The sequence below is a fragment of the Rutilus rutilus genome (assembly GCF_951802725.1).
Source record: "Rutilus rutilus genome assembly, chromosome: 6".
In the NCBI taxonomy this organism is placed as follows: Eukaryota; Metazoa; Chordata; class Actinopteri; order Cypriniformes; family Leuciscidae; genus Rutilus; species Rutilus rutilus.
Window position 1 is genome coordinate 15,839,725 of NC_140214.1, and position 72,089 is coordinate 15,911,813.

General features: G+C 32.0%; 1 protein-coding gene and 1 long non-coding RNA gene across 2 annotated transcripts; one reads left to right on the top strand and one right to left on the bottom strand.

The window, feature by feature from the left end:
- The first annotated feature begins 2,416 nt into the window (after nt 1-2,416).
- Nucleotides 2,417-3,612, top strand: LOC311292508. The gene is made up of 3 exons (XR_014627729.1): nt 2,417-2,516; nt 2,644-3,221; nt 3,343-3,612. It is a non-coding gene; the product is annotated as an uncharacterized lncRNA (long non-coding RNA).
- Nucleotides 3,613-28,453: 24,841 nt separating this feature from the next.
- On the bottom strand, nt 28,454-42,005 carry LOC311292637 (M1-specific T cell receptor alpha chain-like). The gene is made up of 5 exons (XM_084412378.1): nt 41,918-42,005; nt 31,061-31,246; nt 30,929-30,967; nt 30,620-30,727; nt 28,454-29,020 (listed from the first exon to the last, which is right to left on the bottom strand). The coding sequence occupies exons 1-4, from the start codon at nt 41,988-41,990 to the stop codon at nt 30,621-30,623; spliced, it is 405 nt and encodes a 134-aa protein (XP_084268504.1). The 5' UTR covers nt 41,991-42,005; the 3' UTR covers nt 28,454-29,020; nt 30,620.
- Nucleotides 42,006-72,089: the final 30,084 nt, after the last annotated feature.

Consider the following 72,089-nt stretch of genomic DNA (forward strand, 5'->3'; position numbering starts at 1 on the left):
CCTGTCACATGAGGCTGTCAACTTCCTACCCCTACTTCCAGGAAGCATGGCGAAGGCAAACCCTCCCAAAGAAAGGTCATTTTCATGTTACTAATAAGTATTTCTTTGTTGACATATATATCTACATATTCATGAAGGTCTCTAGAATCATCCAAACAAAACAAATCTTACAAGAGATCTATAGTTTTTTGTATACTTAGTCAAAAGCCGGTGGGCAAATACGTTGTAAATACATATCTCAGAGAACCCAGGCAACAAAATGTAATTTTGTAACCATTTTTTGTAATTTTGTAATTTTACTCAGTTTATTAATGTTTTTACTCCACATTTGTTCATTTTTACTCCACAAAATGTATATAAATGAATTAAAAAATATTATTTTAAATAGGTTTTTATAAAAATATTTGGATAATTTGACATGGTTTAGTGTAAGATTGTTTGCCCATATTTTGGAAAATGCCGTTTTTAAAGTAAAATAAAATATCACTTTAACCAGTAGATGGCTGTAGAGCTCTAAAATCACTAAAAGTTTAAAACTAAAAGACATCTTTTCACAAGTTTTTCCAGTTAGATTCATCTCTACATATTATGAAATCACAATTATAACAATAAAAGTTTCTTTTTGTCAAAGTTTAGCAGTTTTTGTACTGAAAATAAAAATCAGTTTTTCAATAATGTTACATTTTGATTAGAATAAAACCTGATCAGGATGTTACAGAGAAAAGTTGGAGTCTTTAGAGTTTATCATTTATTTAAAACATCTGTTTTTCATATAATTCTACAAATTTAAAGTGTGCCACTTAATTTCTGTCTATGTGTGTTCTGTGTTGTTTCTGATTTTGAGGATGAATTTTGTCCATTGACAAAATTAATTTGATTCTAATCATAATATAACATTATTGAAAAACTGTACAAGTTTTTTTTTTCAGTACAAAAAATGCCTAAACTTTGACAAAAAGTAACTTTTATTGGTATAATTGTGATTTCATAATATGTAGATATGAATACAACAGGAAAAACTTGTGAAAAGATGACTATCAGTTAGTCAAACAGCAAATAGCAAATCTTGGACCTCTGCAGCCATCTACTGGTTAAAGTGATAATATGTTACTTTTAAAACTGCATTTTCCAAAAGATGGGCAAAAATCTTACACTAAACCATGTCAAATAATCCATGTTATCCACATGAAAGTAAGAAATGTTGGTCAAAAAGACCCGAACAGCGCACAAGGGTTAAGATTTAAGGATAAGGATTTGTTGTTTGTTGTGTTTTCATATTCAAGCGATTATAAGCTACATGCAGCTTTTTTGGGTTTGCATCAAATGTTCTTCGACTTTTATACATAATAAATTTGTTTATGAATAAAGATTGATCTGTTGAAAGCAGTTATTTTGAGATAGATGCCAAATGTTCTCCTCCTATTCATATTTGACATTGAGGGGGTGCATACAACATATTTGCCCAACGGCAACTATAGTTGCCTCACATTCACATAGGACACTAACACGACTATACGCATGAAACCATTCAGAAAAATTTGGCCACAAATGGGTTAATGTTTTTGCAGGTGAAGCGAATGGGAATGTCATCAGTCCAAACAAACCATCTGTAGTTTTAACTGAAGGAAGCAGCATCACTCTGTCCTGTACATATGATGTATCAGCTTGCAGTCTCCACTGGTACCGGCAGAAGCCTGGATCAAGACCAGAGTTTCTGATAAACCATTAGACTTCATGATAACCGTGTGGATCTGGAGATCTCCTCTGCTGCTGTATCTGACTCTGCAGTGTATTACTATGCTCTGGAGCCCACAGTCACAGGAAAACCATCTACACTAACAGGTTTCTTGTATATTGTATAGTCATATTTCGAAGAGGGAGGAGCTTCTTTCCATGCAGTGTCTCAGTCTTTTCCCCTCTTTCCTTTCCTCTGCTGTGTAGTGTTGCCTTATTCTGAGAACTACTATATTAGCAAATGTTAGCACCACATTTCTCGTTAATTACTGGTCACTTAATACAACTTTTACAAGACAAAACACTTTAATTTACGATATGCAAAGTTAACCAGTACAGTATGAACTCATAACAGGAAAAATTCCTACTATCATAAGTTTGATTCTGGATTATTTTGTACTGGACAATGACAGTCCTTATTACTTACAAAAAAAAAAAAAAAAGTTATATTCAAATACTTTTTGAAATAGTCGCTCAAATAATCATGTTCAATTTTCTATATTCCATTAGGCCAAAAATGCTTATTTGTTTAAGATACATCTCATATGAAATGATGAGATATTGTAGCAAAAGTGATCTCACCTGCATTCTTCCAGAAGGTGGAGCTCTAAGAACCAATTGTAGTTCAGTCTCAGTTCAGATTAAAAACAGAGCAGACAGACTTACATTGAGTCACTTTATACTCTAAGAGGAGGAAACTGTAAGTCTTGACTCTCAAAGTCATTGTCTCTTATTAGTGCAGATGCTGCTCCTGGTATTCATTATATTTTCTCTTCTAAAAGGTGAGTGATTCATAACAATTACTGTGGGAATGTTTTCCCCCATTTTATACTGTCAACAATTTAAATTTGTCCACTAGAAATTATTATTTTTAGTTTGAGTGTTTGTTTGTTTATTTATTTTAAACAGAGAATGCTGCTGCAGACGTGATAACACCATTAAACACAGATATGCAGGTTTTGGAAGGAAAAGATGTTACACTGATCTGCAACTACACTGGCAATGTTCAGAATTTGCAGTGGTACCGTCAGTATCCCGGATCCAAACCTGAGAACCTCATTTTGTTCTTTGAAACCCAATCAGTGTCCTCTCTCCGTCTGACCGCTGTAGCTGATAAAACCATCAAACATATGAATCTGACTATCTCTTCTACAGAAGTCAAAGACTCTGCCATGTACTATTGTGCCCTGGAGCCCACAGTGACAGGAAACACAACTGCACCCTACAAAAACTCAATCAGAAATTATATTCAAAATAGAAATTCATGATGCTCAATTTAAAAACTTAATATAAAACATGTTTTCAGCTCTGAAGGTGTTGAACAAAATATATGAGAATAAGTAGGTGGAGCTAGCTGAGGGGAAAGTCACTGCAAAACAGGAACGACACAATGCCTCCAAAGACAGGACAAAGATAGCAGTTCTCTTGAGAAATATTCACAAAAACAATGTTGTTGCTCTGTCTGTTCATACTTTTCTATTATTTTGGTAAGAAATGAGCTTTTATTGCCTTTTATTTGTATTTAGTTCTTGTGCTTGGATAAAAAAGACAACTACTTTCTGTTTTTTTCCCTTTCAGTGCTAAGTAATATGTACTAAATCTTTACAGGTGAAACTACTGGGTATGGAATCAAATCAGATAACAACACCATAGTGTTAATGGAGGATGAAAACATTACGCTCTCATGCACATATGAAGGCTCAGTAGACAGTTTGCACTGGTACCGACAAAAACCCGAATCAAGATCAGAATTTCTAATAATGATTGATGAAGCTTCTGAATATGTGACAAACGCCAATCCAACTGACCCACGTCTGTCAATCAAACTTCACAAAGCACAAAATCGTGTTCATCTGGAAATCTCCTCTGCAGCAGTTATGGATTCTGCTATGTATTACTGTGCTTTGAGGCCCACAGTAACAGGAAACACACATACACTGTACAAAAACCCCTCTACTGTCTATAACAATTCAGAGGGATCAATGTAAAATGTAAACATATTTCAATGTAAAAAGTAAACTGGTATTTTTATTTGTTGATGCTGTCTTCTGTCTTTTTAGTTACTGTAAGTGCAACTTCCATGAGATTACATTACATTACATCCAGAGGGGATCTTCGGCACGGAAGTTGAATTTTGAGAACAACAATACAACTTCAATCTCAACCGCCATATTCACATTCTGGAATCCTGCAACCAGCATAATGTGACAGCAGCTACAATGAGTGCTCCAAAAGTCCAAAAGTGGGGGGATTTTTATTACACCAAGCTCATACTATACTGGGGCATTAGACCTACACAGACCACAAGATGAGCACCTGCTGGACTCACCAATACCCTTTTCTAAAGTCACCATGAAATCAAAATTGAATTTTTTCAATTTGTGAAATGAGTGTTTATGAGTGTTTATTATAAATGATTTATCCATGCATATATATTTTTTTAAGTCGTGTGCCCTTGTAATCTTTTGATGACATGTTTACTGGCGTGAGGGCGGAACAACTTGTCACTCACTTGAGATTACAGAAACAGCAAACGACAGCTATCCAATAGACCCCTTCAATGTTTGTTAACATCGAAAGCCTAGGTTGGGTGCGCGCGCAGCATGGGGTCAGAAAAATGGAGTGACTAATAGACCGGCATATTGTGTCAAGGTATGCACTGTCTTTGCTAACACAGGAATGGGAACAGTACCATAATAAACTTGTTTTAGCTAATGGCGATTGTCTGCCTGATCCCGAGCTCCTAACAGAATGGGTAGACAACGTTAGCAAGTGGCCAGATATTCACTGGTATTGCTATCTATTCAGATACTGTTATCTGTCTGTCGCATAACACAGGTCACAATTAAAGCCAGATATCAAACTTCACAAAACTATTAACTAGCATAGCTTAACGTTATAGGCTAGTGTACAGAAAATTGTGACCTGTGTCATACTACAGACTTAGCAGATAGCAGTATCTATCTGAACAGATGTCATCTATTTTTTTAAACAAATGAGATCCTGCAGGAATCCTGAAAAACTTGACTCCACAAATGGTGCGATTTTCACAGTCCACGATGCAACAAGTAGGCATTGTTTTTCTTGACGAGAAATTACCTGGTTAACACACAATTCAATGGGATGGAATGAACTTTCTGAACCCGACCTGCGCACTGCTAACTGCGAATTTTCCTGTGATGTCAACCGTGAAGGGGTCTATAATTCAATCAATTCTTGATGGACAAAATCAAGTCCCGCCCTACATTTTTTTCTTGTTCGTGAAGCCCATAGACAGTAGGGGTGTGAACTAACACTGGTTTTAAGTTTCCAGATTCCATTTTTTTAAGATTCCAGTTTAAGTTTCAAGGAAGTAAAGTTTGTTTATGCCATTAAGAAAAGGAAAATCTGTCAAATAAATTTTGTTTTAAAGAAATGTTCATTTAAAAGCAGCGCTCATTAATCAGTGTATTATGTTACCATTAAAGATGTGCGCATCAACCGTCGCCGAGTCCGCTGTTGAAGGTGATGAATGATGATGATCATCCATTTATAATCACGCGCGGCGTAACAACACAGAATGATTGTAATTTGACCATCGGGTGCGGATACTTAAATCAGAGAAAATGATTGTGGCGGGTGGATGATTTGTTTTTGGCTGCGGATTTGGGTGACGTTGGAGCTCATCCGCGCATCTCTTAAGCCAGTGGTTCCCAATTCCAGTCCTCGTGACCCACTGCTCTGCACATTTTGTAGGTCTCTCTTATCTGACACACTCAGTTCAGTTCATGGAGTCTCTCCTAATGAGCTGATGATCTGGTTCAGGTGTGTTAAATAAGGGAGACATACAAAATGTGCAGAGCAGTGGGTCACGAGGACTGGAATTGGGAACCACTGTCTTAAGCAGTCAGACTCTGCCAGGCCTTAACAGCTCGGGGTGAAAACGTCTAATGTGGTTTATCAAGTTTGTGGTATTACCTCCTGCATATTCTATTTGTGCGTGACATGAGCGCACATAGCACGTGTCTTCTGCAGGTCGTGCTTACCAGGTTGTTCATAAAAGCCAAAATGTGCCCAGATGTTGGCTTTTAAAGTAGTTGGAGCATTTTTTATTTTCTCGCACTCACGTCTCACCTCCCTCTGCCATTGTATGCTACCGCGACAAAGCACGTACAGAATGACGTCAGAAAAGCGTCAGTAGCCTACATTATAATCGGTTATGGTCTATTACCATATTACCATCTGAACCGATACCGAATCGTCCTCGTCTGCATCGCGATGCATCGTAGAAACGATTAATTTCGACATCCCTAATAGACAGTAAAAGAAATGGACACAGCGACCCCATAGACTTCAAAAGAGAAAAGTGAACTCAATTAGAATCACTCACTTCCTGATGGCTGAGCGTACTGCGCAGACTCAAACTGAGCTTGACGACATAAGCCGTTTCTCAATATGCGTTCTTGTCTGTACTTGTGGACTTGTGAAACGTCATCAGTCGCTGCCCAAGTACTGTTCCAATTCAAAGCTCACATCTAGCCAAGTCCAGTTCAAATCCCCGGATGTGTTCTTGATTCGCCCCTTTTACCGAGGATGCTGTCGGTACACGATCCGTTCCACCTGCACGATCCGTTTCACGCATGCGCGTAATTACCTACGTTAAATAACAAACGGGTTATTATGGACGTATTTTGTTATTCTGTGTCGTGATGAAGACAGAAATATTATGTCGGTGCCTGTAACAGTTTTATACACTGCTGTCACGTTATTTGAGCTGTTACTGGATGAAGGCAGACTGCTGACAGTGAGTCATGTTGACAGAGTTCAGGGAAAACTTCCTAATGTCAAGTTTAAAATGAATACGCGCTTCGGATCGTGTACATCGAGAGGTGACTTGTGCGGACTTGAGACAGCCAGGTATCCCAGAATGCATCTCACACCAACCAGCAAGCGTCAATAGCAGAGGAGAAACCCCGCGTAATTTAAAAATACTGCTGTAATTGTGTCACGAAATGTAGTTTTAAGAGTATTTCAGGCGAGAATGTAGTTGTTTAAAGATCAAATCTTTGGTTTATTTATAAAGATAGCGCCTATTTGAAAATTTGATCTGACGTTTTCGGAGTTGTGAGAACCAGGCAATCGGGCGCTCGGCGCTCGTACCCCGCCGAGAACAGCCTTTCCTCGGCTAGTGCTGCTGACTTGCCGCTGGCTTGGATGTCTCTAGTCTAGTGGTTTAACATGAGATATAAATCGTCTTGTGTATATCTAACGGGCGATTTATTTATTTTATTTGTCTCATTAATCTATCATTTGTTCCCTGGCAAAACATTAAGCTGAGGGCAAAGTGAAGTTTCATAGTTTTATTTAGTCTATTTAACTTTAACGTTGTAGCCTAGCGAGCTGTCTTTTGTTTGATTGAATCGTTTGCTTTATTATTGTATAGCTTCTTATACCTTTTAGGCTACTTATACTTTTATAATGGCTATTATTGATCATTAAAACTGACATTTAACAAAAAAAGGTTATGTCATTTTATTTTATATACTTAAAACATATAAAATATTTTATTATAGCCTACATTCTCTTCACTGTATGTACATATATAATAAAATAAAATGACACAACCCTGTCTCTTTTTGCTAAATGTTAGTTTTAATGATCAATATTATAATGTTTTTTTATTCATCATTCATCAAGAGTCAGGGTTGTGCTTTATATTTCGTGTTGTTATAAATATGCAGTGAAGATAATCAATTGCGTTGCCTGAACCACAGCCTAGATATACATAAAGAGATAACCGAAGAAGCCAGTGCGAGCTGAGTGACGCTATCAAGTACGCCGCTGTTCCATTTCAGAATTATCGGACTTGCGTCCTCCCGTCCTAGGGAGTTCGTTCTCCTGAGTCGAACTTGTCAAGTCCGAACTACCAAGGACTCAAGTCCGAACTTTGCGTACTTGGTATTGAGAAACGGCTATAGATGTGACGTGAGCAACCTGTCTGACAGTTGTAAGTCTTCTAGTAGCTGTGCCAAGAGAAATCTGAATCATTCCCTTCCGAATCTTGCAGAGACGAAGAGCGTGAGTCGGAGCTGTCCATGAGCTAGGAGCAGGGGCAACTTTATGACTCTCTATGACTTCTCCTTTGACTTTATCGGACTGTATGCCTCCACGTCCCCCCGATTGCCTGCAAGCTTCTCCTCCTGTCTCTACGGTAATTTCTCTACTGTGCGACAGAGTCGCGTGGTTATGACGCAATCGTTAGCCTATTTTTACAAAAACTGCTTCTACAGGGCCATAACGTAAGATACAAGATAATTGGACCTTTTATACATTGTCCTGTTTCTTTAGAAATAAACAATGGATAAACAGAGTCTTTAAACGCCTCAGATGTAAAGTTATTCGCTGTCAAAGTGACGCCAAAATGAATGGGAATCAATGGAATGCTAACAGCAGGTGATGGCTTGCTAACCAATGGCGGCCCGGGGAAGGTACGCTTTCTGGGTGCTGGATTACCCCCTTGGTGAAGCCTTTTCACTTGAATATATGTCACACAATAGGAAAGAAAAGACTATCTCAACTTCCATTTCATGACTTAAATGTGGTATCAGCAATTTCAGGCCCAAAAGTAAATTTTCAAATTCATCTAATCTTTTCTAACGATCCGATAGCTGCCCCCCATCTCGCTTCAAACACAAACAGAAGTGACGTCACCAAGGCCGGACTTACCATTGGGCTTGACTGGGCTCAAGCCCATGGGCCCCGCCCAATAGGGGGCCCCGCCCGTTTACGTTTGATTTTTTAAATAATATGTCAGTCATTTAATTTTTCATTTTAAAGTTTGTTGATTGGTCTAGCATTGTTACCTGGCCCTGCCCTGCAATGAAAAATAAATTTAATTAGCTAAATTAAATGTCAGTCATCTTGAGGTTTGCTGATTGGTTATTGGCAGTTACGTAGTGCCTCGTTTACTGTCTGCATTAGACAGTAGCCGCGTTTCCATTACCCTTCAAATTGCGCAAATTGAAACTGCGAATTGAAAATAAGCACAATGGAAACACGTCAATTTCGCAAAAAAAAAAAAAAATGTTTTACGCTCGCATGAGGTGGTTTTTCAGGCAATTCGAAAAAGGAATATTTCGCAAAACTGCAATGGAAACAGTTTTTGCGCATTTACAGTCACCTGAGTTAGAAGACACGGTGTGTTTGAGGTCCATGTATAGCTACGCAAATAATAATAATTTTATATTATTTAATTATAACATTTAATAGGCTATATTTAGAAGACGCTTTTATGCAAAAAAGGAACAAAGCTGAATGTGGAGCGCGCACTGCATGGCACGGAGGCGCGAGCGCGAACACTTGCATTTTCCTATCAACAGTGGAAACAACTTAAAATACTCTATCATTTCTGGTCATACAGAAAATAATAATACATTATTCTCAAATACTTTTATTTGTGTAAACTCACAATAACAAGAAAACGTTGTGCTTTTGTAAAATAAAAGAAAACAATCAGACGCACTTTCATGATCTCCGTAAACTGGAGCGCGAGAACTGAAACAAAATATAGCCTGTGTAGGCTAAAGCTTGAAATGTCCACTTTAAAACGAACAAATTCGAATCGAGAGCTAATACCTTCTGATTACTCCGTATGAAATGTGCATTTCTCTCTAAAAGCGCATCTGCTTAACAGCGGAGATGGAGATGTGATTTAGCCAAAGCAATAGTTTATTAATAATATTAATGGCTCTTCTCATTCAGCACTGCGGGAAAAACATCACTTCCAGGTTCTAATTTGGCCTTTGAAAACCAGTAAAATCGACATGTTTTCCATATTAATCTTTGAATATTTTAAATGTTTAATAAAGGGGCAAAAAGTCATAAACAAAAATCAGAAAATTCGTCGATATTTACTTTTTTTGCGCAGCAGTTGGTGTAGCCAGTTCAAATTAAAATGTTGGTGTTCAACTTTGCGTTTTAAAAAAACAACAACCGTTAATTTTTCGTTTTTCAATTACGGGTTAAAAAAGGAAAAACGAATGGACACAAAACACTGATTAAGTAGCCTACATGGATCGTTCGGACAGAATACGAGACAGAGTTATTTATTAAATTCATAAAAGAAACAATAATTAGCCTATAGGAATACTGGATTCTAAATCTCAAAGAAATGCCACAATCAAAACATAATGTTTTCCAGGTAAATAAGTGTTTTATTCTCATTCTGACCAAGACATTTGTGCATTGCAATAAACTTATGATCACTTTGAACTTTTGTAATCATTATTTATTTATTGGAAAAAAAAATTCAAGCTTCAATCAGTGGTCATATAAATAAATTATTACGTTTTTTTAACATGTAACACTGTCTATGGTACCAGTCACCTTTTGAAAGTAGCTTTGCACTTCAAATAACGATTGGATCGATTATATTGTTACGCCACCAGATGGCGACAAATTACTTTTAAAAAACATTTGTCATTGAATCGTTCATTCAGGAGATTCGTTCAAAAATGCTGATTCATCTATGAAACAAGTGTATTTGATTGAGGAATTGAATCATTCATTCAAACCCAAGTTTTTTTTTTTTTTTTATAATTCAGATTAATTAAACATTTTTAATAGACTTCAGCAATTAACATAAATTGTTATTTTGTTTAGTTGTTTGTTCAGAATCGTGATCTCTATTTTTATTCTCAGTTTATCCAGAATTGTGTAGCTCTAATACATAGCTTGTGTATCATTTTGTTCTATTTAAAGTAATGTATAGAAGGTAGGGCCCGAAAGTGACTCAAGCCCAGGGGCCCCCACCACCCTAAGTCCTGCCCTGGACGTCACCCACAATCGCTGCTACCACCTTTAATATATTATTTGATATAACATGTTACACAATCACATTACAAAATAACATGCATGCTGATAAACCATGCCATATATCATACCATATACATTATACAATTCTGTGCTGCTGGTTTATGTATTTTTAATGGGTGCACATTCTGTGATTTTACAAAAGAAATTAAAAGAGTTTGAAAAGGTTTTCTGCAAAAAAACAAAAAAAAAAAGGATAAAAAAGTACCTTATACCAAACTTCTTGACAAACATCGCTTGAAAGTTATCCAATCGTCCATGAACTTCCATTAAACAAATAATATAAAAATAAGCTGTGAAAGCTGTTCGTGGCCTTCAGTTCCTCAATGTTTTTATCAACTATGGTGTACATAAAGGGACATTCTGCATTGTGTTTATCATTTTGCGTTTAATTACTCCGAAGTTGTGCAACACTGACAGAACAACACTTGTCATGTAAAAACGAGAAGACACTTTGTTTATTTCATTGAAACAACTCTTTTAATGTAATTTCACGTGATTACACGCATTTGATAAATCGACAGCGGCTTAAGAGAGAAGTATACATTTGAGTTAAAGTTACGCGCGGATTGCAAAACTGACGGAGCAGCAGCGGTGGATGGCAGTGAAACCTTCAGATGACATCAGTACATTTCTCCATCTCTGTAAGGTAAGGCGACGGACACCACATGAAAGACAACGCGTGTGTAACGTGCATTGTAGTTCGGTTCCTTCCACACATGCGTCCTAAAACTTCAGTTTGGATACAAATTACGGTTAAATAATACGGTCACTTTCCAAACGACTTGACTATGACTTTCATAGGACTGGCAATTCTGCCTCTGTGTGTATTAAAATGAGAAGGCAAAAGTTGTATTGACTATTTATTGACTATTTATTTAATCTAGAATTATTCTGTTGAGAAAGTTCTGTTGTCTAAGAAACCAAAAAGTATTATTTATTTATTTTTCTTTAATGAAAACCATGTCCATATCTATCAAGCTGAATATTTATTCTAAAAAAGGCCAACAGCACCACCTTTCGTTCAAAAGGCTTTGGTGCAGGGTTATTTTTTAAATTACCCATAATTTTTTTCTTCTGGTCTGGTAACCGAAATGTGGAATACTTTACAATCAGAAACAAAATGTAATAATAATAATAATGATAATAATAATAATAATAACAATGTCATAATTATAATAACATTATTATTGTTATATAATGTAATAATATCTTGTTAATGCAGTCTAATTAAATGCACTAAATGTAATTATTGCAGTTATTTCTTTTGTACTTTTAGTGTAATTTCTTGACTATTTTCTATGGCAAGTGTTAAATAACGCTTTGGTTACTCCACCTTGCCACAATAAAAGAACTTAATATAAAATGTAACTGAAAACATGTAGCCTACATTACAACATCCAATGCACATTGATAATATCATGTACAATGTCATGTACATTTTGGTTGATGATACTTCTTACTTTCAGTATTCCGAATAGATGCACACTCTGTGATTTTACAAAAGAGCAGAGGGTTTCTCGTAATGTTTTAAAGCAAAGTGAAAGAGCTCTGTTTTCTTAAAGGTTTTCTTAAAGGAATAGTTGAATTAAAAATTCTGTCTCCAAACGTCAACTGTTTGGTTACCAACATTCTGCAAAATATCTTCATTTGTGTTCAGCAGAAGAAAGAAATTCATACAGGTTTGAAACAACTTGAGGGTGAGTAAATGATGACAGAATTTTCATTTTTAAGTGAACTATTCATTTAAAAGGGATGTCTAATGCTATTTCATGCATTAGGACTTATTTACACTGTTAAATATTTGGATTCTCATGCTAAACATTGCCAAAGTTAAAAAAAAAAACGAGTTGGACGTATCAAAAGAGTATTTCTGTGCCAAATACACTCCTTCAGGATTCGTATAAGTTTTGGAAAGTTTTATTTTTCCGATTATGGCCCTGTATGACTTCATAAGGTCTGAATTCCTTGTATGGACACTTCTCCTGGAAGAGCGTGCGCACACATCAACCAGAGTGAGAGCAGGAGTGTGCCCACCAACGTGCAAGTTCGGGTTACAGTGTGGTGAAGAGATGGGTCTAGAGATGAGACCCATCTTAGGAACCCAGTAGTATGCCTGGTAGTAGCTGTTCTCACAATAACTTCTTGTAGCTAACGTGAGCTGTTTTAGTTTTATGTGGTAGCTTTATGTAGCATGCTAAATCCCGCTGTTACAAGATGAGATAAAAACAGTTTGTAAAAACGTTTTAAGCAGGTAATCTAGCAGTCTGCCATTAAGTGTTATATTATTTGTATAGCGCTTTTCACATTACACACAGCTTTACAGAAAGACAGACAGACAGCTATTGTATAGTAATTGAATTGTATATGTAAGCTAACTGAAAAAACACTAAGAACTAGAAATGTTTAATTTCACAATCTGTAGCTTCGGTTACATACTAGTATGAAACATTAGTACATTTAAACATTGAGTTAAAAGACATTAATGGTCGTTATAACGTAGTTCAAACGACTCATATAATAAAGTGATTTTGTCTGATTTGTAACCAACCAGGTACTAAAAAAACTGCGTGTGTTATGTCCCCTTTAAGGGAAAATTTCTTGAGGGAATGGCTAGAACAGGTGTGTCCAAACTCAGTCCTGGAGGGCCACTGTCCTGCAGAGTTTAGCTCTAGCCTGCCTCAACACACCTTCCTGGAAGTTTCTAGAATGCCTATTAAGACCTTGATTATCTGGTTCAGGTGTGTTTAATTGGGGTTGGAGCTAAACTCTGCAGGACAGTGGCCCTCCAGGAGCAGGATTGGACATCCCTGGGCTAGAATGATCCTAGAGCAGGGATGGGCAACTTCGGTCCTGGAGGGCCACTGTCCTGCAGAGTTTAGCTCCAACCCTGAAAAAATCACCTGCCTGTAATTTTCTAGTAATCCTGCGGCCCTTGATTAGCTTGTTCAGGTGTGTTTGATTAGGGTTGAAGCTAGGACAGTGGCCCTCCAGGACCGAAGTTGCTCATCCCTGTCCTAGAGGTTTTAAGGACTAGCTGATTCATCTCTCAGGTCATTTCCTGATCACCCCAACCCCTTTTATTTGATGCTGTCTAAATTGACAAAAAAGGAGAGAGGGTGGGGGGATTATACACATATCATTTAAATTTAGTAACAGTTAATTATAGTGAATTGTATACCATGTTGGGTAATATTAATTACTAACTAGTGCTAGCTACTAATTACATCTTCAACAGAGTAATTACATTGTGTTACTAATTAGTCTCTCTAAAAGAAATTACTCCACATTACATTACTTATTACTAATTACTTTCTAAATCCCACATCAACCTCGACCAGTTGAACTATACAAGGATAGACATGAAACTGCTCTTTTAATTCTTTCAAATAAATATAAAATTGTATGAATTATTCTTGAACTGCCAAAGTATTTAAAGGGAGAATGTTACATTAAAAACATATTTTTTAACACTAGACATAAAATTTTGGATTTAAATCCACCATTGTTTTACATTACATTTTACATGTAGTCATTTAGCAGACGCTTTTATCCAAAGCGACTTACAAATTAGGACTAAATTAAGCGAGTCATCGTGAAGAGGCAAAAACAACGCAAGAAGTGCTCAAAGTACAAAAAAGGAATTTTTTTTTTTTTTATGAGGTTAAGTGCTCACGGAAGAGATGAGTTTTCAGTTGTCTTTTGAATGTTGTCAGGGATTCTGCATTCCGGATGAGGATGGGGAGAGCATTCCACCAGCATGGAACCATGAATGAGAATGTTCTGGAGAGTGATTTTTTGGCTCATTGACTGATCGTAGGCTTCTGGTAGGGATGTAGACTCGTAGGAGCGAGGGAAAGTAGGAGGGAGCTGAGCCTTTGGTAGATCTGTCAGCAAGCGTCAATGCCTTGAACTTGTTGCGAGCAGCGAGTGGTTGCCAGTGCAGAGAGATGAACAGAGGAGTGACGTGGGCCCTTTTGGGCTCATTGAAGACAAGACGGCTGCAGCATTCTGAATCATCTGTAGAGGTTTAGTTGCACATGATGGAAGTCCAGCCAGAAGAGCATTGCTGTAATCAAGCCTAGAAATGACCAGGGCCTGGACGAGAAGTTGTGTTGCATGCTCAGGAAAGGCCTGATCTTCCTGATGTTGTGCAGTGCAAACCTGCATGATCGAGCTGTCTTTGTAATGTGGTCTCTGAAGGTCAGCTGTTCATCAAATATTACTCCAAGATTTCTGACCAACCTTGATGGGGTGATGGATGATGAATCTAACTGGATAGTGAAGTCGTGCTGTAGAGACAGATTGGCAGGGAGGCAGAGAAGCGCAGTCTTTTACAGAATTGTATAGAATTGTTCTATAGTCTATACAGTATTTAATGCAATTACATTATAAGTAACTGTAATTAAATTACAGAAAAATGAAGAGTAATCCCTTACTTTACTTTTTCATGAGAAAAGTAATGAAATTACAGTAATTAATCACTTAGTAATGCATTACACCCAACACACCAGACACTGTTAAAGCTTAAGGCCAATATGATGTTTCTTATTACAGAGCATGAAATGATCAAATGATTTTGTGTTATATGTGGAGGACCCTTTAAAGTCACAGATAAATCAAAACGGACAATTCTTACTTTTTTTTTTTTGAGTATTGCAGTATTTATCAGTGCAAATCATTATACTTTTTTTTATTCATGTGTCCTTTTAATCTTTAAGCACAATAATTTTCCCTCCCTCTTGCAGCAATAGCAAACCACAAAGATCCAATGATAAAATCAACTCCTGATGGATCAAATCAAGTCCCACCATACATTTTATTCCTGTTCTAGAAGCCGTTTCACTCACAATCGGGAAGAAAAGACTATCCTAATTTCATTTCATGCTGACTTTAAGGTTGATTTAAACCACATGTGTCAAACTCCACTGTCCTGCAGAGTTTATCTCCAACCAGCTCCAAAAACACCTGCCTGGAAGTTTCTAGTAATCCTGAAGACCTTGATTAGCTGGATCAGGTGTGTTAATTAGGGTTGAAGCTAAACTCTGCAGGGTTGTGGCCCTCCAGGAGCTGCATGTCATTGCATGCAATCAATAAATTGTGCTATGCAGGCAAGTTATATTAAGTTGTCTAATTAATTAATTTGAAAATATATTAACTACATTGAACTATAAGACAATGATAACATTAAGAATTTTCACACAATGCCAATATAAAATCTCTGATTCAAGGAAACAGTGAAGTTTTTAGGTTAACACACAGGTGTGATTAATGGAGCAATGGCGTCATCTAGTGTTCATTTTTAAGTAAACATATGATTAAAAGCACAGAACTGCAGATTACAATAATGACAATAGGTGTCAGTATGTACTTAGATTTGTCTGGGAGGATGATCTTGCTGTAGGCCCTCTGCTGGAGGCTTCTGTCACTGTCTTCACTTCAGCAGTCCTGCACATTTACTGAGGAATTAGTCCAAACCACTGATGCATGATGACACTATAGAGACCTGTTGATCTGCACAGGACTTCATGAATGTGTTTTGCACATGAATGTGCGTACTTATACAGCATATCATGAAATACTGATGCACATATTATAGACTAATGCTTAAAATAAATACAAACAAAGCATATCTTTGACATTTTTTGTACAAAACACAATGCAGTGCAAAATGGGAATGAATAAATAATGAATTTAAAACCGCAACACAGTTTCTCCTTTATTCACAATTCCACATGTGTGCATCTTGTACTGGTACTTATTTAACTCAAATGAGCAAGATGTTTATCATGAATCACACTTTTCAAGGAAAGCATAAAGGTTAAGCATCGGAAAAAAATTTTTTTACAGTAATGATTAAATCTCTCTTTCTCTTGCAGTGTCTTTTCTGTGATGCACATTTGATGTGCTTTTATGACTAATCACACCCTCTGTTTCAGTTATGAATAATTTTTATGAACAATACAATGAAAGTATAAAGTAGGTGCTACCGTGGAAAAATCCTAATGAAAGAGGAAGTGTGTTTTTTAACAGTATTTAACAGTAAGTACTGTTGGTAAACTAGGCCTACATGATGACAGATTATAAGGTTCATATTGTAGACCAAAGTCGTGCATGTGCTACATTTCTCTCTGTCTCTCTGCAAGCTGCAAAATGTGCAAACATGCATGCATCAGTCTTCCTGTCCTCATTTCTGTCACCCACCCACACACACATGCGCAAACACACACATCCTGTCTTGCTTGCCTCACACAAGAGAAAAACAACCACAGACGTCTGTGACGTAGGCAGGAAGTTAGGCATCATGTCTTATTTCTGCACAGCGCCCGCTTCCTGTGGAAAATAATACTAACCCTTGATTCAAATCATCCCACTTACCTACTTTCAAAATGATGCCAGAGGTTAGCTTTAAGACGTTTAAGGTGACATAAACTGAATTACTGTATATCTAGAACAGTACAGTAACTGTTTTTTAAATCACATTTATTTTACATAATTTATAGTCCGGGTTCTTGCATTATTACAGCACCATCATCATGAAAAATTTATGTTTCTGCATGTAGTAAAATAATTATTATGTGAACTGCACAGTAAGAACAGCATTATATCACCTGCTGCAGTTTTAAACTGTTCACTGCAGTCTTTTAATAGAGCTTATACAGCACTCATGCATTTCATTATATCGTGCAATTAATATTTAGATGCATTCAGGTCAAAGCAACATGCATGTGACAGTCAAAGACACATTGAAGCGTAAAACGTATATTTATTTGAAATGCATTTTCAAAACTGTAAAACATTTTCTGATGTTTTACAACATATAGGGGTGGATAAGATTTTCCATTTGTGTTTTTCTGTTACTTTTGGAAAAAAAGTGTAAGATTTTCCACGTGGTGTTCACCAGTTGCATATTGTTTTAGTTTTGTGCTTTGTACAACTTTTCGTATAATTCAGGTTGCCAGATTTAATGTAGAATCCACCTATATTTAATATGTTTTCAATTAATACCCTTGATTCAAATCACCCTACTAACCTACTTTCAAAATGATGCCAGAGATTAGTTTTAAGACATTTAAGGTGACTTTTAATGATGCAGATACTATTTTTTTATCACTTTTATTTTACATAATTATAAAATAATATAATATAAAATAATATTTTTACTGTTTATACTCTTTTTATCATTACACCACAAAAAATGACTTTACATACAGTAAACATTCATTGATATATGCAACTGAAGGTAATGCTACATAATTAAATACAATTTTCAATTTTAGTTCAAAACCCCTACCTAATCTTAACAGATGAACTTGTCAAAAATAGCTTTAATAAAATAAAAGAATAACTTAATGTTCTGTGTATTTCCCACAAATAAACACTTCAGCTCCAGTTAAACATTATTTTGATATTATCTCTGCAATAATTATCTCTGTTGTGGTATGACATTTTTATTTTTATTTATTTTATTTATTTATTTAATACCATACTAGTCAAGTTAGTAGTAGTCTGTTGCTGTTGTTTAACAACCAAGTTTAATAATTTTGGGTCACACTTTATTTTAAAGTGTCAATGTTACAGTGTAATTACATATTTAAGTACTGAGTAATATTAAACAACTATATGTACTTACTATAGGGTTAGGGTAGGATTAGGGTTTGGTTGAGGGTTAGTTGCATGTAATTATGCATAATTTACTGTTATTACTATGGTAAGTACATGGACACTGTAAAATAAAGTGTTACCCAATTTTGTTTTAAATTGCAGTCTGATTTCTGATAAATTCCTAAACAATAACACATTGCTAACATTTATTACTACGTACTGTAGGACTATTGGCAAACTTTGTTTCACAATTATTTTATTTTTATTTTTATTTTTACTTGCAAAAGCTTTGAAACCCTTAGTCAGTTTCTCATCCTTTCTAATTTCAGATCCAGAAGGGTCAGTTAAGGGCCTTAGAGCAGTCTTATTAATCTTGACTAAATATTAATCAAATATTGCATTATGTCACTAGGTCACTAATAAAGCTTGCATTTAAATAGATGTCAATTTGTTTAAAGTTGAATAAATTAGAGGACAACATTGTGACAAAGTTGTCACTTGATCAAAGGTGGTTCTTGGCCAACAGAGTAATCATTGTCCTGCCCCTAAAATGTCTCTTCACATTGGACGTTTTTTTTTTTTTTTTTTTTTGCAAAAGGCGTCATCCTGACCTCATGTACAGTATTTAAGGTCACAAGGCTGTAGTGCTCACCTCTGTGTGCTAATGGGGTAGACCTTGTATGAGAATGACAACAGAATAATGGAACTTGAGTCACAATGTTGATCTGTCTTTATTCAGAGGACTATATCTTCATCCGCTATACTTAATGAGGATAGCCTATAAAACATATCTGGACTTTATTACAAAAAAAAAAAAAAATTTAAAAATACACACACACTTAAAAATAAAGGTTATTTATTGGCATTGAAGAACCTTTAACATCCGTGGAACTTTTCCATTGCACAAAAAGTTCTTTGAAAGATCACTGAAAAGTAATTTGGGGAACCAAAAATGCTACATTAATAAAATGTTATTGTCATAAACTCGTTTAAAAACGCAGACCACAATTTTAAACTTCTTTTAGAATGCTGTACAATGCAAACAAATATAGACAAAAATATGAGATTGCATAAATAGGCTTTACCAACCTTTAATCCATTAAGAACCTGCTCATACCTTGCGAGATGATGATAATAATAATATATTTATACATTTAAATGTTAATATTTATTTTTGCAGATAAAAGATAAGATGACACAGAAAAACATCCACAGGAAGTGTGAGTGATTTTGTTTGCGTGGAAAACAGGTGTTGTGGATGTGGGGTTTACAGGCTTAGATCTGACAGCTGGTCTATCTCGAGAGCTCGGTTTTCCGCTTCACACAGCTCTGGTTTTTAACCATGGAAAACACAACACACTTCCCGGATGATGTGGATAAGTTTAGAAATTTGGGCGTGTGCTTTATTTGCCCGTTATTTACAGATGTTGCTTTTAAAAATGTGTTTTACACACATGCTTAGTACTTGTGGTTTTTCAGTACACCCCCAAAATTGTGGTAACTTTCACATTTAACTTGTAAACATTGACACTTTATATTTTTTAAAGACATTAACAATTATACATTGTGCTGTTGCATAATACAGTGTGTATAAATGTTAACACACTATTCCAGCTACGTATAAGTCACAAAATCCCATGCAAAATTCAAAATAAGTCTGATGCTGAATGTGAAACCTGTTCTCAACACACCAATATAGCCAAAACATATGCAAGGGTAACACTTTATTTTGATTGTCCACTTTAGACATTCTACTAACTACAGTATAAGTAACTTAATGTCAACTATCAGTCATTACATTATTAGTAGACTGTCTGCTTAATGTCTGCTAACACTTTATTTTGATGGTCCCCGAACAGACATTATACTGACTTCTTTGCAAGCACACGTCAACTTCTTTTACTAAATAACCTAACAGTCTATTAATACTCTAATGGGAGTTAGTTGACATGGACTGTAGTTGCAAAGTTACTTAGATTGTCTAAAGTGAACCATCGAAATGCAAGGCCCAGGGCATTGGTCTTAGAATATTGAGAACATATTTACTCTAGATCTGTCAATTTTTACAAGAATCCTTCAAATATTTGTAAAAAATATTTTTCATAAAAAGGATGTATTTAGGATGTTTTCCCATAGGTGAATGCTACTCTATTTATGACCAAAGTGTTCTTCACAAGTAAGACTCAAGATCATACATCCAAAATGAAATAATGCTACACAAATTCTACAAAATGAAATATAATTTTAAATATGAGTTGAATATTCATATAAATATTATATTTTAAAACAGGCAAAACCCCCTTAAGTCAATTGGACCTGTCAAAAAAATTAAAAATAAGTTGAAAGATCAAGAGAGCAGAGTATCATAATATCCTTCTGTTTTTATGAGCAAATCACTACAACTCCAGTTAAACATTTGTCTTCTATTATCACTTTACATTTATTTTTGTTGTGATTATGTAACGTTTACCCATTAAGACGAAATTACCCATATCACTTCCAATCGGAAGTGAGCATCCCTATGCCCTACTCACTCGAAAGGGCAGAGCCCTTGAAGTGGGGACTTTGGAATGACTTGTGTCATAATGTACTGTAGCCATTTGTGATGCACTTGGTGAAGGAAGGAATTAAAAACAATGTAATATCCTCATTATCTTCACCTGGAATGTTACCATGACATGGATGTGTGTGGTGTCCATCAGCCCGTTAGATGTTGTTCATAGAACAGGAATTGCTTATTATTGCTTGAAGACTAAAATGTTATTGTTATATATTATTTTCAGTATTATTATTCTTTAATAGTATTAATAATCAGTTGTGTTATGTATTTAGTGAACCAGAATGTGCATGAAAATGTGTGTGAGAATTACATGGAGAGACATGGGATGAGTTTTTTTAACCGAATATATATGCAATATAGCAAATGTTCTCCGCTGATGCATATGTCGACTGAAGTATTCTCTATAAGGAATGAGGATTGTGTAGCATGATGAAACATCGATTTTAAACATGAACACTACATTGTAAGGATAATATAAGTTCCTTTGGTCAGCATATAAACGCCAACCTTTCTTATCGCTACTTTGTCAAAAAATAATTGTTACTTTTTCAAAAAGAATGGCTAATTTTTGCAAAATGAATCACTAATTTTTCCATAAAAAATCTTACTCCTAAAAAGAATAGATACTTTTCAAAAATAAACGCTACTTTTCTCAAAAATAATCGCTATCCTAAAATGAATCACTACTTTTTCTAAAAGAATCATTATTTTTCCTAAAATGAATCGCTACTTTTCCTAAAATGAATCGCTACTTTTTCCAAAATGAATCGCTACATGTATTCAAAAAGAATCTATACGTATATTCAAAACTAATAGCTACATCCATCCGAACCGCATAACTAAAGCTAAATATCAGTCAGCCTGAAGGGGAACATCACTCCAATGCTAATACTTTTGTTTTATTTTAATTAATTGAGTTAGTTAGTTGTTTTTTACCTAAAATTGTATATGTTTTGTGTGGCAATGAAACCTCCCATCCGTATTCGTCACAACAGGTCTCCTGCAGCCACCTATATTCATCAGCATGTGGCCATGCAGGGAAGGCCCCACCACTAGTCCCATGTGAAGGGACTCTAGAAGAGACTTAAAACCTGTTACACCTTTCAGCCATAATTAGTGCTATTGTATAAGTGCACAATTCAGTGTGAGCCATAATTGGGTCATTCATAAAATATGGCCTACACATTTCACTTGAATTTTCTGTCATGAAAAGCTTTCAAATATTCAAGAAACCCCCTATATAAGACATAATTAACCTAACATCTAATTAAACATATATATTTTTTATTTATTTGCTTGTTTGTAGCTATTCCTTTAGTGCTAAAACTGAGTGCACAAAAACAAGACTAAAATAAGCAATTATTAATATAAATAATTTTAAAAGAATGCTTGTCCCTCAATTTCATGTAAGTAGTTGTATCAAAATCTTGTAATTTGAAAATACAGAAAAATAATTGTATCATAGGCTACATATAGGCCTATACATATGAAAAATATACATATACCAAGGTCAAAGTTCAGAGGAAGAAGACACTTTTCAAATGTTCTGTGTTTTTTTTTACACAAATCATTGGTGTTTTTATTTGAAGAAAAAAATGGCGGTAATGCGCAACAAACTTCCATTTTTTTCTTTAAAACAGGTCAAATCGCTTCCGGTTCTCAGGTCTTATGGGCTCCGCTCTAATATAGAGCCGTTTTACTCAAGATACCTTCAAAGGAGTGAGCAAAGATAAGCATAAGTGATATCCATAGCATATGCAGATTATTATCTACAAGTTTTTTTTATTTTCTTCTCCTCACTAATATTTAAGCAAAAAAAACAAAACAAAAAAAACCTCCAACAATAAAAAGAACTAGCTAGGTTAGCTGATTACCTTAAAAGTCCATAGATATTGCTGTCAGTTCGTACTGATAACACGACAAGCGGGTGCAATGAGACCTGTTTTCCTGTTTGTTCATGTCACGATCGGCATATAAAGCCTATTATTCAGAGATATCATTTAGACTGATCAATGATGCTTTCGTTTTGATCAGATTGACATAGCCTACTTGTGAGTTAAGCAGATACACTGATTAGATGCATGGATGGAATGAGTGAAAGTGAGTCGAAAGAGAAAATATTCCAAATTAGTTCATGAATTGACAGCTTGACTTGGAAAAAAGTGTCTGAGGGTAACTAATATTTGGTTGATCATGTGATCATGCGAGTTCCTCATGGAGTGGTACTCTACATGTAAAATAAAACAGCTTTTAAACATATTTTTCAAAAGTAGCCTACAGTTTTTTTATGTGTAAAATGTTTTTGAGGGAAAATTGCTAAGTGAACCAACATCCACCAAATGCAAGTAAAATGTCAGACACATTTTAAACGACAATTTAAATTAGACAATTTAGAATCCATATTTCGAGTTCAGTGCAGGTAGAGTAAATCAGCAACAGGTTGTTTATCTTTTTAAGCATTGAATAAAAGAAAAAATTACAAGTCATGACAGAAGATCATGAAGTATCTCAGTCCTGAACACTCTACATTTTAATTTTAAATTAAAATACATAGCATAGCACATTAGTCTCTATATATTTGAAATTATTTATTTTAATGTGTGTATTTTAATTCTGCATTTTAATTCATTAGATGTAATATGACAGTAGATAACAAAAAACAAGGTGAAAAGGTGTCCTAGTTTACATTAGTTATGACTAGAGGAATAAACAATGAAGGTGTCAGGTGGCCAGGATGTATGGGTTTCACTCATTTCCATCCTAGATACATGTAGGTCGATTAGGTCAAATCTGTGTTTTTATTGTGAGTGTCATGAACTAGGGCTTAAACAAAATAAGAAAGTGAAATAACGTTGTAGTGTAGAACTGGACCAAGGGCACTGTTTCAGAGAGTACAAGCCATTGTTGGGCCTTCCTGATCATTGAAACCAAATTCCTGTCCTGATAATACCTAAACATTGATATATCTAAAAGAATATATCCATAGAACAAAGTATTTCTAATTGTGGATGTTTTTTAGAAGTCAAAAATAATTTTATATTCAAGATTGTTGTCTCCAGCCAGCTGACTTCCTCTCGATATGTGGTTTTGTTACCATTTGAAATTAGGTCAACAACCAAGTGTGATCTCATCTGCAAACTCAGAAAAAAGTGAGATGCATAGTCATTAGTATAAAGGAAGTCATGCATGAGAAACTGAGCACATTTGTCTGCGCACTACTAAAATTGAGAAAATCATGTGTAGTTAAAGTAAAAACAAATTAAAAATACAAATAATTATATGTACAGCATGTGAGAGCTCCACCAAGTGATATAAGAAAGGAAGACCTTTATGTTTACTTAATTTTTTTTTAGTTATGGCAGTGCTTGGTATATTTGAATGTGCTATTTGGTCTTGTACAGTGAGACTGTGTTGTAAATGTGTTGCAGTACCAGGTGACTTTAGCATTATACTGAGCAACAGCATTAACTCAGGAGCAAAAACACTGGCTAAGAGCCAAATAGCATGTCTTTTTGTGCATGGTCAAATTCCTGAATGTCTTAATAATGAATTGCTTGGTCAATTTACTTAAGTCAATTTCTTGTCAAAACCTAATTTTATTCTGTTCAATCCACTTACATTTATAATGTTACATTGAAAAAAAAATAGAAAAAATAAGGACATTTTGTACATAAATTACACGTATGGAATTAAGTAAAATCTACTTAACTATGTTATGTAAAATTAACAAAGAGAATAAGTCAAATGAACTTGGTCAATTAGAGTTTGAGTAATTTTTCATTTTAACTTGCTCATTCAGTTTACTTTGCAACACTCTGTTTCAAGTACAGTACATTTTACTCACTTATTGTTTGTAAATTGTATTCAAACAATGTAGTGCTGAATTAAGCCATGATTGTGAAGTGTATGGTTATAAACATTTTAGTAAACAACACAATAGATTTACACTTTGTAACATATCTCAACATATCTCATAGGTAATGAACCGAACACAGAGACCTCAAAACTTAACGATAACGGTAAAACGGTACAATAACGGTAACATTCAAGGGATATAGTTTTTGACCATGAATGGGTAATTTTGAGTAGAAAATGAACTCCAGATGTCACAGAACAGCAAGTTACTAAACCTAACAGCAAATACAAAAAATTTTTTTTACAAATGCAACCTTATTTATTATTCATGCCCATTCATGCCATGATGGGAACATCAATATCAGAAAATTGAGTAGGTTTAACTAAATCTTGTAACTTTGATACTTACTCAAGGAATCAGTGTAAACATAAACAATTTCAAGTAAAATACACTGTGTAGTCGAAACACGTAGATCTACGCATTTTTTATGATTTAGCCCACAAATTGAAGGTTTTTTACCTCACCACGTGAGTGAATTGGAGTATTAAGTCTTCATAATATAAATTACTTTTTATAAATCTTTGTCCTCTTCACCAGTAAGCTGCTGTGTGGTGGGCGTTCTGGTGCAATATGGCTGCTGTCGGATCATCCAGGTGGATGCCGCACATTGGTGATGGTTGAGGAGATTCCCACTTCCATTATGTGAAGCGCTTTGAATGCTAAGAAAAGCACTGTATAAATATAACGAATTATTTTAATTCTTGCCTGAACTAACTAATTCAATGTAGAATGTTTGTTTTTTGTAGTATTTAGGCCTACTGCACAGAATAATTATTATCAGTGTACATAAAAATGAATAAATAAATAAAATAAGGAACACTGTAGCATTTTGCATGATGCTGTGTAATATTGCTGGTTAGGCTCAAAGATATGTTTGTTCAATTAAATTAATTGAGGTTAATTTAATTGAACAAACATATCTTTGAGCCTAACCAGCAATATTACACAGCATCATGCAAAATGCTACAGTGTTCCTTATTTTATTTTATTTAGGAGTTTTTTTTAACACAATTTAGGTTTGTACAACAAGACTGAACAAGTCCATACAAACAATTATTTTTTGTTAATTTAATACACACACACACACACACACACACACACACACACACACACACACACACACACACACACACGCACGTCCTAGTCCTGGACTTAAATGCATTTTTGAGCTGTTTTAACTGAAAGTTGCACTGACATATCTTAAAATCTGTCACTGACATTTTTTTGTCTTAAGATGAAATACAAAATAATAATTCTAAGGCATGTTTATAAAAGCTACTTAAATGCCCTAATTTAACTAAGGCCTAGTTTCTGAGAAACCGGGCCTAAAAGTGTTAAATGTGCAGTTATTTTGGAGAGTTAGAAGAATTCATGTTGTTTATTTTATGTGGTTACCATTTTGCAGAAGAGTGGAGATTATGAATCGGGTGTGGGTGGCTGCAGTTTAGCTTCTGTTGTGTATTGTTGTGTATTGCATTCACTTAATGAGAAATAACTGAGACGATTACAGAAACCTTATAATTACTTGCTCATTCCATACATACTGTAAGTTAAACTATATTTAGCATGCTGTCATTTTACTTTACTTTAAGTACTAACTGGCACACTCAAAAATAGTTCTTTGGTTTCATTTGATTCAGCTATGGCCAGTGGTTCCACATTGCAAATGTGTTTTCTTAACATAAAGTTAAGAAACTTAAAATAAAATCACAAATCAAGTACCATTTTCAGTACACCTTGTAAGTGTTTCATCTATACTTGCATTTCATTTTAAGTCATTGCTTTTCATAGTAACATAAACCATATAATTTAAATCTGTTCTCATTCATTGTAATATGACTTTCATTTTCTGATCTTGATGGATAAAGGATAATCAACATTTAGTATATACATTTTCCACTGCTTTGATTTTGTAAAGTATTGCAGTGCTGCTGGGTACCCAGAATGCTTTGCGACTCAGTGAGTTCTGAGTTTTGAATCTGAATACTCAGGGTTTGCAGATGTGTTATTTGTTAGTTAAAGGTCCAGAACTGTCTGTAGTATGTTACCATTGTTGCACTGTCTAGCTCCAGAAGTGCCAGCTTGCCTAATTAGCTAATCAGAGGTTTTGTCTGCAAGAGGTCTATTTAAAAAGTCTGTAGATGTAGTTAGTAGATACTCATCACCATTTTTTTTCTTTGTCTTAATATATGAGATTTTGAGATGTGATTAAAGTTCCGTAATCGTGTCCTGTGACCTTCTTTCAAGCAAAGATTTAAAAGTTGCAATTCATGCATTTGTAACATCACGATTAGACTATTGCAACTCTCTTTATTGTGGTCTTCCTCAATCTTCACTATCTCGTTTACAAATTGTTCAGAATGCAGCTGCAAGACTTTTGACTAGGTCTAGAAAGAGGGATCATATTTCTCCTGTTTTGGCATCCCTTCACTGGCTGCCCATTAGGTTTAGAGTTGATTTTAAGATCCTTATGTTTGTTTATAAGGTGTTGTCTGGCTGTGCACCAAGGTGTATTTGTGAGCCATACTGTCCTGCTGGGGCACTTAGATCTTCAAATCACTTGTTTTTAAATGTGTCACGAATCGATGTCGCTACAAATTAAAGGGTGATCGGGGCTTTTCTGTGGCTGGGCCCAAGCTTTGGAATGCTCTCCCTTATCATGTGAGGTCTGCTCCTTCATTGGACATTTTAAAATCTACTCTGAAAACACATTTTTATTCTTTAGCTTTTGGAAACTTGTAATTGTTTTTTTTTTTATAGTGTAGTCCTGCTATGCACTATGCACAGCACTTTGGATCAATTTGTATTGTGTTAAATGTGCTTTATAAATAAAGATTGTTGTTGTTGTTGTTGATTATAATCAACAGTAACATGGGAATTTCAAAAGTTAAGTTTTTACTTCATACCAAGTTCAGTAAAAAACATGTGAAAGGGCATCACAAATAAAGAAATGTATTGCATGTTCCTCCTTGTTTGTATTATTACACACTAAACTATGCCTCATGTTATTTCCCCTTTAGCAGCCATTTTTTTATGGTCTGCATGTTCGATAAGTTCATTTTGTAAACACCACAAAACTTCAAAGTTAGTCATTTTGAGAAAGATGATCAGTATTTTCTGGTATTTGGGGATTTACAAAAAAATCATCATTTTTCATCATTGTGTGACACACAAAATCCACCATTTCCAATAAACCTATAAGTGTTTCATATCAGAGTGGTCATTGCCTTTCTTAATCCAGTTAACAAACTGCTCCCAATTTAAACCAAGTGTTTTAAACTTTAATATACCAACATTTAAATTAATCATTTGATACAATGCACTTATCGTGTACATGTATGTTTTTACATTATACATTTAAAAAAATACCTGCATATAATTACAGCTGTAATTAATTCCACTGTTGCACTCTTATGGAAAGCTAGACACTGCATACTCATTTATTTGTAATTACACTGTTGACCTTACACCTTAATCCACCCTTAAACTAAACCATCAAACCTGACTAAACCTGTCCTTAACTTTACCCATACAGTATGTACAGTATATCCCATCTCAATAGCAGCAGAAGTGTTTTGCACTACGGCATGAACATTGAACCTCATTTTTTATGCAAGTACATATTTAAAGACACCTAATATAAAGTGTGACCACAAAACTTTAATCCATTCTCATTCTTTGTAATACATTTGATTATCATTTAATGGTCAATCAAGGTTCCATTAAGTGTACTTATAGATTTTCATCTGGTTGGATTTTGTGTGTTTATAATACACAGAAGCCCAGAGTTGGTTATTTATGCATTTTATTTTCATATGTTTTGCACAATATACATTATTGAATGGAAGTCAGTCATTGTGGAAGGAAGCACAAGTCCACTTAATTGTGGATGTAAATATGTTGCAAAAAATTAAAGGTATATAGACAGAATTTTTCAGAATTAATCCAGCTTCAAAGTAATTAAAAAATATATATTTTACTAAATAATCTTTTTTTAGAAAATAAATGTAGAAATCATTAAAATAAAGAGAAATTAAACATGAACTACATCTAAGTTGCTAAATTAGAAACAATTAAATGGCGGCATATGTCTATTGCATCCTAAACTAGAATAGTTGAGCCCATATTATAAAAGCATATAAACACATTACATTCAAATGTGTATACCGTATATGATTCTTAAAACCATAAGCACTATAGCATAACTGAGGGTGGTTACATAATCCCTTGATCATCATTTAACAACAACGGTGCAAATCTAACAGCTCTCAAATGTGATGCAACATTTTCTGTTGTCTTCGGTGAAGGCACTGTGATAAATCCAACTGATGAAAAACGACTTGGATTTGTGAGACCTGAAAGACAAATAATAGACCAATTGTAATTCTTCAAACAAAACAGCACATATTTTATAGAGTTTGCTAATGAAATATTGGGTCTCATTCACTAATGATTGCGTACAAGTTGCATACTTACTGTATGTTTGCAGAAAATATTCTGAGAAAATTTGCAGCAAGATCTTCGAGTAAAGCCATGTGAGCCATTCACAACCAGTCGACTTGATACTCGTTAAATATATTTGATAAAGATCAAAAGTATAGAACCTATCCCAGTTTGTGCACTATTTGTGTTAAATGACTGTAATAGAACTATAATTTAGTTCGCCGGGAGTCTTCTTTTGTCCTCTGAGTGTTTATTTACACCAAGTGCAAATAGCCCACCTTGTAGGCAGAGGCTATTTACACTAACTCCGCCCACTATTGTCGAATTGAGCCAGACAAAATTACAAAAGAACTCCTGCTGATAACAGGAGTAGTGGTGTGGAGAGTGAGGTGGGTGGCGTTAGCTTGTGATGAATCTGCCTTTTACGAACACATTCTTCTCCGTTTTCCCATCACCTATCAACTCGGAGAAGCGTTTATTTTAAATAAAGATTACGGAAATATTTAAAAAGTGGAAATAAAGTGCATAACAGGTATTAAATAGTGTGAATAAAGTGATTATCTGATAACGTTAGGGGTAGGTGTAGGGTAGTCAAGTGTACTTTTTAGTTTTTATCATATAGTCAACCTTGTTTGTTTTTGTTTAGTCAAGTTTTAGTCGACAAAATGTCTAGTTTTAGTCAATGAAAAACCAAGTCACATTTTTGACATGCTACATAATGGTAAAATTGATAATCCTGATTATTTTGCTCAAAAATATAATTACAACGATTGTTGTCAAAGGTAGCGCAAATGCATTTATTTAACAACCACGATCGCAAATATAGTCGAGATCTATGTTTGGATTTATTACGGTTTATCACTGAGAAGGTTTGATCTCATTGGAGATTGATAAACTCCAGCTTACTTATTTGTCGGTTTACGCTTTACGGGTTATCCGCGATCCAAAACGCATGGTTGCCAGATTGTAAAGATTAAGCAAAAATGTTGTTCTTTCAACAGAAAAGCTCTGAATGGGGGAATTAAAATCTTAAATTCTGGCAACCGCAAGCATTAAAGCATTTTTTTTTTTTTTTACTTTGTTTAATTTACACTAGTGTAGGGTAGAGCTTTCAAGACAGAGACAAGTAATGTCTCAAAATAAGATGGCATCCATTTATGATTTTAATAAGTATAATCATATACGCTGAAAATGTTATTTTTATTGCATATTGTTTTATAAAATACCACAATACACTGAGGTGCAAATAGTATATGTGTAAATAGCATTTAACATTATTTGCGCTTAGTGCAAAGAAAATACCTTTTGTTAATGCAAATGAACACAATGCAAATAGCCGCTGTCTTATTTGAATGTATGTTTCAGTTAGTTCTAATGTTATCTTAAACTTATAATAAATCTAAATGCTAAAAAAAAACATAATTTCTGCATGAAAATGTTTTTACGAACAAATGTTAACACACAGTTAGTGAATGAGACCCACTGTCACAAGATATAACATCGTCACTCACGTTAGCTCATCCATGCTTTGAAAGTCACCAGGACGTTGAACACAACAGTCTTCAGAAAGAGAATTCTCAGCCAAAAGAGGCCCAGTGACAAGAAGTTGATTTTTTCATCTGCAGAAATAAAAATACAATTAGTATGTCTTTAGGGTTTACCATGTATTTTGCACAATCCAGCATGTGCGATCCAGCACTTTCATCCAGTTTTCAAATTTGTTTAATATTTATTAAAATGATAGTAACCTTACAATCTGAAATCTATGGGAGTCTAAATAAAAAATACAGTAATAAAAAAGAAAGAAAGAAAACACTTACCTTTTTCTAAAACATCACTGGATGATCCTTCACATTTCTCTGAATGTGGAATAAAGTAGATTAATATAATGCAACCAAATATTTTATTAATTAAGATGACATTTTTTTCATTGTATATGTGGTAATTCCTACCTTTTTCTGGGCAGTCTATTTTTTTAGGTCCAAAGCCAAAGTCAAAGGTACTGAAGTACTTTTGGTATTCTTTGCCTGAATATCTCACTACTGTCTTGTTGCTGAAATGTGTGGCGTCATGTTTCGTGAAGTCAGTTGCCAGACACGAGTTTCCAAATTTGTAATATTCTGGTTTTTCTTCTTTTTCTGTAAAAATATAAGAGAAAAAAAATTCAAACACATTAGTTTCACAAACATGAAGTGTATGTGTTTGATGCAGACAAGAATTTGCCAATTACATTTCGTCATATGTAATTAGCCTTTATGGCAGATTTACTGGATTAGAAAGTACATTCGCTGACAATAAACATTGTAATTTTACATATGTGAAAAAAATATTCCAGACAGACATTTCAAATTAAAATGGAAAAAAATCTTATTGTCGATTCGATGAATAGAATATAGAATAGAATAGTATATTAGCCTCAAATCAATGACACCAAAGTCCTACACATTTAAAATATTGATAATATGTCAAATTCTCACCCCATACTTCAAAAGTAATAACTGATTTTTCAAGGCCCACAGGCTGATACCTCACCTCAAAAACTCATTCAGTCTTTCAATATGTAAACCAGTAGTTTATTATATATTATGAAATGTAAATTTCACATTAACAATATAACACTGTATCGGAAAACATATTTTTAAGGTATTTAGGACTGTCTAGCTTTGTGTTAGTTGAATTTATACCACAATGATCACAAGGCCTTATAGTTTCAATCTTATTCAAGATCCGAACTCTTACTGACGTGATCTAGCTTGGGTAATACAATGCTTTTAGCAATTATGCTGAGATGTAGATGGCTTTTAATTGCATCAACACAATTCTCCTAATGAACAGACTACTTCATAATGGTATGGTAATATATTCTGCATCATATAATATTTAATATTCAATGGCTTAAACTCTAAATTGATTTTTTAAAATAATTATACTGTATTTCTTTTGATTATACTGTATTTCATTCTTTCTTTATTTGCTGTAATGTCGATTACAAGTCCTGCTACTAGTCCAAGTTTGGACGTTTTTATTATTAGTATCTTCTGCCATGCCAGACCATGTTTAAATTAACACAAATAAATGTCAATCTAATGTAACACTTGTTTAAACTGGAAAATCCATGTCAAAAAAATGTTTTGTACTTTAAAATGAACATTGTACTTAAATTATAACAAATAAAATATTCAAAACGATATAATGTAGTAGATTCTTATCCATAGGTTGCTACTTACTTGGGCGCACAGATAAGTGTGTCCCTTTCCCAAATATGATTTTGTTAGCAGTGTTAGTCACACAATGATTAGCACACATATCATAATCCTATACATGTGGCCAAAATACAATACAGTACAATACGTATAGTTCCTAACAAAATCAAAACAATATCAAATTTAGTTTATTTTAGAATACAAAAAAAACTGATAGTCTGCCTTTTTAGACACTTATCAAACTAACCAACTCAAAAGATGTTTGTATATCTATTCAGTAATGCTAAAAAAAGAAATCGAATATAGTCTTCGATCATTACATGGCGAAATATGTGCCATTAAGATTAGAAAGTGAATTTTTACTGAGAGTTATTACATGTTGGTGAATCTAGGCTGTCAAATGTCTAGTTGATTGATTATAATGCCGATCAATTTCTCAATTTAGCTATTTCGCCTTATAAATGACTGAATTTATGAGTTACAAAGGTTACTTGGTAAAACAATAATTGTTGTTTACAGTAAAATCAAACCTCTCTTTGTGTTCTTTATCTAACTCTATTTTTAAATACCCAATCAATCTAGACAGTTACACAACATTATCAGAGTTCTTTGATTAAAATAAATTATTCTCTTACTTGATTGTACTGTTAATTTTGTCCCTCCACCAAAGACTATTTTAACACTTGAAGTCACACAGATTTATATATCAGTACAAAAACCATTTGGATGGTACCTGTATACTGGATAAAACAGATAAAACAAAGTAATTATAGATTTCCGATAATATCTGTAAGAAAAAGATATGGATAGTATCCTTAAATGAAAGATTTGTACTACTGTACTAGTGATTCTTATTACTGCAATTTGTTTAGCTAATTATCTGTAGCAATTCTTTATTTATTTTATTTAGGCATAAACATCTGTTGTGTAAAAATCATATTATTACATATTTATTTGTAGTAAGGTGGAAACTCATGTAGTTCTGTTTAAAGCTCATTATTAAATTGCTTAATTTCCTTATTTCATTGTTTTTAATCTGATGTCCATATGAATTATTTCCAAACAAAAGTAAGGTTTTACTTACTTGTCTGTACAAACAACTGAGTTCCCTTCGCAAATATCATTTTGCCAAAGTTGTTAGTCACACAGTGACTGTCAGTGTTATAAATACTTCAATAAACGGCAAGTCAAAACTTCAGTGTTCATTTTAATTGTCAGAGCCACTCAGTAATGCAGTTTAAATATTTGTCGAATTAATAATTGCATAGATTTAGTTTTTTAGAAAACTGAAATAAATATTGTAAATAAATAAAAGGAGCTGTGAAAATCGAATGCATAAGTCTACCTGTCCTATCGGTGGATTAGTGAAAAGAGCTTGAGTAATATCAATTGGAGAAATCTTTAAATCCATAACTTACTCGATAACACAATGAGCTGAGTCCCTTGCCCAAAGATCAGTTTGTTTCCATTTTGAGTCACACAACTACAAAGCTCAACACAGAAATACATTGGATACTCTTTCCTCTGATAGGGATAAATGACATGAGTTTCGTAATTTGATATTACATTAAATTCTATTAATAATTCGATTATTTAATCACTAATGTCTGTGAATGAATTGGGTTTTAAAAACATCTGAAAACGGTATTTGGTGGTACTGTAAATTTAATAGTAAATTTCACTACTCATGACAGTAAAATTAGATACCAAGTCCTATGAAAATAATATGCTATTATTATATTATAATATTTAAATGGTTGTACTCACTTGCTTGTACATAGAGTTGTGTCCCCTTCCCAAATAATACTTTACCAATATTGTTATTCACACAGTGGTTAGTAGTGGGATAATAACTTCCATGAGTAGCAGGGACAACCTCCATCATGTTAGATTTAACATCAACTTAACTATACTGTTTTTCTTCTACATTAAAGGGATTTATAAAGAATAATAAATAAATAAAACATTTATGCTTATGGACTGGTGGCACAAGTGCAACTTTTATATAAATGTGCATCCCTATAAAGTACTTTATACACATACGCATCTGTCTCTTTAATGTCCTCAACATTTTTGGAGCGGCCATCTTTAATGTGCTTGACAAATGAATATATACTGAATATATTGAATAATTAGTGAAAAAATTTAAAACAACTTACTGGAATTTATTATTATTTTGGTCCCTGCCCCAAATATGACTTTGTTGTTGAACCCAGTATTCACACAATGGTTTTGTCCTGCACTTTTATCCTTTTTACTCAAGGCCCATTATATTTGTCAGTTTACTTTTTTGTTTTAGTAACACCAAAGTGCAACATCACTGAACAGAACTGTTTGACATCTAAATCTATTGTAATGCATTTTGACAAAAGTAATTCTACATTTAAAATACAATCAAAGTCACGGTTGGTTGATGTTATAATGGGTTTACACAGAATAAATTATCCTTGAATTAAAGATTCTTACTGTACCATCATGCTTATAGAAATTATTTAGTCCAATTAATTGGACTACTGTGTGACAAAAGTGGACACTCGTGTAGTTCTGTTTAAAACTCATGATTTCCTTATTTCGTTTTTTAATGTGATGTCCAGATGAATTATTTCCAAACAAAAGTAAGGTTTTACTTACTTGTCTGTACAAACAACTGAGTTCCCTTCGCAAATATCATTTTGTCAAAGTTGCTAGTCACACAGTGACTGTCAGTGTTATAAATACTTCAATAAACGGCAAGTCAAAACTTCAGTGTTCATTTTGATGTCAGAGCCACTCAGTAATGTAGTTCAAATATTTGTGTCAAATTAATAATTGCGTAGATTTAATTTTTTAGAAAACTGAAATAAATATTTTAAATAAATAAAAAAGCTGTGAAAATGTCATGTACAAGTCTACTTGTTCAATTGGTGGATTAGTGAAGAGAGTTTGAGTAATATCGATTAGAGTAAACTTTAAATAACTGAATCCATAACTTACTCGATAACACAATGAGCTGAGTCCCTTGCCCAAAGATCAGTTTGTCTCTGTTTTGAGTCACACAACTACAAAGCTCAACACAGAAATACATTGGATACTCTTTCCTCTGATGGGTATAAAGGATAAGAGTTTTGTAATTTGACATTACAGTAAATTCTATTAGAAATTAGATTAATAACTAATGTCTGTGGATGAAGTGGGTTTTAAAAACATCTTATGAAAATGTCTGATATTTGGTGGAACAGTAAATTTAATATTAAATTTCACTACACATAAACTTCTGTCTCTTTAATGTCCTCAACATTTTTGGAGCGGCCATCTTTCAATGTGCTTGACAAATGAATATATACTGAATATACTGAACAACTAGTAATAAAGATAAAACTTACTGGAATTTATTAGTATTTTGGTGCCTGCCCCAAATATGACTGTTGTTGAGCCCGGAATTGACCAAATGGTTTTGTTTGGCACTTTTATCCTTTTATATTTGTCAGTTTTCTTTTTTTGGTTTAGTTAGCCCAAAGTCCAACATCACTGAACAGAAGTATTTGATAGTTTAAATGATAAATCTATTGTAATGCATTTTGTTTACATTGTGACATGTTATTCTCATTTTACAATACAATCAAAGTCACGTTTGGTTGATGAAATAATGGGTTTATCACAGAATAAATTGAATACTAAGATTAAAGTACAACTTACTGGTTTGTACAAGAAGTTTTGTCCCCATCCCAAAGAAAAGTTTTTGTCCAGCATTCACACAGCCATTGGCCATATACTAAAAACTAGCAATATCCTGATATCAAAAACACTGCAAGCAATTCTGTCACAATCGCTCTTAAATAAGATTCAGTGTGAAAACTATAAAGAAGGAACGACATCCATTTATATCAAAGTTTAGTGGTAGAATAAAAATCTGTTTTTAACTGTTATGTTTCAAAGACAAAAGAAGAGTTGATGTTCCTATAAAGTTAACAACAAGCGGTACGTTTCGAATGTATTTATCTGGGAATTAAGTAGGATATTACAAGAAAAATGATGATCAGGAGATCACTGTTGATGTCTTGTTCTAATCATAAAAAGTACATATTTCAAAAAGCTATGCGATATTTGAGAGAAGTGAGCCACACTTACTTGAAAACACAGTTAGTTTAGTGCCTTTCCCAAATATCATTTTGAATCCACCTTGATTCACACAGCTGTTGACCATAAACACATAACTGCTGCTGAACATATAATAATCCTGGATAAGGTGTTTTCATTTCTTCAAATGGGATAAATGTGATTATTATCACCTAAACTCTAATTTAGAAATAATTTAACTAATGTATCAGTTAAATGTCAGCTTTATTCCAAAGATTGTATTGATGCTGTTTGGATGTACTAATAAATGGCTATTATTGTTGATGTTACATAAATTGATGATGCCAAAGATTTGTATTACGGTTAAGAGGAGGGAAATCCTAAGAACTTGTTCATTTGTTCTTTTTACATGCAGTCTACACAATCTGAAGTTATTCAAATAAAAAAAGCTTTTAAACTCCACTCTCAAGTCTGTCTTTTCCAAATCCTTGCACACCAGTACAATTATCTGATCTACTCATATTTTACAGTAATAGTAATTTTCCACTATACTCTTTCTTTTTTTAATTCGAACGTTATATGATGATAATGTCTGTAAGAATATTTAGAAAATGAAAGAAAACCTATCATCACGAACATATTATCTATTGCATAAAATATAATAGTTATTACAATTTTAGAGATAAAACTTACTTGCTTGTACTATAAGTTTGGTCCCCTTGCCAAAGAACATCTTAAATTGATCAGTCACACAGCTATCGACTCTGTACCAAAAACCAGTCGTGTACATGGATTGTATGTCTTTCAGTCTTTAAAAATAACTTTAAAGATCATAAACATCATAAATGAGAAATATTTTACTACTTTTATCACGATGCTTAGAATTATAACTAAATTTGTTCTGCAGTGTTTGATTTTGTTCACGAGTCCACCTTGTCGAGTCTAAGCACTGAACCAATTGAGTTTGAGTGAGAGATGTTTATTAATGTATTTTTATCTTAATTTTATGTCGTTACTTATTTTTCTTTCATGTTACACATGATGTGAATTCGACTGTACTCGGAAAGTCTCTCAAATCTCAAATATATCAATGTATCAGTCAAATTAATAATTGCATAGATTTAAGTTTTGGAAAACAAATAAATTACATAAATAAAAAAGCTGTGAAAATGTCATGTACAAGTCTACCTGTTCAATCAGTGGATTAGTGAAAAGGGCTTGCAGTAATATCAATTAGAGTAAACTTTAAATAACTGAATCCATAACTTACTCGATAACACAATGAGCTGAGTCCCTTGCCCAAAGATCAGTTTGTATGCATTTTGAGTCACACAACTACAAAGCTCAACACAGAAATACATTGGATGCTCTTTCCTCTGATAGGTATAAAGGACAAGAGTTTTGTAATTTGACATTACAGTAAATTCTATTAGAAATTAGATTAATAACTAATGTCTGTGGATGAAGTGGGTTTTAAAAACCTCTTATGATAATTACTGATATTTGGTGGAACAGTAAATTTAATATTAAATTTCACTACACATAAACTTCTGTCTCTTTAATGTCCTCAACATTTTTGGAGCGGCCATCTTTCAATGTGCTTGACAAATGAATATATACTGAATATATTGAACAACTAGTAATAAAGATAAAACTTACTGGAATTTAGTAGTATTTTGGTGCCTGCCCCAAATATGACTGTTGTTGAGCCTGGAATTGACCAAATGGTTTTGCTTGGCACTTTTATCCTTTTATATTTGTCAGTTTTCTTTTTTTGGTTTAGTTAGCCCAAAGTCCAACATCACTGAACAGAAGTATTTGATAGTTTAAATGATAAATCTATTGTAATGCATTTTGTTTACATTGTGACATGTCATTCTCTTTTTACAATACAATCAAAGTCACGTTTGGTTGATGAAATAATGGGTTTATCACAGAATAAATTCAATACTAAGATTAAAGTACTACTTACTGGTTTGTACAAGAAGTTTTGTTCCCATCCCAAAGAAAAGTTTTTGTCCGGTATTCACACAGTCATTGGCCATATACTAAAAACTAGCAATATCCTGATATCAAAAACACTGCAAGCAATTCTGTCACAATCGCTCTTAAATAAGATTCAGTGTGAAAACTATAAAGAAGGAACGACATCCATTTATATCAAAGTTTAGTGGTAGAATAAAAATCTGTTTTTAACTGTTATGTTTCAAAGACAAAAGAAGAGTTGATGTTCCTAAAGTTAGCAACAAGCACCATACTAATTTCAAGTCATGTGAACTTCTAATATTATACTCATCTATATTATCCTCATAATAGCATTCTATTATAAATTAACATTGTTAAGCAATGCCAACCATTAAATACCAAATGAACGCCCTATGGACTTATGATCTTTTGAAAAGGCAATTAACTTACTTGAAGTAATTATTAGTTTGGTGCCTGTCCCAAATATGATCTTGGTGCCTCCAGTATTCACACATCAGTAAAGCACAGTACATTTATTCTAAGTACAATGTGGACTGTTATAGGGTGGATACATTTATATTAAATTCATTTTTGAGATATTATTCATTTCTACAAATAAACAAAAATACAGACTAAACCCTTTAAAATTCTGTTGAGTTCCATTCTTTGACTTTATGTTGACAGTATGTTTTTGGTGGTTTTTGTTTGTATTTGTTTTTTTTCATAATTAAAATGTCAATACATTAGTTGTGTTTACTAGCAGTCTCATCTGAAATACTTTTACATTACATTATTTGCTTTTCTATAACATAAATATGAGATAACTAGCATTTTTAAATAAATATTTTATGCATACAATTCAATATTGGTACGAATATTGGATATGACTTACTTGACTGGACAATGAGTTTTGTTCCTTTGCCAAATAACATTCTAATTTGATCATTCACACAGTCATTCATCATGTATAAAAAAGTATTGGCATCCTGATGGCACTGAACAGCATAGAGGAGATCGCATTTTACAACAATGGAATGAAAAGTCACCTTAAAACCTAAATAGTTCATTGTTCTAATTTTAACACAAAATTCAGGGTATTTTTTTAGTGTTGTGCCCGAGTCCACCTTGTCGAGTCCGAGTCGAGTCTAAGCACTTAACCAATTGAGTTTTAGTGAGGAATGTTTATTAATGTATTTTTGTCTTAATTTTATGTTTCTTTCTTGTTTCTTATTTTTCTTTCATGTTACACATGATGTGGATTTGACTGTCTAAGTTCACGTCAAGTTTGAGTACAAGTCCACCCGAGTGCGTCCAGTTCCAAGTTCATTCATAATTGCAGTCCAACTCTAGCATTTTTTTTCCTTTTACTATTATAAAAGTATTTTTGAGGAATGATGGCCATCAATATATTCAGATTCAGTCACTTATATGTTCAAACTGTAAAACAGACTTGACATATTGCCCTTATATATATTCAAGCATTCATACTAAGATTAAAGTACAACTTACTGGTTTGTACAAGAAGTTTTGTTCCCATCCCAAAGAAAAGTTTTTGTCCAACATTCACACAGCCATTGGCCATATACTAAAAACTAGCAATATCCTGATATCAAAAACACTGCAAGCAATTCTGTCACAATCGCTCTTAAATAAGATTCAGTGTGAAAACTATAAAGAAGGAACGACATCCATTTATATCAAAGTTTAGTGGTAGAATAAAAATCTGTTTTTAACTGTTATTTTTCAAAGACAAAAGAAGAGTTGATGTTCCTATAAAGTTAACAACAAGCAGTACGTTTCGAATGTATTTATCTGGGAATTAAGTAGGATATTACAAGAAAAATGATAAAGTACTAATTCCCAGATAAATACCTATCTAAAGAAGATAGAATATCACTGTTGATTTATTGTTCTGATAATAATCATATTGCTCTTATAAGCATCATAAAAACATGCATATTTCATGAAAAAGGTATGCGATATTTGAGAGAAGTGAGCCACACTTACTTGAAAACACAGTTAGTTTAGTGCCTTTCCCAAATATAATTTTTAATCCACTTTGAGTCACACAGCTGTTGACCATAAACACATAACTGCTGCTGAACATATAATCATCCTGGATAAGGTGTTTTCATTTCTTTAATTGGGATAAATGTTATTATCACCTAAAATCTAAGAAATAATACTATAATTTATCTGTTAAGTATCAGGTATTATTCCAAATTTGATGTTCTACAATAAATGCCTATTATTGTTGATGTTACATATTGATTATCACAAATTCAAAGTTATGTATTAGGGTTAAGATTATGGAAACCCTAAGAACTAGTTAAGCTTAGCTGATTTATAAATAAAAAAAAAAAAAAAAAAAGTCCAATTATATGATCTACTCATATTTTACTTGCATAAATGGTCATTTTCCACTATACTATATTTAAAATAAAGACCTTGACATCTTGCCCTGATATACTTGGAAGAGATTATATAAAAGGCCATATTGACTGTGTACAACTATTAAATTTTAGACTACTAAAGTAATAGGCTATCACAATTATTTTGGTCAATTTACTTTCGATAATAGTTTTTTCCCCTGTGCAATTTAGCGTCATATGAATGTTAAGTGTACAACTCATTAATAATGGAAAATAATGGGAACAGTTTTAAATTTAACATTGGTTTTAAAATATAAAATAAAAAAAAGACAAGCTTGATACACTTACTTGAAAGGACAGTGAGTTGAGTGCCTTTTCCAAAAATAATTTTGTTAATTCCTTGAGTCACACAGTGGTTTATCCGAACACGTAAACATGTTGCCTATACTCTCCTTGCTTTGAAGCCCAACAATAAGGGCTATATTTATTTAGAATACTTTATTTGGAATCTAATTCAACTGTTTATTGGTGACTTTCATTTAAAAGTATAGATATCTGAAAAGCATACTATAAATTAACTATAAAGGTCATACAAACTACAGTAGCCTTAAATATTGATTGGAATAATTGGGAATCTATTTATATAATCTATAGCCTATCACAGTTACCTATTATTATACAGACATATAAGGATGTCAGTGCTCTTTATGAATTGTATTTCTCTGAAGTAAGCATTTCATGGAGGCAGTTATGGTTTAAAGTCATATAAAAGGTTCTTATTTTTCATGTGAAACAACAGTTTTAGCTAAAGTATATCAAAATTAAATTGAAGCCATTTTGTATCACTAGCTATCAAGTACTTTGATTGGTTTGATGAATATATCAGAATTGACAAACTTTTTTTTAAGTTTTAAAATTATTGCAGCTCTCTTAGTTTACTGTAAGTAGCAGAAAACATACTTGAATCAACTGTTAGTCCGGTGCCTTTTCCAAATATGATCTTTTCATAGCCAGCATTCACACATTAGAACAACATAGTACATTTACCCAGAATTCACTCTAGCCACTCTTGTTTGGTGTTTATTTCATAGTGCATTTTTGGATATGACTGTAAATAAATAGATTTTGAATACCTACTATTACCATTTTTATCCAATCAAACTGCATATAATTAAGTAATTTAACTGTACAATTAGGAAAAATCTTGACTTACTTGATTGTACTATGACTTTGGTCCCCTTACCAAAGAAAATCTTATATCCATCATTCACACAGCCATTGACCATATAGCGAAAACAAGTAGCTCACTATGAAACACTTTAATCTATAATATATCAATATTCAATGTTACTGTAGCTGGTCTAACCTTTATAGTTGTAAAATTTATATGGTTTTCAAATATATACTTTTAACTGAAAGTCACTAATAAACTGTTGAATTATTGAATATATGCATTTGGGAAGCACTTTGATTCATGCAAATATTAAAATTATTTTTGTGTTTTTTTTATGATAAACCTTTCTCTTCATCTTGTTTAGGTTTAAAATAAATATGTTAAGGGTCATACTTTTTATTATACTAAACTATTTATTTGATGAAACAAAATATCTTACTTGAAGTAACAATGAGACTGGTGCCGGTCCCAAATATGATCTTGTTGTTCGCTCCATTCACACATCAGTATAGTATAGTACATTTACCCTTAGTACACGTTTGGCCGTGAGGTTCCATCTTTTGGGGCTCATTATATTTATATTTAGGTATGACTTGTTTGATTAGTTTGGAAAATTATAGCTAGAATCTAGAAAAGAATAATGCAAGTGTGATAACGATAAGCTAGTAATTTAGTTTTTAGAAAACGAACCATTATCAAATGTATTTTTGCCAACTTTAAAGAATTTCTGATCTTGACCATTTATCAACATCACATACTTTTACAACATCACAAACACTTTTCAAGATTGTTAAATGATTCCGTTCCATTTTAAAGAAGTGGGAAAAAATCTAAATATCACAACACAGATTTGATCTTTTCTGGACATCAGTTTGAACTGACCTCTAAAAGGTTAGTATTTGTTCATGTTGACGGTCAGAAATGCATTACTTACTTGTTTCCACAACAAGTTTGGTTCCTTTCCCAAAGATAATCTTATTCACATTCACACACCCATTGACTATGTGCCAAAAACTGATGCCTTCCAGCTATTTTACACACTGTCTGGAATTATACCATCTCTACAGATTACAGTAAAGCAAGTCCAATCTAGCTAATGAATTCACTAATGATGTCCAAACTGTTTCAGTATCAGCATTTATAAAAGCTAAATTATAATCAGTATTCATTTTATACTCACTTATTTCAACTGTCAATTTAGTTCCTTCTCCAAACACTACTTTCCATTGTGTTGATGTCACACTGTAAACTTTATCTACACAAAAACATTGCCCTCTACAGTGTCCAACTGTTTCATATACTGTATGCATTTAATGCTTATATAGTGCTTATAAAAGTGTCAGGGTAATGCCAATATTACATTGATGATTAGATAAATCTATTGTATTAAGTTAATCTGGTTGGTATTTAAGTGGAAATTAAGAGTAAATTCAAAACATTTGGAATATGATACATACTGTATATTTCAAAGTAACATTTTCAGTGGCATTGATGTAAGCTTACTTGTTTCTGTTATTAGTCTTGTCCCACTCCCAAATATAATCTTGTTGGCAGCATTCACACAAGTGCTGACCCCATCACAAAAACCCCACTGTTGTATTGTGACTTACTTAATATCGAAAATATTGAAAACTTTTCCCCTCGCTTTGTATTGTTATTTTGTATAAATGGGTTTGATGTAATGAGAGAAAGAGTTCTTTTTATCACTGTATTTTTCAAGAAAGACATTAGTTTTAATTTGCTACGAATATATTCAATTGTCTCAAGTGCCAGTCTAAGTCATATCAGCTTCCTAATTTTCATGACACAATGAAAAATTACATAATGCGTTATGAGGAATGATATATAAAGACACGTAAAATAATTTAACAATGCAAATTTAAACATGTTGAATTGAAAAGTTAAAGCAGGGTATATCTCAGGTAACTTACTGTTCTTACACTACTGAAAAGCTACTTTAAAAATTCCAATTCAAACTAAAGGTTTTAACTATAAGTATATGACCATTCAGGATGAACAAACGCTTGTTGAATTTTTTATTATATTTTGATAATGGAAATGGTTTGTTTTTAGGAGGATGTCAAATTGTTTACAATTTAAATAAGATTTGATCAAAATATACTGTGGTTAAGCTGCAATGTGAAAACTATACTATAAAACATTATAAGACTGATTACAAAAATCACTGAGTATAATATCAAGTAGACTACTTTTGCATATTAGTGATACTTTGATATTCAGTTTTTATCTTTTTACTTAGTGGCTTTTCATTTATTAAACAATGCAAACTTACTTGTTTCTACAGTGAGTATTGTCCCCGTCCCAAAGATTAACTTTTGAGCATTAGTCACACATGGGCCGGGTCCATAACAAAAACCATCTAGCCTGAAGTGTTGTGAGCTTTAAGTATTATGTAATAAATTCAATAAATGCAAGTACTTTAACAACCTTTGTCAGGTTTAATCACACTGGGGCTTTTGTTTTGCAATAATATTTCACTTTGAAAAGACTTTTCTGCTAAAGAGTGACTTTCTTTAGTACTATTTTTATGTTACTGTAAAACAATGAAAAAAATTCAACTCACTTGAATGAACAATTAATTTTGTCCCAGAACCAAATGTCATCTTGCCAACCCCTTGATTCACACAGCATATACACTCATTACAGTAACTTGTGTCTGCTATAGCTAAGTTATCGTGTATGAACACTTGATATTTACTTAATATTGTCATTTTCCATAAACTTTCAACAATACAGTTTGTGCATTAATGCAAGCTACTTTTGGTAAGAATTATATTACCATACCTTACAATAGACTTTCATACTTCAAGTTTCATATTTGTCAAACCAAAAACATTTTTACCTGTAGCTGTCATGAGGCATAATTAATCAATATAGATTAATTAATAGAATTTTTGTTAAATTTATACAACTGGTGTTTCTTCATAATTTAACTAATATGCAAATTAATGATTAGCTACTTTAATGTTTTTGTGAAGAATGACAGCATAATTTTTTTAATAACTATGATTATTTGCATTAATAACAAACTACCAATAGCATTTAAGTTTTCAAATGTTCAGAACTTACTTGCTTCTATGTTGAGTTTTGTCCCTTTACTAAAGAAAATCCTGTTGGCATTATTCACACAGACATTGAGTGTGCACCAATAACTTGTGTCATATTTAATAGGCCATAATTCACATAACACATTATATATGATTTTGAATTAATCTTTTTAAATGAAAATCTGATTAACTCAATTGACTGATTGAAGTAATTTAACTGTATAATATGAAAAAAATCCTAACTTACTTGATTGTACTATGACTTTGGTCCCCTTACCAAAGAAAATCTTAAATCCATCATTCACACAGCCATTGACCATATAGCGAAAACATGTAGCTCACTATGAAACACTTTAACCCCTATTATAATAGTATAATATATTAATATTCAGTGCTACTGTAGCTTGTATGACCTTTATAGTTGTAAAATTTGTAGTATACTTTGCAAATATGTATCCTTTTAAGTGAAAGTCACAAATAAACTGTTGAATTAATAAATATATGCATTTGGGAAGCACTTTGAGTCATACAAATATTAATTACAGATTTTCTTGTTTTTTATGATTAAACTTTCTTCATTTTTTAAGTTTCAAAAGAAATATGTTAAGGATCACAATTTTTATTATTACAATTCTATCTGATTAAACAAAATATCTTACTTGAAGTAACAATGAGATTGGTGCCGGTCCCAAATATGATCTTGTTGTTCCTATTCACACATCAGTATAGTGTGGTACATTTACCCTTAGTACACATTTGGCCAGTGAGGTTCCATCTTTTGGGGCTCATTATATTTTATTTTTAGGTATGACTTGTTTGATTAGTTTGGAAAATGATAGCTAAGCTAGAAAAGAATAATCCAAGTGATTATGATAATGATAAGTAAGTAATTTAGATTTTAAAAAAAACGAACCATTAGCAAATGTATTTTTGCGAACTTTAAAGAATTTATGATCTTGACCATTTGTCAACAAATAAGTAAAAAAATCTAAATATCACAACACAGATTTGATCTTTTGTGGACATCAGTTTGAACTGACCTCTAAAAGGTTAGTATTTGTTCATGTTGACGGTCAGAAATGCATTACTTACTTGTTTCCACAACAAGTTTGGTTCCTTTCCCAAAGATAATCTTATTCACATTCACACACCCATTGACTATGTGCCAAAAACTGATGCCTTCCAGCTATTTTACACACTGTCTGGAATTATTCCAACTCTACAGATTACAGTAAAGCAAGTCAAATCTAGATAATGAATTCACTAATGATGTCCAAACTGTTTCAGTATCAGCATTTATAAAAGCTAGATTATAATCAGTACTAATTTTATGTGATGTGTATTATGAGGAATGATATATGAAGACAAATTTTAAATAATTTAACACAGCAAGTTTTAAACTTAATAAATTGAAAGGAAAAATCAAAATATATTTCAAGTAACTTACTGTTTTCTATGATAAGCTCTGTCCCTGTTGCAAAGATCATTTTATTTCCCGCAGTCACACATGGACAGACTTAGTTACAAAAACTTACTGACCTAATCTTTCTCGTGAAACTGAAATTAAATGAGAAATAACTGGTTTGATGTAACATTTTTGTCTATTATCTTTAGAAGGGCATATTGCAATTGTAATTTTGGAGCGTTTAGCCCTACATTATATTTAAAGCTACTCATAATGGTGTCCAAAACATCAATAATGTTTAGTAAAAAAAAAAAAGATTAGACAATAAAAGTTTGGCCCCTTTTGATACCCAACATTCACACAATCATTTGCCATGAACTAAAAATTATAATTCTTACACTACTGAAAAGCTACTTTAAAATTCGAATACAAACTTAAGGTTTTAACTATAAGTATATGACCATTTAGGATGAACAAACACTTGTTGAATTTTTAATTATATTTTGATAATGGAAATGGTTTGTTTTTAGGAGGATGTCAAATTGTTTACAATTTAAATAAGATTTGATCAAAATATACTGTGATTAAGCTGCAATGTGAAAACTATATTATAAAACTACATTATAAGACTGATTACAAAAATCACTGAGTATAATATCAAGTAGACTACTTTTGCATATTAGTGATACTTTGATATTCAGTTTTTATCTTTTTACTTAGTAGCTTTTCATTTATTAAACAATGCAAACTTACTTGTTTCTACAGTGAGTATTGTCCCCGTCCCAAAGATTATCTTTTGAGTATTAGTCACACATGGGACGGGTCCATAACAAAAACCATCTAGCCTGAAGTGTTGTGAGCTTTAAGTATTATGTAATAAATTCAATAAATGCAAGTACTTTAACAATCTTTGTCAGGTTTAATCACACTGGGGCTTTTGTTTTGCAATAATATTTCACTTTGAAAAGACTTTTCTGCTAAAGAGTGACTTTCTTTAGTACTATTTTTATGTTACTGTAAAACAATGGAAAAAATTTCAACTCACTTGAATGAACAATTAATTTTGTCCCAGAACCAAATGTCAGCTTGTCAACCCCTTGATTCACACAGCATATACACTCATTACAGTAACTTGTGTCTGCTATAGCTAAGTTATCGTGTATGAACACTTGATATTTACTTAATATTGTCATTTTCCATAAACTTTCAACAATACAGTTTGTGCATTAATGCAAGCTACTTTTGGTAAGAATTATATTACTATACCTTACAATAGACTTTCATACTTCAAGTTTCATATTTGTCAAACCAAAAACATTTTTACCTGTAGCTGTCATGAGGCATAATTAATCAATATAGATTAATCAATAGAATTTTTGTTAAATTTATACAACTGGTGTTTCTTCATAATTTAACTAATATGCAAATGAATGATTAGCTACATTAATGTTTTTGTGATGAATGACAGCATAATTTTTTTTAATAACTATGATTATTTGCATTAATAACAAACTACCAATAGCATTTAAGTTTTCAAATGTTCAGAACTTACTTGCTTCTATGTTGAGTTTTGTCCCTTTACTAAAGAAAATCCTGTTGGCATTATTCACACAGACATTGAGTGTGCACCAATAACTTGTGTCATATTTAATAGGCCATAATTCACATAACACATTATATATGATTTTGAATAAATTTTTTTAAATGAAAATCTGATTAACTCTATTGACTGATTGAAGTAATTTAACTGTATAATATGAAAAAAATCCTAACTTACTTGATTGTACTATGACTTTGGTCCCCTTACCAAAGAAAATCTTATATCCATTATTCACACAGCCATTGACCATATAGCAAAAACAAGTAGCTCACTATGAAACACTTTAACCCCTATTATAATAGTATAATATATTAATATTCAGTGCTACTGTAGCTTGTATGACCTTTATAGTCGTAAAATGTGTAGTATACTTTGCAAATATGTATCCTTTTAAGTGAAAGTCACAAATAAACTGTTGAATTAACAAATATATGCATTTGGGAAGCACTTTGATTCATACAAATATTAATTACAGATTTGTTTTGTTTTTTATTATTAAACTTTATCTTCATTTTTTAAGGTTTAGAAAGAAATATGTTAAGGATCACAATTTGTATTATTACAATTCTATCTGATTAAACAAAATATCTTACTTGCAGTAACAATGAGACTGGTGCCGGTCCCAAATATGATCTTGTTGTCCGCTCTATTCACACATCAGTATAGTGTGGTACATTTACCCTTAGCACACGTTTGGCCAGTGAGGTTCCATCTTTTGGGGCTCATTATATTTATTTTTAGGTATGACTTGTTTGATTAGTTTGGTAAATTATAGCTAGAATCTAGAAAAGAATAATGCAAGTGTGATAACGATAGGCTAGTAATTTAGTTTTTAGAAAACGAACCATTATCAAATGTATTTTTGCCAACTTTAAAGAATTTCTGATCTTGACCATTTATCAACATCACATATACTTTTGCAACATCACAAAATTTTTTCAAGATTGTTAAATGATTCCGTTCCATTTTAAAGAAGTGGGAAAAAAATCTAAATATCACAACACAGATTTGATCTTTTCTGGACATCAGTTTGAACAGACCTCTAAAAGGTTAGTATTTGTTCATGTTGATGGTCAGAAATGCATTACTTACTTGTTTCCACAACAAGTTTGGTTCCTTTCCCAAAGATAATCTTATCCACATTCACACACCCATTGACTATGTGCCAAAAACTGATGCCTTCCAGCTATTTTACACACTGTCTGAAATTATTCCATCTCTACAGATTACAGTAAAGCAAGTCCAATCTAGCTAATGAATTCACTAATGATGTCCAAACTGTTTCAGTATCAGCATTTATAAAAGCTAAATTATAATCAGTACTAATTTTATGTGATGTGTATTATAAGGAATGATATATGAAGACAAATTTTTAATAATTTAACACGGCAAGTTTTAAACTTAATAAATTGAAAGGAAAGATCAAAATATATTTCAAGTAACTTACTGTTTTCTATGATAAGCTCTGTCCCTGTTGCAAAGATAATTTTATTTCCCGGAGTCACACATGGACAGACTTAGTTACAAAAACTTACTGACCTAATCTTTCTCATGAAACTGAAATTAAATGAGAAATAACTGTTTGATCGTGTAACATTTTTGTCTTTTATCTTTAGAAGGGCATATTGCAATTGTAATTTTGGAGCGTTTAGCCCTACATTATATTTTAAAGCTACTCATAATGGCGTCCAAAACATCAATAATGTTTAGTAAAAAATATAAGACAACAAAACTCACTTGTTTGCACAACAAGTTTGGTCCCATTTTCAATGAACTAAAAACTATACTCAAATTCTTATACAGAAAAGCTACTTTAAAAATTGGATAAACAAACGCTTGTTGAGTATTTAAATATATTTCGATAATGGTTGTTTTTATGAGAATGTCAAATTGTTTACTATTTAAATAAGATTTAATAAAAATATCCAGCAATGTGCAAACTATATTATAAAACGACATTATTTAAGACTAATTACAAAACATCACAGAGTATAACATCAAGTACTTTTGTTTAACAGTTTTGATATTCAGTTTTAATCTTCTTTTTTTTACTTTAATGCTTTTTAGCACCGCAACTTACTTGTTTCTACAGTGAGTATTGTCCCCGTCCCAAAGATTATCTTTCGAGCATTAGTCACACATGGGCCGGGTCCATAACAAAAACCATGTGAGCTTGTGTTGAGAGCTGTATGTTTTTATATTTTATGTAATACTGAACATACTGTACTGTACTTTAACAACTTCTAAACAGTGGCGATTTTCTTAAGTACTATTTTAAGGTAATGTAAAAGAAATGTAAAATGTAAAACTCACTTGAATGAACAATTAATTTTGTCCCAGAACCAAATGTCAGCTTGCCTCCTTGATACACACAGCATATATACTCATTACAGTAACTTGTGTCTGCTATAGCTAAGTTATCGTGTATGAACACTTGATATATATTTACTTTATACTGTCATTTTCTATAAACTTTTTAATACTATAGTTTGTGCATTAATACAAGCTACTTTTGGTAAGAACTATATTAACATAATAGCAGAAGTCACTTACAATAGACTCTAAGTTTCATATTTGTCCAACCAAAATAATTTTGTAGGTGTCATGAAACATAATTAATATAATTTTTTAATAAAGTTATGAAACTTTTGATCCCTTAAAAATTATACAGCTGGTGTTTAATTATAATATAATAGTAATATATGAACATGAATGATTAGCTACATTCAAGTTTTTGCGAAGAATGACAGTATAATTTTATCAATAACTATGATTATTTGCATTAATTATCCAAATGTTCAGAACTTTCTTGCTTCCATGTTGAGTTTTGACCCTTCACTAAAGAAATTCATATTGGCACTATTCACACAGACATTGAGTGTGCACCAACAACTCGTCATATGAGTCATAATTCACTACATATGATAGTGAATTCATCATTTTAAATGAAAATGAAAACTTATTTTTAACCTTTTGCCAAATACAACCTTATTGGAATTTGCGCAACCTCTATTTTTGTTTTATTAATTTGGAATCATATTAACGAAAGGAACAAAAAGGGATATTATTAATTAATGAATATTATTTTTGTTGTTTTTAAATGCAACTTACTTGATAGTATGACAAGATTGGTTCCACTGCCAAAGAAAATCTTATACCCAGTATTCACACAGCCTTTAGACATGCACCAAAAAGTCTTGCATTTTTCAGATGCTTAATGTTCCATTAAAATCTGACTAAATTTAAGATCTAAAACACAAAACTGCTGATTGGAATGCCAAACAACATATTAAATAAGTTATTTTAAAATTATTATTTTAATGCTACAAAAGATGTCATAACTGAACACTCACAAACTCATATAAAACTAACATACTTCAATAATATCTAAAGAAAAACATAAAATATGCTCTGATTAATACTCACTTTGCTCAACTCTCAGTGTAATTCCTGAACCAAAAATGACCTTCCAGTTTGTGTTCACACAATGAAAGCAGTGTACACAAAAACTGTACCTAGCACAATTGCCATATAAATTATTTTCCTATTTTTTTGCTGTGATTTCTACATTGCAGAGCTAATTTTAAAAACTCTCTACAAAAAAAAAAAAAGTATATATATATATATATATATATATATATATATATATATATATATATATATATATATATATATATATATATATATATATATATATATACAACTGATTGATTGCAGAATTTGAATGCTCATCATTAGTCTGAAAATGTTAACTTTAAGATGAATTCACACTTACTCGGTTGTATTTTGAGTTCTGTTCCTTTGCCAAATATTATTCTAACTCCATCAGTCACACAACCTCTGACTCCATTCCAAATACCTAATGCTAACTTTCTTGTTCTTGGGGACATTGTGCTTTAGAGTTTCAAGTTCAAGTTTTTTAGAGTTGTTAAGCAATTGAATATTATAATAATATATTTTTATATTATAGTGTTAGTACAAAAACCTGTATAAAAAGATAATGAATTAACTTACTTGAATGAACAATTAATTTTGTCCCTGAGCCAAATGTGATTTTTCAAATCAGTGTATGTAGTCATTACACTGAAGTCATATCTTGTCATTTTAAGGTTTACACTGAATTTGCGAGATCATAGTTAATCAGCAGGCGCTGTATTTCCAATTCCAATAAATAAACTGTTATTTTAGTTAATTCATTAGTAGAAGACAAATGATTGGGATTAGGAATAAAAAATATTGGTTTTCATTACTGCTCAGACTTTTGTTGGCACGTTTGGTCATTTCTTTAAAGGACTCTAATTGTCTGTACTAAGAAACTACAAATTTCATTCAAATCATAATATGACTTACGTGCAGCGACAACTACTTGGGTCCCTCTTCCAAATACGATCTTATTGCCAGTATACACACAGCAATTAACCACAGCACAAAAACTCAATGAATGAGTTATCAATGGCAAAACCATAAGACAGAAATACACTGCACATCATGTGAAAGAAAACTTTAAATAAACATTAATGTACTAATATGTTGGGCACTGTACTCACTAATTTGAACTTTCAATTGGGTCCCGGCTCCAAATATAACTTTTCCTATTCCAGTTGATGTCACACACTGACATACACACTATCAATAACTTATCATTCTTATGTAACTGACACTCTATGATACTATCAAAGTGTTTTGTTATATATAGTACAGTGTAGATGTGTAGTGTTGTGTAGATGCAATTAGTCAACATAATGCATCATGATACTTGATGTGGGTTTAATATTATGTTACATATTGTGTAGAAAAAGGTCTTCTTTTTTTTTTTTTATGTATTATTGATGTTGTGTATTTGTCTGACTTGTATGTGATGGTAATTTTCCATGCAGAACAAACTGCCCCAAGACAGGTTAAAGTCTAAAGTGTAATTTGTGCTATACTGAGTGAATTTTTGGTGATTTTAGATTAGTATTTAGATATTGGTATTAGTATTTAGATATAACAAATTATTAACAGCAGTGTGGCAATAATTGACATTTAAAATAATTTAATTTAACTTGAAAGTAAATTTGATTGGGAAAAAATATGTTTCTTACTGGATTCCACTGAGAGCAAAGTTCCACTTCCAAAAATGACTTTGTATGTCCCATCATACACACATTGCTAAAGCTCTCGACAAAAAGGGGGTCCCAAAACACATTTAAAGTTCCAACTCTGTTTTTTGATATATGGGGATATATTATAGGGCTTATTATGGGGTGAAGTGTCATTTCTGAATGAAAAACCTACAGTACATGCTTCACCTGTAGACATGCAAACTTATAAAAATCCATATTGATAAATTTCTAAAACGACAAAGATAAAAACTGCCTATTAGACATTTGCAAATGAACATTATTTTCAATTTAAAAATGTAGTAGTAAAACTTTAAGGGGAATAAAGTTATTTTTAATTTCAGCCTTTAAAATTTTTCATGATAATGCGATTTTTCCAAAAAGTAGATAAGTTGGACAAAATCATGGGTTTTTCCCAGAGAATGAACTGAAAAAAAGATATACCCTGAATGGAATGCAATGTAAATCACTTTGGATAGTGCATATATATAAATATATAACAAATAAGAGATTTAAACCAACTTAAAAGAAAGCATACAATAAACGGTAAAGATGTAACTCACTTGCTTCAACATGCACTTGTGTTCCTTTTCCAAAGATTAACTTGTAACCACTAGTCACACAGACACTAGCTACATAGCAAAAACTTACAACTTCCGCAACTAATCACAAATAACTGCACTCACAAATGTTTTTAGACTATAAATGACATTTTCTGTAACTCAATGAGTAGAGCATGGCGCTCGCAACACCAAAGTCATGCGTTCGATGCCCAGGGAAATCAAGAACAGTTTTAAAAAAATGTGTACCCCGATTGAGAAGTCACTTGGAGTAAAAGCGTCTGCCAAATGCATTAATTGAAATGTGCCGCTATAAATAATATGAATTTGGTCTTTCTTGATCAATGTGTAAAACGCATATTAATGAAACATAGCTAAGGTTACAATGAAACTTCAGTGAAATTAAAGGCATTACAGTATAACAGCCCTAAATAGAACATAATAATTTTGACTGAAATATATGAATACTCACTGGCTGAAACTGTCAGTTTAGTTCCTTCTCCAAAAATGATATTTCTTGCTCCAGTTCCAGTCACACATTGCTATAGCCTTACACAATAACCATCCTAAGGTTATGTATAGCACGTATAGTACATTTGTATGAAAACTGTATTTTTGATATCAAATAGAGTGTCTATTGCAATTGTACCTTTTTAAAGTTTTGAAGTATTGAGTTTTTACGCATATTTTAATCAAAAGATGTGCCAACAGATATGAGCATTTTTCTTTTAAAATTAGATTTAAATAGTGTCTTAACATCCCTAAACAGTTACTCCACGTTGAAATTTGAACGTATACATTTTGGATTGTCTTAATGAAATATAAATTAATCGAATGAATTTCTGGATTCTGTAAATTTGATCAAATTGAACATTATAAAAATAGTAGATGAGTCAAAAGGAGGAACAAGTTTGATTTAAGTAATTTCACTTACTTGACTCAACAATAAGTTGAGTACCACTTCCAAATATTATCTTTACTCCAGTTGTCACACAGCTATCTGGTTAACTACAAAAACTTGGTGCATGACTTGGAAATTGTTCTGTTTTTATTTTGGGATCATTATTAATAAAAAAAAGCATGTAAAATTAATTCTAATTCTAAAAAAAAAAAACTTTCAGATTTTATTAGTATTTATTTATCAACATTCTCAACTACTCATTTAAATGGTACATTACAAAATATGTTTTGCTACTCCATTTTGTCACATAAGAAAGCCATGACCTTATCCCTTCTGTTTTTACTCATTTGTTTTTACCAAGTTTCCTGGTTTAAGAGAATATGTAACACTTTTTTAAAGTTTTCAATTTGGACTGTTTCATCTGGTATAGGTTAAATGCAATGTAAAAAAAATTATGTTGCGAAGAGTATTCATATTGTAAGAAGCATTATATGAATTAATACTGTATTAATAAGATGAATTCATAGAAATAATTAGTATGGTCTTACGGGTTTCCACAATTAGCTTGGTTCCAGCTCCAAATGTGATCTTGTTATAATTCACACATTAAAAAAGGCCTCAGCAAAAACTCTCTAAGCACATTAACAGGGCCGTGATAACATCGGGTTTTGATTATCTTAGTGCTTAAGTTCTAAAATTCATAAATTATTTCCTGTTTTGATTCTTTGTTATGATTCGTCAGATTTACAGATTTTTTTTATTATTTATTCATGACTTTGGCATAGAATGACTTAGGACATCACAAACAGTAATAGATATTATTCATACTTTTAAGTAAAGACTTTAGAAAGCCATTTTGCATTCCAGATTATTTCATTCTTTACCGATTTAAGCTGACAAGATATCGATTTTTCATTATAGATTTATTAATATAATTTAATTATGAAAATGCATTATACTTACTGGAATAAACATAAAGCTGTGTTCCCTGACCAAATATGATCTTGTTGCCATAATTCACACTGTGTTGAATACCAGAGCATCAACCTCTGGAGTCAACTGCAATGCCTTGGCGGTCATTAGTTTTACTTTTATTTTGCCTTAAATTCTTACACCTAATGAATTCAGTTACAATCTACAAATGCTGTCCGCTGGACACAAACAGAGGTTTTAAAAAATAATGAATCTTAATCAGCCTCTTACTTGCTTCTACATGCAACATCGTCCCTTCTCCAAAGATGATCTTGTTTGCACCAAAAGTCACACATTACAAACGTCCCTCACAAAAACTACCTTTGTTACAGTTTGGTAAATAGATCTAATACTCTAAAATGTTCTTCACTAAAAACTTCAATTACATGTTCAATTGCTTCAATTGTAAAGAGAACATTATTAAATATTTTATTTTAACATAGTGATTTATACCAACACTGGCTGGTAAAAGGCCTAGTACTTTCAATCATTGTTTCAGCAAAAAATTATTTAATATACTAAAATATATAATTTATGTACAATTTGTACAATTAACATGACTTGTACATGTTTAACACAGGCAGGTTGTTTATTTTAACCATTTTACTTATTTACTTTGTCTTAAGGCAAGACAGATATTTTGTGGTATAAACGAAGACATTATTCCAATAATGGATAATGATTTTATGGTCTTTTATGCACATCTTTGAAATACTGATGAAGAAAATTGTGTCTTACGAGATTCAATAGTCAGTGTTGTTCCACTTCCAAAAATGATCTTGTTGTTCCCATAATTCACACAGTAACAAACACTCAGACAAAATGCTCATGAGGACGCCCTTCATAAAGTACTGTAGTTCAAATTATGTGTATGTGATGAAAGACATCAAGACAAGACACCTTGATTGCCTATTAATAAATAAATGATGAATGCATTATTCTTTTAAACGTTTTCAATGTTAGTTGTTCAATATTAATCGCATACTATTATTGCAGAATTTATGTAAAAACATTCAAATATTCTTACTTGATTCAACTATTAAAGTTGTTCCTCGACCAAAATTGATCTTCCTCCCTCCAGCATCCACACAACAGAAACAATCACTACAAAAATGGGACCGGTTTACCAAGAATTGGGGCTAAATGATTGTAGATGTTGATGGTAAACTGTAAAACTAAATATTGTGTAAATATATTTTAGGGATTGAGATTTCATTTAGAGTATTAATTTCAATATTTAATCTATAATTATTTTGTTTACTACTGACTGAGCATTCGAAAAATACGTCTGAATGTTTATAATTTTTTGAATGTGACTGAAAACTGCAACATTATCGACGTTCATGTAAATGAAAGTATTTTAAGTATTTTTTTTAGCTGCAACAATATGATACTCAAAACAATTGCATTACTAACATAAATACTGAGAATGTCATTAATCAATATCCAATTAATGTACTTACTGGAATAGACATATATCTGTGTTCCCTGACTAAATATGAGTTTATGATACATCACACTGTATCTAGCAACAACCTTTCACCTTTTTATAGGCTACCAATAAAAACAACATTAATGGGAATCTTACTTGCTTCCACATGCAGCATTGTCCCTTCACCAAACAATATCTTGGAAGCCCCCATATTCACACAACAGAAACAGCCCACACAAAAACAAGCTTGTTCAAGCCCTAGTACTATTTATCTTTCTATGTACAATATCCATTACTGTTCCATCCGTTAGGACTATAACAGGAATCATCTAAATATAAATAAAAACAGAGATAATAAAAACATCGAGATGTGTTTGTACTTACTGGTTTCAACAGTTAACTTTGTCCCTGTTCCAAAAATGATCTTAAAATTTGATGTCACACACTGCTTGGACCCTCAACAAATTCATGTTCCCTGTACTGGATTACTGCCATGGCCGTTTTTTTATCACTGAATTATATCAATTAGAAATTACTGTGAAATATATTTACGGTTTAAAGAGTACTGTAACTATACATAAAATGGATAAAAATGTTGTCTTACGTGGTTCAATGAATAGTCTTGTCCCTGATCCAAAGATAATCTTTTGTGTTCCAACATTCACACAGTAACAAACATCTCATCAAAAAACTCTTCCTCACAGGCAACAAGGACTCTGTTGTACATCATTATTTTCAATGAAATTATGTTATATATCACTGGTGATGTTACTTTAAAAGCCTAAGCTTTGTTTATGTGCTGATAACTTGTAGTTTAAATTGTGTGTTCAAATATTTATGAATATCACCATCTGTGAGCATGCATGTGATGAAATACATGTTAATAAAGTATTTTTTATGTTTTTTAAATTAAACTGGTATTTGAATAAATTAAAAAGCAGCATTACCAACAGGAGCTAAAAGTATCTTACTTGATTCAACTCTTAAAGTTGTTCCTTGACCAAAAACAATCTTTGTCCCAGAACCATCCACACAACAGAAACAATCACACCAAAAACATGGCCAGTTTACCATGAACTGTACGCGTTGACAATAAATGGTCATTTAAAAAATATATATACACACATATATATATATAGTTTGAATATTCATTTGAGAATACATTTAGTTTGGTCTTTTAGACATTTAGCCTATCATTGTTCAATCTTAAAGGTTGTTTTAAAGTTACTTTGACTTAAGGTAAGACATATTTTTTGGTATAAGCGAAGACATTATTCCAATTATGGATGATGATTTTGTGTTACGCACATCTATGAAATATTGATGAAGAAAATTGTGTCTTACGAGATTCAATAGTCAGTGTTGTTCCACTTCCAAAAATGATCTTGTTGTTCCCATAATTCACACAGTAACAAACACTCAGACAAAATGCTCATGAGGACGCCCTTCATAAAGTACTGTAGTTCAAATTATGTGTATGTGATGAAAGACATCAAGACAAGACACCTTGATTGCCTATTAATAAATAAATGATGAATGCATTATTCTTTTAAACGTTTTCAATGTTAGTTGTTCAATATTAATCGCATACTATTATTGCAGAATTTATGTAAAAACATTCAAATATTCTTACTTGATTCAACTATTAAAGTTGTTCCTCGACCAAAATTGATCTTCCTCCCTCCAGCATCCACACAACAGAAACAATCACTACAAAAATGGGACCGGTTTACCAAGAATTGGGGCTAAATGATTGTAGATGTTGATGGTAAACTGTAAAACTAAATATTGTGTAAATATATTTTAGGGATTGAGATTTCATTTAGAGTATTAATTTCAATATTTAATCTATAATTATTTTGTTTACTACTGACTGAGCATTCGAAAAATACGTCTGAATGTTTATAATTTTTTGAATGTGACTGAAAACTGCAACATTATCGACGTTCATGTAAATGAAAGTATTTTAAGTATTTTTTTTAGCTGCAACAATATGATACTCAAAACAATTGCATTACTAACATAAATACTGAGAATGTCATTAATCAATATCCAATTAATGTACTTACTGGAATAGACATATATCTGTGTTCCCTGACTAAATATGAGTTTATGATACATCACACTGTATCTAGCAACAACCTTTCACCTTTTTATAGGCTACCAATAAAAACAACATTAATGGGAATCTTACTTGCTTCCACATGCAGCATTGTCCCTTCTCCAAACAATATCTTGGAAGCCCCCATATTCACACAACAGAAACAGCCCACACAAAAACAAGCTTGTTCAAGCCCTAGTACTATTTATCTTTCTATGTACAATATCCATTACTGTTCCATCCGTTAGGACTATAACAGGAATCATCTAAATATAAATAAAAACAGAGATAATAAAAACATCGAGATGTGTTTGTACTTACTGGTTTCAACAGTTAACTTTGTCCCTGTTCCAAAAATGATCTTAAAATTTGATGTCACACACTGCTTGGACCCTCAACAAATTCATGTTCCCTGTACTGGATTACTGCCATGGTCGTTTTTTTATCACTGAATTATATCAATTAGAAATTACTGTGAAATATGTTTACGGTTTAAAGAGTACTGTAACTATACATAAAATGGATAAAAATGTTGTCTTGCGTGGTTCAATGAATAGTCTTGTCCCTGATCCAAAGATAATCTTTTGTGTTCCAACATTCACACAGTAACAAACATCTCATCAAAAAACTCTTCCTCACAGGCAACAAGGACTCTGTTGTACATCATTATTTTCAATGTTACTTTAAAAGCCTTAGCTTTGTTTATGTGCTGATAAGTTGTAGTTTAAATTGTGTGTTCAAATACTTATGAATATCACCATCTGTGAGCATGCATGTGATGAAATACTTGCTAATAAAGTATTTTTTTATGTTTTTTAAATTAAACTGGTATTTGAATAAATTAAAAAGCAGCATTAACAACAGGAGCTAAAAGTCTCTTACTTGATTCAACTCTTAAAGTTGTTCCTTGACCAAAAACAATCTTTATCCCAGCACCAGCATCCACACAACAGAAACAATCACACCAAAAACATGGCCAGTTTACCATGAACTGTACGTGTTGACAATAAATGGTCATTTTTAAAATATATATATACATATATATATTACAGTTTGAATATTCATTTTAGAATACATTTAGTTTGGTCTTTTAGACATTTAGCCTATCATTGTTCAATTTTAAAGGTTGTTTTAAAGTTACTTTGACTTAAGGTAAGACATATTTTGTGGTATAAGCGAAGACATTATTCCAATTATGGATGATGATTTTGTGTTACGCACATCTATGAAATATTGATGAAGAAATTGTGTCTTACGAGATTCAATGGTCAGTGTTGTTCCACTTCCAAAAATGATCTTGTCGTAATTCACACAGTAACAAACACTCAGACAAAATGTTCATGAGGACGCCCTTCATAAAGGACTGTAGTTCAAATTATGTGTATGTGACGAAGACATCAAGACAAGACACATCTTGATTGCCTATTAATAAATAAATATCATTTGATGAATAAATTATTCTTTTAAAAGTTTATACTGTTTCAATGTCAGTGGTCTGATGGCAATATTATATTTATATATATATATATATATATATATATATATATATATATATATATATATATATATTTTTGTTAAAACATGGTATTAATCACATCCCATTATTGCAGAATTGATGTAAAAAATAATAAAAATAATTTAAAGACTCTTACTTGATTCAACTATTAAAGTTGTTCCTTGACCAAAAATTATCTTTCTCGCAGCACCAGCATCCACACAACAGAAACAATCACTACAAAAATGGGACCAGTTTAACATAATTGGGGCTAAAATATGTGCATATATGATGTAGGTGTTGATGATAAACTGTAAAACAAAATATTGTGCAATAAATACTTTAGGGATTGAGATTTCATTTAGAGTATTAATTTCAATATTCAAGCTTTAGTTTGGATTTGTATCATTTTGATCTTAAAATTTGACGTCACACACTGCTTGGACCAACACATTCATTTTCCTTATATACTGGATTGCTATCATGGTAATTTTTATCACTGAATTATATCATTTTAAAGAGTACTGTAACTATATAAAATAGAATAAAAATGTTGTCCTACGTGGTTCAATGAATAGTCTTGTCCCTGATCCAAAGATGATCTTTCGTCCTCCATCATTCACACAGTAACAAACATCTCTTCAAAAAACTCTTCCTCACAGGCAACAAGGACTCTGTTGTACATCATTATTTTCAATGAAATTATGTTATATATCACTGGTGATATTACTTTAAAAGCCTTAGCTTTGTTTATGTGCTGATAACTTGTAGTTTAAATTGTGTGTTCAAATACTTATGAATATCACCATCTGTGAGCATGCATGTGATGAAATACTTGTTAATAAAGTATTTTTTTTATGTTTTTTAAATTAAGCTGGTATTTGAATAAATTAAAAAGCAGCATTAACAACAGGAGCTAAAAGTCTCTTACTTGATTCAACTCTTAAAGTTGTTCCTTGACCAAAAACAATCTTTGTCCCAGCACCAGCATCCACACAACAGAAACAATCACACCAAAAACATGGCCAGTTGAATATTCATTTGAGATTACATTTAGTTTGGTCTTTTAGACATTTAGCCTATCATTGTTCAATCTTAAAGGTTGTTTTAAAGTTACTTTGTCTTAAGGTAAGACATATTTTGTGGTATAAGCGAAGACATTATTCCAATTATGGATGATGATTTTGTGTTACACACAAATATGAAATATTGATGAAGAAATTGTGTCTTACGAGATTCAATGGTCAGTGTTGTTCCACTTCCAAAAATGATATTTTTGTTCCCATAATTCACACAGTAACAAACACTCAGACAAAATGTTCATGAGGACGCCCTTCATAAAGTACTGTAGTTCAAATTATGTGTATATGATGAAGACATCAAGACAAGACACATCTTGATTGCCTATTAATAAATAAATATAATTTGATGAATAAATTATTCTTTTAAAAGTTTATACTGTTTCAATGTCAGTGGTCTGATGGCAATATTTTATATATATATATATATATGGTATTAATCACATCCCATTATTGCAGAATTGATGTAAAAAAAAAAAACATTTCTTAAAGACTCTTACTTGATTCAACTATTAAAGTTGTTCCTTGACCAAAAATGATCTTTCTCACCCCAGCACCAGCATCCACACAACAGAAACAATCACTACAAAAATGGGACCAGTTTACCATAATTGGGGCTAAAATATGTACGCATATGATGTAGGTGTTGATGATAAACTGTAAAACAAAATATTGTGCAAAAAATATTTTAGGGATTGAGATTTCATTTAGAGTATTAATTTCAATATTCAAGCTTTAGTTTGGATTTTTATAATTTTGATCTTAAAATTTGACGTCACACACTGCTTGGACCAACACATTCATTTTCCTTATATACTGGATTGCTATCATGGTAATTTTTATCACTGAATTATATCATTTTAAAGAGTACTGTAACTATATAAAATGGAATAAAAATGTTGTCCTACGTGGTTCAATGAATAGTCTTGTCCCTGATCCAAAGATGATCTTTCGTGTTCCCTCATTCACACAGTAACAAACATCTCTTCAAAAAAACTCTTCCTCACAGGCAACAAGGACTCTGTTGTACATCATTATTTTCAATGAAATTATGTTATCACTGGTGATGTTACTTTAAAAGCCTTAGCTTTGTTTATGTGCTGATAACTTATTGTGTGTTCTGTGTTAACATTGTTATGAATATCACCATCTGTGCACGTTAAACAGGTTTTTGAATAAATTAATAAGTGGTGTTAATTACAGGAAATAAATGTCTCTTACTTGATTCAACTCTTAAAGTTGTTCCTTGACCAAAAAAGATCTTTCTCCCAGCATCCACACAACAGAAACAATCATACCAAAAACATGGCTAGTTTACCATGAACTGGGGCTAACGTGTTTGGTATACATGTTGATTATTAATGGTAAAAAATAATATAAATAATACAAATATTATATAAATAATATATTTTAGGGTTTGAATTTTCTTTTGAGATTACTATTTGGTCTTTTAAACATTTAGCCTATTACTGTTAGGTCTTAAAGTTCATGTTTTAAAGTTAATGTAAGTTAATGTATAATGCTATAATGAGTATAATGTATAATGCTATTGTGATGTATTTCTCTACTTAAAAATAAAAGATTGATCTCTTACTTGACTGTACATTCAAAGTTGTCCCTTTTCCAAAATGAATCTTCCCAGTTCCATCATTCACACACTGCCTGACCTCACAGCAAAAACAGTTTCATTTCTTAAAACCTGTTATTAAAAGATACATATATGTTTACTCCGTTTTTTTAAATATTTAATATACATTATTTTCTCTCTTTTTATACATAGTTTTATACTACAATATTAAATATCAGCAACACTTTTAACGTGCACTTTATTAACCCTACTTTATTGCTTATATCTGTGGTTATTATTGATTGCAATGTAATGTTAATTCTTACTTCCAAAGTACATTTTGTATTATCCAATGTTAGTTTGTGCTATTGCACTTTTCATGTATTTGAGCCCCAGTGTTTGTTTTGTTTTTGTACATTATATGTGTTGTTACAGACATGTGATGTACATTGTTGTGTAAGTGTTCAAAATACAGTATTTAAAAAAAAATCATTTTGGCAACGATAAATGTGTAACGCAGACAACTATCATGATTTAAATACTCATTGTAATCTGTTTGACTCATACCAAAACATTAAGCAAAATATGTACGTAGGCAATTAATGCACAGTTTTTAACATTACTGGACATCTACCAGGATAAAAAAAAAAACATTATACCCTCTAATAAACTTCAAATAAATATGTCTGGATTAATCATCTTATTATAATTTATATATTTTTCTTTCCTTTTCTACATAATTTTACATGTGCACATGTCAAATTTAAACTGTTTTTAACTACTTCCATTATTAACTTTTAAAATGTTTTCTATTTGTACAAAATAATGGATTTTTTTTTATATCACAAAACTTAAATACAAAACCACTTACTTGTGTGAACATGCAGATTTGTACCTCGACCAAAAATTAGTTTCCCGCCATAGGAATTAGACACACAGTACTGAACTTCATGACATTTTCTGACTGCTCTTCCAATGTATATCATACTTACTGGAATAGACATATATCTGTGTTCCCTGACTAAATATGAGTTTATCATACATCACGCTGTATCTAGTAACAACCTTTCACCTTTTTATAGGCTACCAATAAAAACAACATTAATGGGAATCTTACTTGCTTCCACATGCAGCATTGTCCCTTCTCCAAAAAATATCCTGGAAGCCCCCATATTCACACAACAGAAACAGCCCACACAAAAACAAGCTTGTTCAAGCCCTAGTACTATTGATCTTCCTATAACCATTACTGTTCCATCCATAAGGACTATAACAGGAATCATCTAAATATGAATTAAAACAGAGATAACCAAAACAACAAGATAGTTATGCTATGTATAACTGGTGACTTTATGAATATCACCATCTGTGCGCATGTCATGAAAGACTTATTGATAAAGTCTTGTTTTTTAACTAAACTGGTCTTTGGATAAATTAAAAAGTGGTATTAAGAAACTGAAAGTCTCTTACTTGATTCAATTCTTAAAGTTGTTCCTTGACCAAAAATGATCTTTCTCCCAGCACTATCCACACAACAGAAACAACCACACCAAAAACATGGCCAGTTTCCCATGAACTGGGGCTAATGTGTTCGATATACGTGTTGATTATAAATGGGAAAACGTTTTTTTTAAATAATATATTTTAGTGTTTGAATTTTCAATTGAGAATATTGTTTGGTCTTTAAACATTCCGAAGATTATTGTTAAGTCTTAAAGTTTAGGTTTTAAAGTTAATGTAAGCTATTGTGATGTTTTGTAATGACTATTTTTCACTTCTTAAAAATAAAACTAGTTCTCTTACTTCACTGTACATACAAGTTGTCTCTTTTCCAAAATAAATATTCCAAGTCTCGTCATTCAAACACTACCTGACCTCACAGTTTCATTTTTAAAACTTGCATATGATTATTTCTTTTTTTATCCAAATATTATTTTTTAATTTAAGTTAATTTACAGTATCTATTTTAATACACAGCCTGTATGTACTTTTCACTGTGTCAAACAATATTTTTATGTAATCTTTAATTGTTATATTGTTTTAAGATAATGGTACTACAATATTTAATGTCGGTAATGATAAATGTGTAATGCAGACAACTATGATGATTTAAATACTCACTGTTATCGACATTCAGCTTTGTCCCTTGACCAAATATAATTTTGTCAGCAAGTGTCACACAATAGTGCAAACTTTGACAATATCTATTATACAGTTTTGGTAATATAATAAGTAGGCTACTTTTGATTTAATGCCTAGAACACAGTTATGTTACAAACATAATTTGAAATCATGCATTTCAAAAGATATCCCTAATATAAAGCAGATTTGAAGTTTTTAAAGTGTTTTACTGTCATAGAATAACTACGCGGTATTTGAGTAAAATCCTTAACTTTAGGGTCAGAATCACATTGTGAAAACATGATGAAACTTTTTACATTGCCAATTAATTGTAATAGCTTATATACACTTACTTGCATGGACAGTCAAAGATGTTCCAGAGGCAAACATTATTTTGTCCCCTGAATAAGTCACACAGTAGCTAACACCTCAGCAATTACTTAGAGTGCATTAGAATGAATAACATCTAGTAAAGCATGTATGGCTCACACAGTAGAGCATAATGCTAACAATGCCAAAGTCAAGGGTCCACAATTCCCGGGGATATAAGAACTGATCAAATGTACACCTTCAATGCTATGTCAATCGCTTTGAATAAATGTGTCTGCTACATGTGAACGTAACTTTTTAGTATGTTTTAAAAAAGAATGAAATACTAAATGTTTAAGTTAAAATGTCTCAAACATGCAATCTTCTTTTTATATTTGTTGGATTTTTATATTTCTTGGTTGGATTGAATTGGATACTTTGTATGTTGGTCTATATTAAATGAATTCTATCTCTGCATAAAACAGCAGTAAAGCTTGCAAATATCAATATCTATTCTATAATATCTATACTATCAATTTAACTTTATATTTTGGTTCAAATCACATTGATCTATACACTTACTTGAAATTATTAGTAATTGTGTGCCTTTTCCAAAAATGATCTTCTCCAATCCCACATTCACACATCAAGAAACATCATTTCAAAAATCTCAAGAGAAAGTTTTTTTTTTTTAGATTGACTTCACTGTAAAAAGTGAACAGTTGGATCAACTTAAAAAAATTACTTCAATTGGTAACACCTAAAGAAATTAAGTTTTCTCAACTTAAATTATCACGTTTTTCACGATAAAACGTGATCATTTAAGTTGAGAAAACTTAATTTCTTTAGGTGTTACCAATTGAAGTAAAACTTTTTAAGTTGATCCAACTGTTCACTTTTTACAGTGTATACTTTCGAAAACTAATCCTAATCTCCAAACATAATTTGAGACCAAAAACAAATTTAATCAAACAAAACTTGTCAGAAGGCGATAAACTTACGTGACTGTACTATCATTTTAATTCCTGTTCCAAAGATAATCTTCTCATATCCCCCAGTTTTCACACAACCAAAAACTACACAACAAAAACTATCTAGAATGAGGCCATAGAAATGTTTCAAGATGACTAAAGAAAAACAATAACTAGTTGAACTGACTGGTTGAAATAAAAGGATAAATGGAAAACATAATTACTACTTTGTTAAAAAAAAAAAAAAATTTTTATATAAATACATATAAAAAGCAAATGAAAATGCTGTGACGATAGATTTTAGCTTTACCTGAATCGACAGTAAGTTTTGTTCCTTTCCCAAATATTATACGTCCTGCTGAGTTAGTCACACACAGTTTTATGGCTTTACAAAAACGTAAGATTATTATTAATACGGTAATGAGTAGCTCCGGTTAATAAGAACATATATAAGAACTCACAAAGGTTTATGTTGCACTATTGAGAACTTTAAATCTAAACCATTGGAAAAGGCAAATTCTGGAAAAAATACAATCAAACTTTAATCAACAGCAAAGACTGTTTACTTACGTGTTGCAACTATTAATTTAGTTCCTGTTCCAAAGATAATCTTCCCCAGTCCCGCATTATTCACACAATGAAAAACTTCGCAACAAAAACTAAGAAATTATAGACTGGCCACGTCAATGTAAGATGTTCAGGTTTGCTAGTAAATTTACTGGTGATTGTACTGATAAGCGCTTAATTTGGTTCCAAAACCAAATGTTTTAATTTTTGAAACGAGAAATCAATTGAGAGAAATAATTAACATATATGAATCTATAATTAACCTATATAAATCAACTCTATTTCATGGTTAAACGATTGTTTTAAATGTTGCCGTAATTTTTTTTTAATAATCAATAGTACTTTTTTACATGGTGCGATGTTGAGTTTTTTCATGTTTGTTTGCTTTTTCAGAAATGTATCTGAAATATTATAATTATATAAAGCATTTAATATTTGTTTTTTTCTCTTTAAAAATATTTGTTCATGAAAATAACCATTTATGAAAAGCATTATATGAGCTGACATAAGTTTTGTTCTTTTTACAAACGTAACTTTTCATGTTATATCACAGCCCTAAAACATACTACTTACGGGAAACATCATAAACTTTAGACCTTGCGTGGGTTAATGCTTTATGTCTAAAATATTATTTATTTTGTGTAAATGTCAGGTAACAAAAATCTTGGCAAGTTTTTCTTTTTAAACTATACTCAACAGAAATGAACACTTACTTGTTTCAATGATTAACTTTGTGCCTGTCCCAAAGATAACTTTATTCACTCCACCTCCATAAGTCACACAGTATAAGACTGCGCAGCAAAATCTATCAAACCTGAGAAACAAGTCTTATAGAACTTGATCCACAAGTGAATTATATTAACCCAGGACATTACTATTATTATTTTGCATGGTCCAAATATAACAGAGACCTGACTTTTGGGGTTGAAAAGCAGCCAGAAAACAGACACATACATCAAATAATAAATTAATAACTCCGACTGGTTTGTTTTTACTTACTTGGATTTATGATAACCTTTGTTCCTTGACCAAAGTATATCTTATCAGAATATGACACACAGTGTTAGCAACCATACAAATTACTTGCTATATGGTTATTTCCACAATGTACTGCCTGGGGAAATTATTATTCTTAAGTTTTGCAATCAAAATAAAGTTATTGTGTAATAGTACTCTGTTGCAATTAAGTTTTTTTTTATTTATTTTTTTTATTGAAATCTCTGGAAGCATTATATTGTGTTAAGTGCTTACATTTTTTTAACAACAAACATGCTAACTACTTATGGCAAACTTCCTAAAGTACTTATGGGAACTTCTTAAACTTCATACCACAAACATCATGTGGATAATATTCTACTGAGAAACTAAAGATTATATATAAACTCAAATTATATTTTGATGAATATTTTCCGTCTTAATTGAAACAAGTAAGTTCAAAATAAATTTTGTTGCAAATGGTGACAATAGCCTACTAAAAGCTTTTTTCATGTTCATTTATCAACTTTATCTTTGGGACAGATACAATTCCATGTTTGTCAATGTATTTATCACTTACTTGTTTCAACATGAAGTTTAGTTCCAGAACCAAAATAGATTTTGTAGTTTCCAGTTGCAGTCACACACTGCAGTTCGCCATTGCAATTACTCTACATCCACATAATGCGTTATCTGTGTTCGACTATAGTGTGAGGTTTCTTCATTTTTGAAATTACACAATAGAAAATTCAAGACTTTTTAAAATCTATATAAAATTAGAAAAAAACAGTTATCTATATTTTATATAAATGAGTGCTGGATTGTGAAAAATTGTTCATAAGAAAAATAGTTGCAAGTACTTTTCCTTGCCTACAGTGTTTCTAAGTTCTACAGAATTTGTGCAAGATACTTTTCTCATTTACATTTAGAGCTTCATCACATTAAATATTATTGACTTACTTGATTCAACAGTAAGTCTGGTTCCAGAGCCAAAAATTATTTTCCAGTTTCCAGATCCAGACACACACTGAATTTCCTCTCAGCAATTACTCTACATGCTCACATAAAACACCCTAATTCTACAAACATTTGTAGGAATTAAAATTTTTACAATTCCACTTGGAAAATTATATATTTATGTTATATAAATGAACCTGCAGTTAAGGATTTTTAATGAAACAAAACAATAGTATTGTTATGACTAAAATTATGACAAAAAAGTTTGAAACGATATATAAAATATGAATAGATGGGATAAGGATCTGGATACTCACTTGTGTGAACTTCTAATTTTGTGCCAGACCCAAAGATTAGCTTTCCGTAAGAACCTCCAGAATTCACACAGTGCTAAACCTGATAACTAAAACTCTCATTAGACTGCTTGACTCTTACCAAAACATTTAGCAAAATATTAAGTATTTAAGGCCATTGATAGGTATTTTTAACATTCCTGGAAATCTACCAGGGTGGAAAAAAAAAAAATCTACCTTTTATTACACTTCAAATAAAATTGTGCAGATTAATCATAATATGGTAATTTATAGCTTTTCAGTGGCCAATATCTGTAATTTCATTTCTTTCTCATGCATTCTTTCTTTTTCTACATCATTTCACTCTAGTTTTAAACTACAGTTCTTCCATTATGATCTTTTTTAATGTTTTCTGTATGTACTACTGCATATCAAATAATGGATATTTTAATATTGCAATACTTAAATACAAAACCACTTACTTGTGTGAACATGCAGATTTGTGCCTTGACCAAAAATGAGTTTTCCTCCAAAGTTAGCAGACACACAGTACTGAACTTCATTACATTTTCTGACTGCTCTTCTAACATGCTCTCAATTACCAAGTGTAGATATCAGTTTCCAACTACTGAGCTTTGAAATTAAAGTTTTACAATACAGCTTCATCTGAGAAATAGTAAATTATAATGAACTTACTTTTTTTGATAATCAACTCTTTCAAAAAATAAGTTTGTACATGCCAGATGTAGTCATATAGTGGATTGCCACACAAGAAAACAACTAAACTAAACCTGATGTTAAACCCCCAACAACATTTTACTTACTAGTATATTCTAAATACCATTATATTACACTCACTTATATTAAGCATTAGTGTCTATAATCACATCTTCCACATCAATGCAGAACATGAATTGTATATTTATCTGATTTGAGGTTTGGGATTTTAGAGACTTACTAGAATAAATATGTAGTTTTGTGCCAGACCCAAAGATGAGCTTTCCAAATCCAGCATCCACACACTGCTAAACCTCATACCTCTAACTTTCTACTATGGTGTATTGGGATAATGCATCACTTAGTTTGAATTTGTTTTTAAACTTTCAACAATGCATGTATATCCATAATATCAATTATTGTTGTTGACTATGAATTGCAATTGCAGGCACTTACTTGTATCAACAACTAGGTTTGTTCCTTCACCAAGTACAAATTTCCCTCCATAGTTTGTTAACACACAGTTCTGAGCTTCAAAACAATTTCGCCCTGCCATTGTTTCCTCATCTAAAGTTCTGCTAATTGTTTTTTTGCAATTACAATCAGACTCTTTCTTATGATTATATATTTCAGTTTGTTGTTGAAAACAGGAGATCTAGCAGGATAATTAGAGACAGGGAAAATAAATTAGGGAATAAAACTATTTTGCCATACCTGACTGTACTGTGAGCTTTGTTCCAGTCCCAAATATCATTTTACCACCTCCAGTGTTAGTCACACAGAATTATATAGCTGCACAAAAACATCCCTGACTTCAAACCTCTGTAAGAACATGTATTTGTACATGTATCAAATGTTCTTGGCACATACCAGCTTAAAGTGTAGTCAGTTAATACTTATTCTTTTCTTAGATGACACACATGGGAATTATATGCATTGATACCTAAATAGGGATCCTAAGATTTACCCATCAGGCTCAAAATCAATAACTTTCATAATATAATTATTAAAAGTAAAAGAGTTAGTTAGTTTTTTTCTTACTTGTTCCGATTATCAATTTCGTGCCTGTCCCGAAGAATAGTTTATTGACATTAACTCCAGTATTCACACAGTACCTCACCACAGAGCAAAAACTAAGTGCCTTAGAGACACAAGACTATTAAGGTCCATGATGATTGTGTGTGCCTTAGTCAAGATATTTTGCAGATTAAAAATATACTGAATTAATGTGAATTTGTTGAATTAAAAAAATAGAAGAAAATTCAATGTTCTCCAATCTCCAGCTAAATTAACACTAATACTGAGAAACAGATGCATCTGCATTGAAACATGGGAAGTTTGCTTAGTTCTTGACAGAAGAACCAGTAGGGCCATGCCAGAAACTATTATACTGGCCAATAGACAATAAATCACGAAAATCTCTGTGAATGTGAGATTTGAATACCAACATCATTTACCCTGAGATAAATGTACATTGAGACGTTCTCAAGCAAAAAGACAAGCAATTCTTAAAATCGATTTAGAATCGTTCTTTTCTTTTTCAATGGTAAACAAAAAAAAACTCTCCGAAGTCGAAATCTTAACAAATATACCATCACGCTGTACAAATAAAAATAACAGAATAAAACTTACTTGTTTGAATTATTAGCTTTGTGCCTGTTCCAAAAATAAGCTTTTGTCCACCTCCAAGATTCACACAGTACGAAACAACACAGCAAAATCCCTCAAACTATAAGTACTATTTAAGACTCGGTTATATCTAACCAAAATAAAAAATATCTTCATGCATACTATTAATGTTCTCCAATCTTCATGCATACTATGAATCTGTTCAAAGTTATAGCACAAATTGTATGATCCAATATGTTTAATATCTATTTCACTATTATATCTAGTTAGTGTTTCTATACAACTATAAAATGTACTGTTTTGACCAATCTATATTTTGGAGGAAATAATAATTTGCAAGATATTTTTACAAATCACTTACTACTTTCAACGGTCAGTTTGGTTCCAGAG

Excerpts from the sequence above, each read along its gene's own strand:
- LOC311292637 (XM_084412378.1), bottom strand. The coding sequence starts at position 41,990 with ATGGTCAATGGCTGTGTGAATGATGGATATAAGATTTTCTTTGGTAAG. Across the intron at positions 31,247-41,917 it reads CAAAGTCATAGTACAATCAA|AAAAAGAAGAAAAACCAGAA; the intron begins GTAAGTCAAGAT and ends ATATTTTTACAG. Across the intron at positions 30,728-30,928 it reads CAGTGATGTTTTAGAAAAAG|ATGAAAAAATCAACTTCTTG; the intron begins GTAAGTGTTTTC and ends TTATTTCTGCAG.